This window comes from Lissotriton vulgaris, chromosome 10, assembly GCF_964263255.1.
Source record: "Lissotriton vulgaris chromosome 10, aLisVul1.2, whole genome shotgun sequence".
NCBI classification, from domain to species: Eukaryota; Metazoa; Chordata; class Amphibia; order Caudata; family Salamandridae; genus Lissotriton; species Lissotriton vulgaris.
Genome location: NC_141698.1, coordinates 1,103,908,281 through 1,103,969,228, shown reverse-complemented (window position 1 = coordinate 1,103,969,228; position 60,948 = coordinate 1,103,908,281). Strand labels below are relative to the sequence as shown.

Genomic DNA, 60,948 nt, shown 5'->3' with positions numbered 1-60,948 from the left:
TCTCACTCACCCTCTTGCTATTGGGTGTTTGGTGTAACACTCCATCTCCTAAAAAGTTCTTGTTCTTTAATGCATAAGAGACTATTTTACATCTATAAAGTACTCTGACCAACATACTTCTGTCACAGACAATTCTGTATCACATACATGCTTTGCATACATAATCCCTATGCAGACAACACTCAATGGATCCTCTCACTCACTGATGACCCCTTCAATGCCAAAACCAACATTCTGAGATGCCATTACCTTCATAGCAAAATGGATGAAAGACAACTGCCTCTAACTCAACTAAGGGACCACAGCTGGTGGCTGTTAGACGGACCGGGAGGGTCGGCCGAGAATAAGGGGAGAGGTCTCCGGGGAGAGCCGTCTCCAGCGATCGTACAGACGAGTAACTTCTCCCCCACAGATGTACACCACACAAAGATAAGGTTTAACGTTCTTTATAAGCAATCTTTAGGTACGATAGGATGGTACAAGGAGGTCTGGACTCAGGGGTCCCCTCGGTTCTAGTCTTTTGGTTGGGAAAAGGGGTAGCGGGACAGTCTTGTTACCAATCTGGTAGATGCAATGATAAGATGGATAGCTCACAATCCTCGAGCTCGGCGTTCTAGATGGTCGGGCCGCGGCGGAGCCAGCAGGTCCCGGGATGGTCGAAGGTAGCGACGGTCCGCGGCGAAGCCAGCAGGTCCCGATGAAGGTGGTAGTTACAAACGGTCCGCGGCCACGCCAGCAGGTCCCGACGAGGATGAAGGTTTCAGAAGGTTGCGGCAGCGCCAGCAGGCAGGACAATAGTTCGCAAGGCAGGGCTACGGCAGCGCCAGTAGTCCGTCAAGGATGAGTTCTTCACTGCGTCTCTCGACTCCAGGATACAACTGCCTTCCTGCTCTGGAGCTGCCCCAGTTATAGGTCTGGCCCCCTTTGATGTCCGGACCCTCGCACTTCGAGGTCGGGAGGTCCGGGATGAGGGAGTCCAGACACCCAGCAGGGGGGTGGAGCCAGCGCCCGGGGGAGCTGGGGGCGATCGGCACCTGGCGGGGGAGAGCCATTGACACTTCTTTCTCCCATTGACCTGTCAAGTGGTCCGTTCACCTCCTGGGTGGATGGTGGTGCCGGGATGTCGGGCCTGGCCAGGCCCAGGGTTAGGGTCGATCTGAGGCCACGCGGCCGCGTGGTGCAGTGTTCAAGATGGCGGCCAGGCCGGGCGAGGGGGCCGGTAGTGATGCGGCCCCATGATGCAGAGAGGTCCGGGGGCAGGAGTCCCGTATGAGACGGGGAGCGGGTGGCTTTTCGTGGATAACACCTGGAGGGCCGGGCTCGGGCCCTGTCATGCGGGGAGGAAGCAAGTCCTTCACGTGGCCTGTCCAACAGTGGCCTGCAGAACTCAGACTTACACCCACACCGACTGACCAGTGACCATGCACTTTGTACAGCTACCCATGAACTGTGGGCATGAGAAAAAAGTAGCCGACAATGTTGGATTTAGATTGAATGCTTCCGGCGTTTCCATGATTCCCAGGATGGTTACCGCCATTTTGGATTGGCCTTCTAATGCTCCATGCATAGACAGCAGACCCACCCTGCAGCACACTGAGCTCTGGCAGCCAAGCTCTACATAGCAGATTCGTCACATATGGTATAGTGACCCCCACAGGCTGGTGTAATGCACAGCAGAGGGTAGTAGCACCTCAATACATCACTGAAAGCAGGCAGGTACATATAGTGTAATCTTTTCCTTCCCAAGGATGTGCCAAAGTTCAGTATCCCATTCTTATATGCTTGGGCGGCCGCAATACCCTTCGTCACCAGAAGCAGCTGCTTTGCACAGTCACTGGGATGACCAATGAGGACAGTCCCTTGTGACAACCCCATTTTATAGTTTGTCGCTGATTTTTGATCCTTAGTAGCTGGAGATTCGGCTGGATTTCTCCTGGATATGACGCGTGCCTCTTCCTCCTCTTTAATGTGTGGTGCCTTTCTATTCATCTCTGCAATAATATTCATCTACAATATAGACCTGCAAGTTTGCCAAGGGGGCTTTATACGCTTTGTGCTTATCCCTCCGAACTGGGGCCCTCTTAAGAAGACCTTGATCCTTCTTAGGTACAAAGAACAATGGTGCGGGAGCAGGTGATGAAGATGGTGCAATAGTCTATTCCCACAATTCTCCTGCAACTAAGCCAATGAGTAAATATGACCAAAAGGAACAATAGCACTGGGTTCGATTGATGTAGCGTAATCCCCTCTGCCTGTAATTCCATATATAGGGAATGAGAGCAAACTTTAAGCTGAGAAGAAACTGTAGGATAATCCTGGGAATACAGTAGCACTGCCAAGGGATTGGCCACCATCCCATTGGATACAGAACCCATAATCTCATCTCTGGGGACCAGTAGCTTCCAGAAGCATAACACGGGTCCTGGCACAACTGGGATGAGAAAGAGAGAGTTGGAGTAGACTATTTCACATGTGGATAACATCTCTGTAACAAAGGGATTCCAAAAATGACTGCCTAACTACGCTATTTCCACCTTTGTGCTCCCACAAGACTGTCGCCAGCAGCAGTCAGGGACTGCATCTCCCAGGATTCTGAGTGCACGAATGCGCTCAAAAAGAGGACGCCATGCCTGTGGCGCGGGATCCACGCGGAGAAGCTCCTAGGCTGTGCCCATGGTGAAGCCCAAGCCAAGGGCAGGTCCGTCCACGCCCCTCTGGGCCCAAAGGTGGCTGGGCTGCACCTACCCACTAACAACAGCCCTTACTCAACACTCTCAGACCCAACTAACTCCAGGTACAGTCGTGTTTCCTTTCCTTCTGCCTGTGTGATCTGTGTGTTCTGAGATTTGTAAATATTCTCCTGGTGGTGACGCACATTTCTAACCCAATCATGAGTAATCCTGCAGTGAGTAAGTCTAAGGAAGCCAAGGGGACATTGGATGCTTTCATCAGGGGGGCGGAAGCATTACTTTACCACGAGATTGAGCTAACGGAGAGGTGGCTTACTTTAGATCCTTCATCTTTGCAGAGGTGTTCCTCACTAGGCATGCATATTTCGGGTTGTAGAACCCAACATCAAATTTGTCCACTTCCCATCATTCAAGGGACGGCACCGGTTACCCCGGATACTTCGGTCCCCGTTCATTATGAATTAACAGCACCACATGTGGAAACTCCTGGTGGGTTTAGTATACCCTCTAGGACCCGTACTTCCAATCTCCCCTTAGTGGGTACGAAGGCAAAGGCACCTGGAGCCACAAGAAGGGTGTGGGTCCCCTGAAGCCAAAACAACAAAAGGGGCCTCGGTGCAACCATGTGGTGGCGACCTGTACCATTGGTACACAGACTATGGATGTCCTCCCCTCAGCACCGTTCTCTATTCGGGAGGATGAAACTGTTTCACAACATCGACATCTGCACTATTTGCTTGTTTGTGTCCAACAGCGATGTACCATTAAACATGGCTATTTGTTCTCTTGATACTATTGTGAAACGTGTGGCTTAAGACATAAACCTAATATTGTCCAATTATTAAATCATGTGATTTGCTCTCTATTTTTCCCCTTTATCCTCACGCCAATCACAAATACCCACACCCTCTCCCCTTACCACCTAGGGGCACGGCCACCCAACATCACCCAACATTACCCAAAATGATCAGGGCCTACAATGTCCGACACCTTCCCTTGCCTGTGATGAGACCCCAGCCCGCAGGATCTGGAGCGACCCAACAGGGAGCCACCACCTCCTACATCGCCCTGCTGCTGAAGGAGAACAAGAGAGGATATGTCCATATGCCAAGGCAACCTTAGTCCGCAGAACCCGACTGGCCCTGGGCTTGCCAATAGGAGTGGGATCTATGGTGCCTCACAGCAGTGTCCCTTCCCTGCCGACCGCTCCGATATGAGCCCTGCGAGGATTCCAAGTCCATATGAATCGGCGAGTGTGGCTTGAGGTCATGCTTCTCATCCGTCCATGTGAATACCTCCTCTGGGGTGTCAAAGAAGAGAGTCTTGGCATTGTAGATCACTTTTATCCGGGCGGGAAACAACGGTCCGTAGGATAAGTTCAGCTCTCTGAGCCATCTCTTGGCCGTCACGAAGGATTGACGTTGCTGCAGGTCCAGCCTGGTATAGTCAGGGAAGACCATGATGGAGCGAGAATCAAAGGTCATTTTGTCTTTATGGAGCTAGGCATACCGAAGGATGACATCTCGATTGGCATAGTTGAGGAGCGATCACCGGCCTCGGGCGCTCCTCGGGAGGCGGCTTCTTGGTCAGAGCGTGGTGGGCCCTCTGGATCACAGATCAGAGAGACATGGCCTCTGGTGGCAGCAGCGCCCAAAGCCAACCCGAAAGGAAGTCATCCATCTATGTCCCCTCGCAGCCCTCCGGAAAACTTACCTAGTGGATACTGTTGTGGCGGGCCCTACCCTCCGTGTCTTCAACCCGCAACGCCAGCTCCTGGGAGACCGTGGCGAGTTTGTCTACATTCTTCTGAAAGGTTGATACAGTGTCCTCTACTGTGGAGACCCTTGTCTCAGCCTCCGTGATTCTGTCCACCGTCTTCCGAAGATCCTGAGGAAGAAACAACACCTCGGAGCCGACTGCCCCGATCTGGGCCTCGAGAGCTGTTTGTGACTGGTTGATCGCCGCAAGCAACGTCGCTGTCCTCGGCAGCCTCCTTCCCAGCGGGGGCATGGTTTTCTGTTTGGGGGCCACCGCACCATGCTTATCCTTGCCCATGGCGACCGGAGGAGCAGACCGAAGGGGCCCGCAGAGAGTAGATATGTAGGGGGAGGCCGATAGAGGATGGCAGGTAGTCAGTAGTGGCAAGAGTCACTCAGCCCCAGGTCCGAGCTCAGTGTGCCTTCCCAGCGCCTCTAGCATTCACACCCACCGGAGCCCGAGGCGGCTTGCAGGAGAAGCCCTCCAAGGCCCTAGGCGATCCAGGAAGGGCCTGCCTCCAGAGCCCAGGCGCAGCAGAATGGAGTCCCTCCTGGGGAGAGGGCAACAGCTGATGGTGTAGTCTGGACACACACAGCCCCAAGACCACGCGCAATCTGCAGGGCCGTTCCAAGTCCACAGGCCTCACGTCGCACCGCCCCCACCCGGGAAGTGGGCACAGGGGGCATCAACGGGGCACCACACAACAGAGTTTGGGCCACTCACCGGCAAAGCTCGGAATCCATGTGTGGCACCAGCAACCCAGCAGGAAGGCTGCCGCTCATCGATGTCCACACAGGCAGGGCGCGGATAGTCACCGCCGCAGACCCAGGACTCCTGGCGCACCCCCACATGGTCTCACCGACAGCAGGGGGATCCGTAGCCCCAGGACAGGACGATCGGTCCCAGATGGTGCACTGGGCAGTCTCGACCGGAGCCTCCCCAACGTAGGCGCCGGTGCTTAGAGAGGCAGAAGGATGGGCCACCACAATGACGTGGCGGTGCGGGCCATCCGCCCGATCCGCTCAACCACAGCTGCTCCAGAGGGTGCGGACAGTGTCACACACCTACCCGGGGCAGCACAAGGCAGGCAGCCGCCTCTGCAGTAGTCGCTTCCAGCGGCCGCAGCAAGCAGCAGTCGTGGCTCGGCCCACCTAGCCCATGGCCCAGCGCGCGGCGGCCGCCGATCTGGTACAGCTCCGGGTCCTCTTGGCTTTCTACCACTGACAAACTCTGCCAAAGGGGTCTCGGTGTGCGCCGCGGTGAATGACCGCTGGTAGCGGCAACAGGGGTCAGGATGCAGCAGGATAATGGCCCTGAGAAGGGGAGAACTTGCAGAGCTCTAAGGAGACGCGTCTGCCATGTTTGGCTCCATAGCCACTCCACCGGATAGTGTTTGTGTGAAAGGATCACTACCTGGCTGATGATATCAGCAACATAACGAAAGTTTTTAAATAGCGTAAAGGATCAACATTATTATTAATAGAAATAAATAACATAAGTGTTGACTGCACAGTCATCCCTGAGGGGAGCGCAAATTGTGCACTGCATGTACCATGATGCAAAGGAGAAAACTTTTCTGGGTTATGATGTAGTGACTGGTCATACCCTTTTCCCTGCCCAAACTGTTTTTCATGACCTCCTCTACCATTTATCACACATTCCCAATGCTCCTTTTTGTAAAAATTGCTATCCGGCCCATTGATTATACTTTATCCGGCCCCAGTCGGAGAATACGGCTTAAAAACTGGAGAGTACGGCCCTAGTACGGAGAGTACGGTCTGGGTGCGGATAGTACGGTCCGGGTGCAGAAATTCCGGCCGAGTGCGGGGTAAAGTTAGGAGTTGTAAGTGCATTCTGTGAATACCAAAAACCGTTAGTGCCTTCTGTGAATACCAAAAGTAGTAAGTTTAGGATTTTGTCTCAGATTAGTTCTGTGAATTGGCCCCCAAGTGTTTTTGCTGGCAAGTCTACCTTTGACAAATCCCGATTGTGATGTATGCATTAGTTTTGGGATTAACTTCTCTAAACATCTAGCTAGCACTTTAGCTTATATTTTTGTGTCCATACTGATAAGGGATACAGGCCTCGTTTTAGATGTTTTTTGTCCACTATTGGTGTGACAATAATAGTCGCCTCTGCAGCTGTTCTGGTAACCTCTTGCATGAGAGGTAAGTGTTTGAGAGCAGCTTCTAGTGGGTCAATGACCACGCAACAAACTCGGGAAACCACCTGGACCATGGTGATCTCTTCTTTTTCAAGGGCGTTGTGGAAGGTGATTTTGTCTTCAGACAGTTGTTTATAGCAATGTTGCTTACGAATTTTAAGCTTTTTTCTTTTATTATAGAATTACTTAGGGTGGCATAGAAATTCTTGCATACCCTTATAATGCCATTATTTTTTGTCAAGATTTTTCCAGATGATACCTTAATGCTAGAGATCATTGATGTTTTATTTTTTTTATTTTAGATAAACAGCAAAGGTTTCCCTGCTTTGTTGAGATAATATAGTTTCATTATCTGTGACTATACCCATAAAGGAGCCCTCATGCTTACAATTTTGTTGTATTTAAGGCATTTGTATGCGTCCAGGTATTTACATTTTTTGGCTTGCCAATTTGTTTATTCTATATCTTTGATTTTTTAGCACAGGCTATCTAATTTAATTATAATTTCGCTGTTGCCCCTCGATATATCTCATTTGGCCTTCAGTGTAGCATTTTAAGGTGCCCAGATTATTGCAGAGGGCAAAACTAAACCCTTATAATCCTGAATGAAGAGTTTATGTGTTCCTTTATCTCATTGTCATCAGCTTCATGCTCCAACAATTCATGTGCCAAGATTTGTTTCTGAGTGTGTTGGAGACATTTTGTATGGATAGCGTGACACATATGTGGTCTGACATTACATTAGGTTCTATGGATGTCTTTGTGGCCGACTGTATTAGCCTACACGCTACTCGTAGGTAGTCAATACACACGTAGCTTTGATGAGTGGCTGAGAAAAAGGTAATCTCCCTGCCATCTGGGTTGCGTCACCTCCAGACATTGTTATGTTTATGGGAGGAGTAGAAGTTGCCGTGGTCCCCCGCACCAGAAAGACCAGATCGGGAGGCCGCTCCTTCTCCTTCCTCGCGGCCAAAGCATGGAACGCCCTTCCGCTCCACCTCAGACAGACAACATCGCTCCCCATCTTCGCAAGAAACCTCAAAACCTGGCTCTTCGACAGACCCCCTCCTTGATGGAATGGAACCTGCACCCCCCCTCCCCCCAACCCTAGCGCCTTGAGACCCTTACGGGTGAGTAGTCGCGCTTTAACAAACTCCTGATTGATTGATTGACCTCCAAGTATGGTGGGGCCATCATGACAAGGAGCGACAATTTTATATTCATTGATTCTGAGAATCTCAGACATCCAGCGTTTGGAGCGTATACATTTATGGGGGATACATCTTTATGGCAATTTTAGGTTTGGTGATAAGTCATCTCCCTTCATCATCATGTTCCAAATGTGATAAATCTAAGTCCAGAGTGTTTAGATATTAATGTGATGACATAACCGTGTTTGGCAATGGCATCTGAGGAAGTTATGTCTTCAATCCAACTGGTCTCATTAGCTATAGCTTTGCGGTAACCAATGCTTGCTTCTTGCAGAAAATGTATAGCTGCTTTTAATTTCACTGCACTATTAATATGAGGACCAGATGGGTTCGAGGATTCATTTAAAAGAACTGCAGGCAGGAAACTGACCCCCACCAGCAAGCAGTACAATGCCCCCACCTACTTGGACAATGTCTGGGCCTGCACCCCAACCCCCTCCACATGTGGCATCATATGTGTGGGCAAGTGACCAATCCTCTGATCTTTGTGGACATACGTGTACAACAGGGAGGCCTAGTATTTCAGCGCAATAGATTGATTCCACTGTAATGTGTGGTGTTGCCGCTGCATATTAAATGTCTTTTATCCTCACATCTCACTTGAGTTTCCATTTTCTCTTCTAGTGGGTGATGTTTCCCTTGGAAAGAGGCAGGTGCTTGCAGTGGTGCATGCGGTCCTGGTTTCACCTGGTTGCTACCTGAGGATGTGAAGATCCGCACAGGGTGGGTCCTCAGCGGTTGGACCCACAGCCACAGGCCCTTCGGTGAGCTTTCTCCCACTACCCCAGCTTCCAGGGACCGCGCTGGGCTCTCCTGAGAGTTTGTTTCAGAGTTGTATGCCTGTTCCCTCAACAAGCCTCGCGATTCCTTATGTTTACATCCCTCATCCAAAGTGACTGCCCCTTCGCCCTGTGTGTCTGGACCTAGATTCTGTGCTGTTGTCTTATATACACTCACTCAAGATCTTTGTAATCCTTGTACCCAGATAAGAGAGCATTTAATGTAATAGACCCACAACAGGCTTCTTGTGATAGTCTCAGCATTCTTGGAAAAGTCTCTTAGGACAAGTTTGCCATTACCATGAACACAGCATCAGGAATAGAAACACGAAAAGGAATCTTTTGAATGTGTGTACATTGGTCAAGAGGGGTTCGTATCCGCCTAAAGGTTGCTTCTCTCACCTGCTTTTTGTATAATTTACAGTGTGGAAACAAGACTTAAGGGAAATCCAGGATCCCAAGAAAGAAACTTGGAGCACTTTGTTTGCTTGGGGAAACTGCATGAAGACATCAAGACATCGGATGCTTCCGAAGCCCCCCAGGTCGTGCAATACTTGTACCTTGTAAGCAGCCAGGGGTCCATCTCATTCCACAGAATGGACTCGCCATTTACCGACTTCCTTTCACCGGAACATTGTGACTATTCAGGACTCCTTTGCGCACAAGGCACAACCACACACACATTGTTTGTCTGTCATCTCTTGAGTTGAGTTTTGAGTTTACGGTGCTACCCCCAAAGGGCCTCAATCTCACACAACCGGGGCAATAAGAACATGTCTGCTGCCCTTCTAAAGGGATGACCTGACTTGGGGTGATGTGTCGAGACGGGGCTTTATCGGGCTCTCCATTTTTCTCCCTCCGGGTGAAACAAACATCTCACCCCTGCAGCAGCAGCGCCCCCTTCACTGCCTTTGCAACTTCAAAGAGACTCGGCACAGCTCTTTCACAGTCTCATCATTTCAGAACTGAAGGATTGTCACATTGTATTTAAGTCTCGCTGATTTTACCGATAAATACAGAAACAAAACATTCATTTTCTTGTCTGTCCGTACCTTTATATGTGCAGACAAACGGAAAATGGGGTGCTTTTTGAGTAACTCTACATACTGTCTGCCATGAGTGCCAGGCCAATAGATGTGTGGAGTGATAGGTAAGAGGGTTAAAAAGAAAGGAATTTTATGAAAAGAGGCTTCAACAGCAGTAGATATGCGCAAGGCTAATACTGAAATTTGCATAATTTCATCTAAGTTCTCTGATTTATCTTCTGCGGGTGTACACAGCACTGAAACCTGGCAGGCATTTAAGCATGAGTACATATTTATTGGTTAAATAAATGTGGAAATATACTAATTTAAGCATACTTTTTACACAAAACCCAAAATAAATATGGATGAATACAGACGGAAATGGCAAAAAAATAAATACCATAAAACCAGGAGCCCAAATTTATTCTCAAAGAAGTCATAGTTGTTGCTTATGCAACTAACAACCATTGACACAGCCAATAGTCCTGGCTTGTTTGTAGGTGTAATGTGACTTGTTGTATTTTATATCTGGATGCAAGGACAGAAGCAGCAAAATACAAGTCGGGGGCACCCTATGCTAAGCACAGATGTTTCGCACAGTGTTTTAAGCCACACCCTTAAGTATTTTGGCAACAGCCCTTTTACAGACCCCCCCTAGTTTTTTCATCCACTTAAAGCCCTGGTCTTAGGTTCAAAGGATGACAACTAATGCCAGCTGATCTATAATGTGATTTATTGCACATTGCAACACCCTAAAGCCTAGACCTGTCCAATCTACAAATCCAGACACATCACATTCTGATTTACTCGCAGCAGTAGAAGCGCACATCGTTGAGGGCTGTGTCGTCCACAAAGGCCCCACCGTAGGGCTCCATCTTGGTTTCTATGCCACAGATGCCACCGCGTGCACAGTCGCTGCTCCAGCCACCATATTGACCAAAGTCTCCCACCTCCCCTTCAATAATGGCGCCCGAGGTGCAGCGGAACTTGATGGTGTTGGCGGCGGTGTCGTCCAGAGCACCCTGGGGTTCCTCCACCTTCAACTGGAAGGATTTCAGGTATCCAGCCGGGCACCACGTCACCCGCGACCATTTGCCAAAGCTGGAAAGAGGTACAAGAGAACATTTCATGAGAAGTCTCCATGTGGGGTTCAGCAACAGTGCTTTGAGGATCACAAGCATAGAATATCTGGATCAGAGCACTGCACACGTGGATCAGAGCACAGCACATCTGGATCAAGGTATTGCACAGCTGGATCACAAGCATAACACACCTGGATCAAAAGTATAGCACATTTGGATCAGAGAACAGCACATTTGTATCAGAGAATGTCACATCTGGATCAAAGAATAGTACATTTGGATCAGAGAACAGCACATTTGTATTAGAGCATATCACATCTGGATCAGAGAACAGCACATTTGTATCAGAGCATGTCACATCTGGATCAAAGCATAGCACATCTAGATCAGAGAACAGCACATTTGTATCAGAGCATGTCACATCTGGATCAAAGCATAGCACATCTGGATCAGAGAACAGCACATTTGTATCAGAGCATATCACATCTAGATCAGAGAACAGCACATTTGTATCAGAGCATATCACATCTGGATGAGAGAACAGCACATTTGTATCAGAGCATGTCACATCTGGATCAAAGCATAGCACATCTAGATCAGAGAACAGCACATTTGTATCAGAGCATGTCACATCTGGATCAAAGAATAGTACATTTGGATCAGAGAACAGCACATTTGTATCAGAGCATATCACATCTGGATCAGAGAACAGCACATTTGTATCAGAGCATAGCACATCTGGATCAAAGCATAGCACATCTGGATCAAAGCATAGCACATCTGGATCAAAGCATAGCACATCTGGATCACAAGCTTAAAACATCTGAATCATAGCATAGCACATGTGGATTATGGGCATAGCACTACTGGATCAGAGCATAGCACATCTGGACTTTAAAAACAAAGAAGGTTTCCAAGACAACGTGATCTTTTCTAATAGTATTCTCTCTCTATCTCCTACTCCAACTTTAATAAATAATTTACCTTTATTTCACATATACCTTACATTTAAACTAAATCTAAATTCCTTTTTATCTTATCAACTTATAATTACCAGTAGGTACAATATTGCATATGTTTATATAGACCTTGTTTGTATTTTCTATCAAAAATGTAATTGCTGGTATTGACACAGCTTGTTGCTGTGAATAACGGAATTATGTATGTATATGTATTGTATTGAATTCAATAAACCTTTATTCAGTAGATAAAATCACCATAAAAGAATGCAGTTCCATAATAATATGATCAGTTGCATAGATAACAATTAGATCAGACAGTAGAGTTATTTATAAAAACAAGAAGCTCATAAAACAATTAATCAGGTTGTTTCCCCCGATGCCCAGACAGCCCGTAAAAAGGATAAAACAGCAAAAGTCACCCACTCCGTGGGTAGCGTCTTTAAATACATCAAAGCGGGCCTAGCCTGTTTAAAATGCAATGATTTCAACAAAGGGATTAGAAAATGCTTTCTCGGCCAACTGAAGTAAGAGCAGAACATTATAAAATGGAGCAAATTCTGCAGAGACATATTGCCGCAGCCGCAGGATGCCCTTCCCTCAGGCCGAATCCACCCACACGGGGAAGCTAAAAGATGATGCAATAGATTTAACTTAAACTGTCCCAGGAAAAACCTGATATGCTGTGAGCGAACCAAGCCTAGGTATGCCTCCAACCCCTGGACAGTTTTTAGAAGCATGTGACCCCTAACTGTTGGCTTCTGAAGTTCTAAGCTTCCTCTCTCTAAACGGAAGCATTCCAGGAACAATTTTTTAACAGTTACCAACTCATGGGCAGTAGGAACAGTTGGATTCATAAAAATATCAGGCCTACCTAGAGAGACAAGCATTGGCATAGACAATAGGTCTCGCCTTTGGGACCTTATAAGTGTTTAGTTAGCCAGCACAATATCCTTGGTGCAACAACATCAAGTGTTACATGGCTAACACTTATAAGGTCCCAAAGGCGAGACCTATTGGCTATGCTAATGATTATTTTAAGTGAGTGGCTCGTGCAGGTATGCCACTGTGAGGTAGAGATGCTGCGAGTGCTTTTACAGGAGCCCCTGTGACATTGCGCCTCTTCAAAATGTATCTTGGGTCTGGTGTAATAATTCTAGCCCCTATTCCCATCTTCTCGCACCCAATGCATCCTTAAATGTCCCATGTACAGCCGGGGTTGACACTCCTATTACCCTTGCCCTCCAGTGACACTTTACCCATCACGGGTGGTGGTGGGGGACGTGGTGGTGGACGTGGTGGTGGTGGTGGATGTGGTGGTGGTGGTGGACAACGTGGTGGATGTGGTGGCGGTGGATGTGGTGGCCGTGGACGTGGTGGTGGTGGTGGTGGACGTGGTGGTGGATGTGGTGGTGGTGGTGGATGTGGTGGTGGATGTGGTGGTGGTGGTGGATGTGAAGGCGGTGGATGTGGTGGCTGTGGATGTGGTGGCGGTGGTGGTGGACGACGTTGTGGTGGTGGACTTGGTGGTGGACGTGGTGGTGGTGGACGTGGTGGTGGTGGTGGTGGTGGATGTGCTGGTGGACATGCTGGTGGTAGTGGATGTGGTGGGCGTGGTGGTGGACATGGTGGTGGTGGACTTGGTGGTGGAGGTGGCAGATGTGGTGGTGGATGTGGTGGTGGTGGATGTGGTGGTGGTGTACGTGCTGGTGGTGGACGTGGTGGTGGTGGACGTAGTGGTGGTGGATGTGGTGGTGGTGGACATGGTGGTGGTGGAGGTGGTGGTGGTGGAGGTGGTGGTGGTGGAGGTTGTGGTGGTGGACGTGATGATGGTGGACGTGGTGGTGGTGGAAGTGGTGGACGAGGTGGTGGGGGATGCAGTGGATGTGGAGGACATGATGGACGTGGTGGTGGACTTGGTGGTGGTGGTGGATGAGGTGGTGGTGGTGGATGAGGTGGTGGTGGACGTGTTGGTGATGGACGTGGTGGTGGTGGACTTGGTGGTGGTGGACATGGTGGACAAGGTGGTGATGGTGGTGGTGCATGTGGTGGTGGATGTGGTGGTGGTAGTGGATGTGGTGGTTGTGGTGGTGGACGTGGTGGTGCTGGATGTGGTGGTGGTGGTGGACGTGGTGGTGATGGATGTGGTGGTGGACGTGGTGGTGGTGGACGTGGTGGTGGTGGATGTGGTGGTGGACATGGTGGTGATGAACGTGGTGGTGGTGAACATGGTCGTGGACATGGTGGCGGTGGACGTGGTGGTGGTGGTGGACGTGGTGGTGACGGTGGACATGATGGTGGACGTGTTGGTGGATGTGGATGTGGTGGTGGTGGACGTGGTGAATGTGGTGGTGGACGTGGTGGACATGGTCGTGGTGGTGGACGTGGTGGTGGTGGATGTGGTGGTGGTGGCCACCTCACATTAAATATTGTGAAAGAGTCCCTTGTTCGTAAAATATGTTTACTAGCGTCAGAAGGGAAGCGGGAAAACTTCTGCAGGCCCCACATGTGCTATAGGCTGTGGGCGCCAGTGGCATGTGTCATTATAATCGCAGCCTTCTTTATGAAACATTCCATGCCCATGCTGCCAAGCCACGCTTGCAGCTGATTGGCTGTGGGCACAAGCGTGCATAAGCCTCCTCTCCCTCGCCCTACACCTCAGTCATCAATGCACTCCGCCTCTGGTGAGGAAGAGAGAGGGGAGGAAGGAGCCTGAAAGGCTCCGTGGAACGGTTCTAGAAAGAGGGGTGACTGGAAGGGAGAGACAAAAGGTGTAGAGAGAGAAGTAGAGGGTCGGGAGGTGGAGAGAAAGAGGGTAGTCAAAAACAGGAAGTAAGAGAGCTGAGAAAACGAGAGAAGATAGAGAGAGGAAGGGTAAAGAGACAGATGTGTTGAAGTACGTTGTATTGGAGAACAGGAGATTGGGTGGGAAGGGGTAGGGAGAAGCGGGTACCTGGGAGGCAATGTTCAGTTAAAGTCAAAAGGAGAGATCATTAGAGGTAGAAAGGAAACAACCCGGAATAGAAAGGATGAGAGGGAGCAGTAGAGTTAAAAAGAGGCCCGATACAGAGGCATGGCTGTGCTATACACAGGGAGGAAAGAGGTGATGAGAATAGAAAGAAAGATAAGGCCCACAAATATTTTGTGGGGGAAAAAGAGATGCAGTAGAGAGAGGAGTGACGTGGAGTGACAGAGAGGATGACAGTGGAGGTGATGTAGGTAAACCGAGAGGAAGAATAAGAAAGGCGAGGTAGGGATAGCGATGAGAGAGTCATTGAACCAGGGGTGTGGAAATTTGTCAATAATCTACTTGGCCAATGGACAAAATGTTACAGAAATCTACTTGTCCTGAGAAGATATCTGCTTGCCCCACTGATTCCATAAATCAACACGGTGGGGTCTTCACGGCAATCAGTGCACATACTGTGCCATATATACTGCAAATGCAAGTCCAATTATGCAGTGCTTAGTCATACACCCTTAAATGCAACTGTTGTACTGGCTGGATGTGCAGCATGTGTGCAGATGTGTCTGTGTGCACTGGACTCAATTATTAACCAGTATGCATGTGACAAATTTGTGTTGGAATATGAACCTGCAGGGCAGAAGGGTGTTCTCCATCCTAGGGCCAACTCATAGCTGTCCAGTTTCAAAAATACTCCCATGTGATCATGCTCTGATAAACGTACGGATGAGGATAACCACTTCTCGGCGGAGCTTCTGAACTGTTCATGGGGCAGCAAAAATAACATAGCAGAGGTGTTTAGTTCACTGAAGCAGTATCCACAAGTACAAATACACAAGAGGCAGCAAAGGACTGTTAAATCAATCTCTCCTTTTACACTCCTGGCGAGGTAAGGTGTGATTATATTATTGTGCACTCACTGCTACAACTCCACATTCTTCTACCACACAAGGGGCATATGCAGCTCTGGCAGTAGTAGTACAGGGTTCTCTCGTGCACAGTACTGGTTAGTAATGGCACCAGCAGAGTAAGCTTCCCTAACATGAAGAGGTGCAGGTCAGCAATAGATGTGCACGTTTTTCTCACTGAGATTTGTAAAGTACAATTTTTTTTCTTTAAAATCCAAGTTCTCTGCCACTTGTCTCTCTCCTTTCAAACTCCCCAGCACCCAATTGACCACCCTTTTCTTCCGTGAAGTCCTTCCAGTTCTGTTGCTGAATGCTGACATACGAGTATTGAAAAGCCTGGTCAAAGATACGGTTTTAACATTGCAGCAACTTGTGCAATCAGTTTCTTTATTTCAGAAGCTGAGCATCCGGAGGGTCTGTGGGATGATGCTTGGATAGTCGAAAATGGGCACTGCATAAAGAAGGCACAAAGACAGGCACCCACTGGCAAATCATGTAGGGAAAGAAAAACAATCCTTTATCTCTAGATAGGATCAATATCACACAGGTGGCAGAGTCACTTTTCCTTGGATCTGGTATGGGCTTATTTTTACTGCTGGCGTAACTGTGCAATATAAATGCAACAGTACAGCGATTGCATACAATTCTGAGGTGGGAACATTGTTTATTTGTACCCAGTTGTCAATAAAACGTGATTGTGAGACCTACAATTTTGTATTTTGATCATTTCTGCTTTATCTTGAGCTCGCTCCAGCAATGTCAGCCATTTTATATTGTTCCACATGAAAGATGGTCCCCCACTTATGGCAGGTCCTGTATATACATGATTTTTATATAGAGGCACTCTAATTATGAGATTCTATACCTGAGGCGTTTCTCCACATAATTTGCCATATAATCCAACACATGCTGCCTAAACTGCATATTTTAACAAAAAATGTAAATGCTAGCTCAAACAGATCAAACGTTACTAAAAAGGAGGTAACATGTCCTGCTTCACAGCCAGAGGAAAAGCCCATCACAAGTAGTGACTGGTCTCTTTTACATTGATATTGGTGTATTTAGGTCTTAATCTGAAAGTAATGAGGCAAAACATTTATACAGGCAGTGTTAATGTGTACATATGTCAAAATAATAAAGTAATACTATCAAGAAAAATGTGCTGCATTATGCTACATAATTCTCATTTCTGTGGCTATATAATCTAGTCAACTCTGCCGCATAATTTAGACCTTCTCTGCCGTTTCATTACAGTGGCTCTGCTTATTTAGCACAAACTGCCAGAGCATTATGAATGGTGGGGGCTGTTTACAGTAAGAGTAGAGACGAGAAATGCAACCAAATAAAAGTTACAGGCTTACAGGAATGGGCCCAAAATGTGGAGAATAATCCGTTTCTTGACAGGATTAAGCCTATAAAAATCGACACGGACGTGAGGCTTTTCCTCTGCTGCAGTGGCAAGATTAAAAGAGAACTTGTGGACACTGATTAAACGAGAAGCCATGAAGCGAAAGGGGAGGTAACGAAATAAGGAAAAGGCAATATAGACTGTAGCGGAGGGTATTGGTAAAGGAGACCTAATCTTGGGCAAAAATGTGGGCATTGCGACGTTTCAGATGCCAAGAGTGGATCACATGTCAGTGGGCAGGGTGAAATACGCTGCACTCACAGCTTTGCCTGGAATACGAAGATACTTTCTGCCTGCTGCATAAGTGACGTGTCCTTTATTGAACTTTAGCTTGATTTATTTTACACCAGGAAAACTATGCAATTTAAAAAATGTTTCTATTAACAGCGTCTGCATTTTCTGTAAGCTTTCCAGGTGTTTAGAGTAGTATTGTTTGCTCCGTGCCCCCAAATGCGACCTCATCCATAAAAGCAGAGACAAAGTAAAGGTCAATGTCTCTCTATAGTACACTTACTTTCATCGTGTTTTCACTCCTCAACGCTGCACGGATTCCATTGTTACATTAATATAGGAGAGGTTTCCACCTTATTGTAAATTGTTAACATGCCACACACATTTAACCCTGCCCCCACGCTCACTGAATCCAGACCATTGCACGCAGAATTACAATTAACATACTTTTCTTCAGACTCGGACGGCCACAAAACTCATTATCTGACTGACTCACCTGTTGGGGGATGCATACAGTGTCACTGTGTCAGAGACGCCGACTTCCCGCTCATGATTCCAGGAAGTGCGCAGCAGCGCACCAAAGATATGTGGCCTGCCTTCGACAGATCCCACTGGACAGGGAGATCGAGCATGCAGCAATCAGCAGCAGAGAGACCACCAGGCCACTCTGCGCACAGTGCAGGGACCTGGCAGCAGAAAGTATTTCCTGCCTCGGGGCCTGCCCTTGAACGTTCGGCAGCTGTGTTCCAAGAGCAGGTGGCCTGCACCAGTGTGAATCCGTCCTAGAACACTGAACCATAGCTCAAGATTCCTGCACCAATCACTTGCTAGATAGAGCCCAGTCATGGGCTTCCAGCCAATCTAAGGCATCCAAAGGCTTTCTGGCAGCATTTCTAATTGGTTGTGACCCCAGAGCACCCGCAGCTCATATATTTTTTGTGATTTCATGTCTACTTGTCCGTCGGACAAAATAGACAATAAATCTTCTTGCCCATAATTAAAATCTACTTGGTTCGGGCGTCGGGCGATACGATTCCCCCACCCCTGTTGAACGCTCGAGCCGGGCCAGAGCCCAGCCCGAGCCTGACCCTTGGCTCTGGCTCAGCTCAAGCCCAAAACGAGCAGAGCTTTCAGGGGAGGCCGTAAGGCTTAGTGACTACAAATGCCGCCCATGTAACATGGGGAGCACGGTCTGAACACGGCCTGGACTCAGCATCCTGTCAATCCGGCACAGCTCCCTGTTTCAAAGATAAAAAGTGTCAAGTAGTCTGTGACTGTGGCGAATCACTCCTATTTCTGTGGGAAAGTTCATGCTATGTGACATAGCTAACAAGCCCAGGAGTGGTGCGCGCGCGCGCTCTAAAGGAATCTTTTAAAAAAGCATGGCGAAGGTGCATGCGTGCGTGCATGCGCGCACAGCCTGCTCTTTTTCAAAGCACATACCCGTGCTTGTGGTGCGCCGCTGCGCACTCCCGCAAGGCATATGCCGCCTCAAGCAAGAGTATGTGCTTTGAAAAAGAGCTGCACAACGGCTAAAGGTCTCCTATGCATCGCATGCACGGTGCGTAGGCAAGACCTAAAAAAGAAAGCCTTAACGTGAGCAATCCATGGTATACTAATTACCCGGTCCGAGACAGATAATCCGCAAGAATCAACAGACTCAACTTCAGTTCCTCCCTCCTCAAAATCTTAATCCAGCACAATAGCGGGTTTAGGGCGTCTAGGTATGAGACACGGTCAATCCCCAATTCCGCATGCACAGGAAACGCAGTAGTGGACTGGGGGACCTGGGCCAATTTGCACAGAAAGTTGTTCTCCATAGTCTGAATCCGATCCACCTTAGTGTACCCCCAAACTTCGCTGCCATAGCGCAGCTGTGCAATACACTTTGCTTGATACATTTTTTAAAGAACCCCTGGTGCCCTGGACCCAAATCTCTCAGCAAAACTAAAAAATGCCGCCATAGTTTTTACGGACTCTGATCTTTTGGCATCCACCAGGGATTTCCAACAATTTTTAACGTCAAATAATACTTCAAGATAAGGCAAGGCCATGACTTTGGCCAAGGCAAAATTGGATACCTTGATGGTCTTGCTGTTTGTGGATTTTGGGCCCTCTACCATTAGATAGGACATTGAAAAATTAACCGAGAGTTCCAGGAATCCCATAAAAGACACATACTTGGTCAGCAGTAAGTCCAACCCCTGTGTGGTCCAAGCCATCAGGACCGCATCATCCGCATATAGCAAAACGGGTTGAAATCTGTTCCTAATACTAGGGCAGTCGGCTGAGACCAATAGGAGCGGGGCAGGACAATAACCTGTTCACATACAAAGTGAACAAAAAAGGTGCAAGTATGCACCCCTGGCGAACCCCACAGCTTGTTGAAAATGATTGTGTACATGCTGCTCTTTGAGAACAAGCATTTGCAATGCAATAGGTCTCGCATTAGGAAAGTTTGAGCTATTGGCATTTTAAATGAAACATTTTTTATTTATGTGTTGGTTTTAATAGCATTGTCATTTACAATGCCAATAGCTTAAACTTTCGCAAATGTGACACCTATTGCATTTGTAATGCAATATGTGTTGAGAGTGAGTCAGTGAGTCAGTGAGTGAGAATGAGTGGGAGAGTCAGTGAGTGAGTGGGAGAGTCAGTCAGTCAGTGGGAGAGTCAGTCAGTGAGTGAGAGAGAGTGGGTGAGTGGGTCAGTGAGAGTCTGGACAGTGAGTGAGTGAGTCAGTGAGTGGGAGAGTCAGTCAGTGAGTGAGAGAGAGTGGGCGAGTTGGTCAGTGAGAGTCTGTTAGTGACAGTGAGTGAGTGAGTGAGTGAGTGAGTGAGTGAGTGAGTGAGTGAGTGAGAGAGTGGGAGAGTAAGTTAGTGAGAGAGTCAGTGTGAAGGAGTCAGTTTGAATGTGAGAGTCAGTGTGAGTGAGTCAGTGTGAGTGAGAGTTAGTGTGAGTGAGAGTGTCGGTGAGAGAGTGAGAGTCTGTGAGAGTGTCAGTGAGAGTGTGAGAGAGTGAGAGTCTGTGAGAGTGTCAGTGAGAGTGTGATAGTCAGTGAGAGTGAGTCAGCCATTAATGCAAGGCATTTGCAGGTAGGGTGAGTACTCTAAAGCTCAACTTTCATTGTGACAATGGTTCGAATATACTGCCATTGCCACTGGGTGTTGTACTCGCTCGCGTCAACATAATCCTGCAGCAAATGGCGTTGGCGTTCAGGGATATTTGTGCAGTTTTAAACGTCATAAAAGCAGTGCTTACAAGGAGTGTGCGTTTTTTTTTTTATTTGCAGTTTTAAAGATCATGAAAGCAGTGCTTACAAAGGGTGTGTGCGATAAAAACATTTTTTGCAGACTTCTTGCATTAACTTTAAGTTGCGTAGGTTCTGACATTAGTGCTAGGAGCGCGCAGTGTGCGCGTACCAAACTACTATTCAAGAAATAAATCTACTTAATATCCTCCTGTGATTGTTAGAGTGGGTGGTTGGGGGGCTGAGCACATACTTATAACTCTGTTAAAGATCATTAAACCAGTGCTTACAAAGGGTGTGTGCGATAATAAAAAAGTTTGCGCACTTCTTGTATTACATATATTTGTAGATTGCTTCTATGGTATAACTTCCCTTGCAAAGTCACCAAATAATAACTTTTGAAAGATGAAAGAGAAGCCCTCTGACGTCATGCCAAGAACAGCCTCGAAGTGTGTCTGTTAAAACGCACAACACGAAAATAACAATAAAAAGTTCATGTTTTCCACCCACGCCGTGCATCAAAAGGGTCACAACAGAGCGTGTCAGGCGTTTGTGCCGAACTGGAAATAGAGTTTGGAGAACAGCTTCGCGAGACCTATTGCATTGCAAATGCTTGTTAAGCTATGCGTTGAAATCTCTGAATCTTCTGCTGTGCCTTATTATATGAAGTAAAGCGTATACCCAGCATTTCTGGGTGCTAAATGGAGCATTATTAACTATTATGACTACAAAGAGATTGCTTAAGGCAAACGTTGGAGGCCGCAGACGCTAATGATGTGCACATCATGCCCCCAACTCAGCTAAAATGTTTTCATTTTAAAAGTATTACATGCGTGGTGGTCCAGTAACTTGAAGAAGCAAGAGCTTGTTATTAAGAAAAGTGCACATTTCCATGTGTTTGAGTGATTTGCATGGAAATGTACGCAATTTAAAATCTGTTGTCATCCTTCTATGAAATGAGTACAACTGCTTAAAGCGTGACCACCATAGAAGCCAGGACCCCTGCCAACTTTAGCGGTCAACCGATGGTTTCTTCTAATGCTGTGGACTGCAGATTACTTGGCATAGTCTATATGCAACTGTTTAACCCCTCCCCTGCTGATGACGGAACCGCTCCGTCATCAGCCGCGGTGGCGCTGTGCTGATGACGGAGCGGTTCCGTCATGGCCCGCCCGACGCGCCTGCGCGGCGCGAATTCCGCGCCTGCGCGGCGCAAATTCCGCGCCTGCGCTGGGCGTTCTATTGAGCGGCGGGGCCATGACGAAACCGCTCAGTCATAAGCACAGCTCAACCGACGCTGGTGACAGGGCGGTTTTGTCACCAGCATGCACCCGCCGCTCTTCCGCCCGCCCCTTAGCACTACGGCGGAATAGTCGCCACAGTGAAGGGGTTAAGTTGCTAAGCAGAACTAATTCTGTATGGAATTGTAAGACGCCTTGAGAAAGGCATCTGTAGGATTGGGCATCAACACTACAAGGTAATCACTTGGCAAACTACTTCAGGGAAGGCGCTGCTGGCACGGTGTGGAGCAGTGTGCCCTGCTGCCCCATGTCTCAGCCAGCCACACAAGAAGCATGGGTTTAGAGCCGCCGGGTGATAGCGCCTCCTTTGAATGCCACCTCTTCTGTAAAGGTCTCTGCTGGGGGTAGATGAAGGAACCACCTGTGATAAGTTCATTGGCATGTATTAAACATTCCTGTTGCCAGTCACTGCTGCTTATGAGGATAGAAACTCTGAGAAGGGAAAAGGCCATTTTGGATGCTTTAGAACGGGCCAAGATAAAAAATCTGCTTGCATCACAGAGTAGATGGGCAGTTTTCGGTTAAGTGAGTCGACCTCCTGCTCTCATGCTCTGCTCAGCAGCAGATCCACCTCGGGAATCTTCAGACCCGTTTCGTTAAAGGAATCCTGGCGCATTTGAGGCCATGTCTACAACTCCGTTTCTAGTGGTTCCAGTCTGTGCCTTGGGATGCTCAAGTTGGTGTACTCCTGGGCAATTAAGAAGAGCTAATAAAACGACCCTAGAACACGTAGCTACTGAAATATTTCTCATAAATGTGGCTGTTGGAGAAGCGCTGTCTCAGGAAGCTGTGATTCACGTTGGGGGGTTGGAGGCTAGAGCAGGCCGCGGGCTGCGTTGCGGGCCCATTGCTGAGTCGGAGGCATGCGCTCACTGAGCAAGGCACATTCAGAAAAGGTGCTAAGGGGCGTTCCTTAAGGCAGGGTTTAGAAAAAGAAATCAATGTACCAGGAATGGTCAACATTCTCACCGTCGCCTGCAGTCGTCCTTTAGAATGTGCTTCCCGCCCCTTCTGTGAGATCTGCGCCTTACTGCCTTTACCTGTCTCTAAATTGCTGCAATATATCATGGACTTCAAAGGCTTGTGTGTTGGCTTTCATTGCAGAGCTGCATGCACTGAGCCCCGCAGACTCTACTGAATAGGGAAGTAAAAAGCACGTAGACCAGCAAAAGTCTGGCCTGGGTAAATTGCGCAAGGCTAAATTGTTATTATTATTTTATTTCTACAAAGACATGCCTTAAAAAAACAAGCATTTGCAATGCAATAGGTCTTGCATTAGGAAAGTTTGAGCTATTGGTCTTGTAAATGACACATTTTTTATTTATGTGTTGGTTTTGAAAATAGCGAAATTAATAGCTTTGTCATTTACAATGCCAATACTTTTAACTTTCGCAAATGTGACACCTACAGCATTTGTAATGCAATATGTGTCGTATTTACGTGACTTACATGTATTGATATTACAAATAACAATGGCTTTTAGTTTTTTTTATTAAAATAAAAGTTATTGTAATCTATAATGGCAATAGCTTAAACGTTTGTAAATAACTTTTGTGAAGATTATGTTCAGTGTATTTTATTGTGAAGAAAATCCAGGAACAGAAGTGAAATATTAACATCCTTTTGTGACATTTGTAATAAAGCTTGAAACATTGAGAGAACATATTTGAACCAGTTTTTGTTGAATGGTTGCACATATTGATGCTGGGGTGGTGCTGAGTGATGTTGTGGTGCCCCTGAGTGATGCTGTCATGGTGCTGAGTGATGCTGTGGTGATGTGATAGACAAAGTGAGGGCGATAGATAGCTAGAGGGAGGGCGATAGATAGAGAGAGTGAGGGTGATAGAGTGAGGGCGATAGATTGATAGAGTGAGGGGCTATAGATAGATAGAGTGAGGGCGATAGATAGAGTGAGGGGCTATAGATAGATAGAGTGAGGGGCTATAGATAGATAGAGTGAGGGCAATAGATAGAGTGAGGGTGATAGATAGATAGAGGGAGGGAGGGCAATAGAAAGCTAGAGGGAGGGCGATAGATAGATAGAGTGAGGGCGATAGAGTGAGTGCGATAGATAGATAGATTGATAGAGTGAGGGGCGATAGATAGATAGAGTGAGGGCGAGAGAGTGAGGGCAATAGATAGATGTAGTGAGGGCGATAAGAGAGTGAGGGCGATAGATAGAGTGAGGGCGATAGATAGAGTGAGGGTGAGAGATAGAGTGAGGGTGATAGACAGATAGATTGATAGAGTGAGGGGCGATAGATTGATAGAGTGAGGGGCGATAGATAGAGTGAGGGCGATAGACAGAGTGAGGGTGATAGATAGAGTGTAATTGTGTGGTGTGTAATTATGTGGCACTGAGTGGTATTGTTTGGAGTGCATGTTGCATTGAGTGCAGTGTAACTATGTAGCATATAATTGTGTGGCACTGAGTGGTATGGTGTGGAGTGTGTTGCATTCAGTAGAGTGTAATTATGTGGCATGTAATTATGTGGCACTGAGTGGTATTTGGAGTGTATGTTGCATTGAGTGCAGTGTAATTATGTGGCACTGAGTGGTATTTGGAGTGTATGTTGCATTGAGTGCAGTGTAATTATGTGGCGTGTAATTTTGTGGCACTGAGTGGTATTTGGAGTGTATGTTGCATTGAGTAGAGTGTAATTATGTTGTGTGTAATTATGTTGCACTGAGTGGTATTATGAGGAGTGTATGTTGTATTCAGTAGAGTGTAATTGTGTGGCGTCGAATTATGTGGCACTGAGTGGTATTGTTTGGAGTGTATGTTGCATTGAGTGCAGTGTAATTATGTAGCATATAATTATGTGGCACAGTGGTATTGTGTGGAGTGTGTGCTGCATTCAGTAGAGTGTAATTATGTGGTGTGTAATTATGTGGCACTGAGTGGTATTTGGAGTGTATGTTGCATTGAGTGCAGTGTAATTATGTTGCATATAACTATGTGGCACTGATTGGTATTTGGAGTGTATGTTGCATTGAGTGAAGTATAATTATGTGGCATGTAATTATGTGGTACTGAGTGGTATTTGGAGTGTATGTTGCATTGAGTGCAGTGTAATTATGTGACGTGTAATTATGTGGCACTGAGTGGTATTTGGAGTGTATGTTGCATTGAGTGCAGTGTAATTATGTGGCGTGTAATTATGTGGCACTGAGTGGTATTTGGAGTGTATGTTGCATTGAGTGCAGTGTAATTATGTGGCGTGTAATTATGTGACACTGAGTGGTCTTTGGAGTGTATGTTGCATTGAGCGCAGTGTAATTATGTGGCGTGTAATTTTGTGGCACTGAGTGGTATTTGGAGTGTATGTTGCATTGAGTAGAGTGTAATTATGTTGTGTGTAATTATGTAGCACTGAGTGGTATTATGAGGAGTGTATGTTGTATTCAGTGGAGTGTAATTGTGTGGCGTGTAATTATGTGGCACTGAGTGGTATTGTTTGGAGTGTATGTTGCATTGAGTGCAGTGTAATTATGTAGCATATAATTATGTGGCACAGTGGTATTGTGTGGAGTGTGTGCTGCATTCAGTAGAGTGTAATTATGTGGTGTGTAATTATGTGGCACTGAGTGGTATTTGGAGTGTATGTTGCATTGAGTGCAGTGTAATTATGTGACGTGTAATTATGTGGCACTGAGTGGTATTTGGAGTGTATGTTGCATTGAGTGCAGTGTAATTATGTGGCGTGTAATTATGTGGCACTGAGTGGTATTTGGAGTGTATGTTGCATTGAGTGCAGTGTAATTATGTGGCGTGTAATTATGTGACACTGAGTGGTCTTTGGAGTGTATGTTGCATTGAGCGCAGTGTAATTCTGTAGCTTATAATTATGTGGCACAGGTAAGCAATGTCCGCCAGTAAGGCCCCCAAAGGCGAGTGCCAATAGGATTTCCATACACCTATGTACCTTAAAAGTAATTTAAAAAATCACACAAGGATAGGGTGCAACAGCTTAAATGTACAAGATGAAACCCGGAAGAAAAATATGTAAAGGAAGAGCCATGGAAACTGCAAAAGAGATTCAACGGTTGTTTTTGAGGGATGCTCTCTCTGAAGGATGGCTCAGTGAGGCAAACATCGATGCAGCGCTATGAAGACCACAGTTCGAATCCCGAAAAGGTCCGCTCAACCGTCCCCCTTCTGAGGGCGGTGAACTGAATACACATTAGTAGAGTGACAGTAACATACACTATTTACAGCACTTAGAAAAACAGTAGTTGTTACACAGAATACCTAATTGATCCTTGCTGATATTTATACGTCCTGGTACTTACCAACTCGGGTACTTCCGAGCCTCCTACATAAAGAGCGTTGTCTTAACATAATTTCGCACAACTGTATGTTGTGTGCTATCATTTTAAGAACATTCAAGCATTTAATTGCCCGTTTTTAATTGATACACGAAGACTTGATTCAGTTAAGAACAACAAACGAGAGGAAGCCAGCTCACAACACACAGGAGAGACCCCATTTGTAGATAGCATACGATACACAGCCTTGAAAAAATCAAGGTGGAAAAACAAACACACAAGGCTGCTTCAATTGTACAGTATGGGAACAGAGAACTGTAATAACTGCGAACACAGCAAGAACTGTCCTCGATCGCAGCCCTCATCCGGCCTATTTAGCTGCCGTTTGGAACGTATCAAAACACAGCCGGAAATAACGCCGTTGTTTATTCCCATCACTGGAAGCAACTTTCAGACACCTGGCGACAAAAGCGCTTCTGTCCCATCCTGCTCCCACACATACACCCGACACTGCAGGATACTTTAAAGCTGTTGTGCCCAGCTTTGTCTTTACGAGGAGTGTTTTAATAACTTATAAATTCCCTATATTGCTTTGGTAATGTATTATACTTTGATGGGAGGGTGAGGCTTAATAAGAGGTAGAATGTGTAAATAATTACAGCTAATCGCTAATTGGTGGCAGGGTCAGTGCTGCATTAAGGCGAGTGCCGACAACCGCATTACTGCACCATTACAAATCGCCACAAGAGAGCGCCAAATTGCAACACATGGCACCAACAGGCCTTACTTCTAGGCGAGGTAGCACTCGAATGGCAAAAGGTAATTTAATCTGGTGCTTAAGATCCTTCTGCTGGAGCAGGGTTGCAGGTCTAAGACAGTAGTGGTGTCTTAAGAGTCTTGTCTGGGTGAGCTTTCCGCAGTAGGAGCAGTGTCACGCAGCAAAGTTTGCATTGTGAAAATGAAAGCGCGCATTGTGCGCTGCAAATGCAAACCAAAAACCAAAGCATGTTTTTAAAAAGTGCGCAGCCTATTTGCAGTGGCAGCTGCTAGGCTTTGAGGACGATGATGGCAGTGGAAGAGCTGATAGGGGGAGCGGGTTGAAGACAACACAGGAAACAGTTGGGATCTGAGGTTGGGCGAGTCAATAAAAAGTTTTTTAAAAAAAGAAAAAAGGATTACGTGGGGTGGGCTGAGGCAGCAACATGGACCTTGCAGAAGTGGGGGGCAGTGTTTGGGGACTTAACAGCACACAAAGGAGAGGACGAGAAACCACATTCACACTCTCGGAACACTAAAAGAACAAGCAGGAAGTGGGATAAGGGAGGGGGTGGCAAATGGTGTGCACTTTCGCGGCCGCTTTGATGTTCTCAGTGGCCACGGGGCTCACTGAGAACATCAAAGCGGCCGCGAAAGTTGTCCCAAAAGCTGCAGGCGGACAAATGGTGCGCGCGCCTGGCGCACATGCACTGTACCCGATCCGCCTACAAACTTTGGGAGCATTTTTGAAAGCCCTTACTTAACTCTTGCAGAGCATCGCTAACGCGATGGCTCAGTGAGACCTAAAAAAGCACTGAGGCTGAGTTTGATGAATGCAGACCAGATATTAATGCTACAATGCTAGGATTGACCCCCAAATCCCTGAGCAAATCCCACAATTTCGCATGGTTCACCCTGTCAATAGCAGACGTCAGGTCCATAAATGCTAGATGTAGAGGTTCAGACCGAGCCACCATATATTTGTTGATAATTAAATGAAGGTTGACGCATTGGTCTGCAGTCGACCTCCTCACCCTACATCCATCCAGGACATCACTCAAGATATTATTCTCTTCTGCCCAGTCAGATAGCCTAATATGAATATGTATATTTCATGAAAAACCAAAGGTTAAGGATAAGTTTTAGTTAGGAAAACTTAATTTCTTCTTTGTATTCAAAACCAACTTAAACTTACACAAACATTAGAAAATCTAAAATTATAGGTATAACTAAAATTTATAATTTACACGTCACTTTCAAATTACTATAAGTCATATTTATAACTTACATTTATAATGTTTGCACCACCTTCAAATTACTATAATCAGTCATCTCAATGAGCCATTATTGCCCTCTCCATTTAAAATAATACACAGCCCTGGGGGATGGGGTCCCCAGGTCCTAAAGAGGCTCGGGTAGGGGGTCTTGTGGCCCCCTCCTCTTTTTTTAAATGGCTTCAGGTGATGGGGTCTCCGGGGCTGATAACAGCTCGGGGTGGGGGTCGCACAATTACAGCCCCCGTTTTGTTTAGAAATGGCCCAGGGGGTTGGGTCCCCAGGGCCTAACAAGGCACGAGTGGGGCCCCGTAGCCCCTCTCTCCTTTATTTAGATAAGCGGCCTCAGTAGATGGGATCCCTGGAGCTGATAACGGCTCGGGGAGGGGGACAGCGTGGCCCACCTCCCATTTATTTTTAGAAATGGCCCTGGGGGAGGGGGCCCCCAGAGCCTAACAAGGCTCAGGGAGGGGGCTGCGTGCCCCCACTCCCCTTTTAGCATATATGTATGGACCTAGGGGATGGGGTCCCCAGGGACTAAAGAGTTTCTGGGAAAGAGAGGTGCCTAGCCCCTATGACCTCTAATAAAAAAGAAGGTTAATTTCAGTGTTTTGTATATCTTAAAACTGAACATTTCACCTAACTATAATGTTACTTCGACCTTTGTTTTTTTTCCAGTGAATTTCAACGTTTAAAAACAAAAAAGGAAAGTAATATTTGATTGCAATACGTTAATCCAACCTCTGCTGCACACGGCCACACGCAGCCGACCCCATGCTGCGTAGGGCATTCGGTAATCCATGGCGGAGGTTGTCCTCAGCCAGGCCCTGTGGTCAACCCTCAAAGGTGGCCAACCCCACACTGCGCATGGCCGTCGACAGTGCATGGCAGGGGATGGCCACAGGGCCTGGCCCTGGGGAACCCAGGGCCTTTTCTTTTTAAGAGGAGGGGTACTCCATTCCCTAGGGCCAATAATTAAAATTAAGGGAAGGGGGACATTCAACCCCCCTCATGGGCCGATTTCGGTCCCGGGGTCCCCATCCGGGGGCCTGACACATATATTTGTGGGAGAGGGGTTATGTGGCTACCCCTCCCGTGCTACTTTTGGGCCCTAGGCACCCTATTCCTGGGGCTCTGGAAACATATTTAAGGGGGCTGCATACCCCCCTCCATGGGCAAATTTTAGCCCCGGGGACCTCATCCCCCTGGGCCCGGCTACATCTGTTAAGGGGGGCACTTGCTCCCCTCCTGGGCCGCACATGGCCCCAGGGACCCCATCTCCTGAGGCCCAGCACATATTTAGGGGGTGGGTGCTTGGAGCTCCCCGCCCCAGGCCACTTTTGGTCCCAGGGACCACATCTCCCGGGGCCCTCCAACATATTTAAGGCAGATTTGGACCCTGGGGACCCCATTCCCTGGGGCCCGGCCGCATATCTGAAAGAGGGGTTCACACGGCTCCCCTCCATGGGCTGATTTTGTCCCCAGAGACCCCATGCCCCAAGGCCTGGCCACATCTCGAAAGTGGGAGGGGGTTAAGCCGGCCCCCCACTCCCTGGCCTGGAGCTCAGCTGCAAAGGGTAGGTGTCCTGGTATCCACCCAGGGACCCACTACACTTTCATTGAGGACTGCGAGGGAGGCCCAAGACCCCGTGTCCATAGCCAGCTCCCCGCATCCAGCAGGGGCCAGCATTATTCCAGGCCACAAGGAGCAGGCAAAAATGATGATCCTTGCTGGCGGGAGCAATCTTTTCATCAGTTTTCTTGCGGGCAGGGAAACAGATGAAAAGTCCGCTCCCAGCTGGCGGGAGCATTTTCAAGCTGCAGCTCGCTGGGAGCGTACTTGGTGTCTGCTCCTGCTTGGCGGGAGATTAGATAATATTTGCGCCAAATGAGAGGAAACACAGGTTTCCCTGCCCTTGCCACTGTGAGCAGGGAAATTTCTATGTCCCAGGGGTGGGCTCCCCAGGACATAGCATGAGCTGGCCCTGGGGGATGGGGCATTAATAGCTCAAGGAGGGGAGTCACGTCTCCTCTTTGTAGATGCTGCCGGGCCCTGGGCAATGGGGTCCTCTGGGCCAAAATTGGCCTGGGGAGGTAGGGCCATGTGCCCCTTCCCCCTTTACAACATGGCTGGGCCTCAGGGGATGGGGCCCTAGACTCCCTAGGATTCAGCAGGTGCTTCAGAAGGCGGTTTAGTAGTCCTCGGGTGCTAAGTTAGGTGAAGTCTCTAGGATTCAGCAGGTGCTTCTGAAGAGAGGTTTAGAAGACCTTGGGAACTAGGTTAGATGCCCTCCCTAGGATTCAACAGGTGCTTCTGAAGAGCGGTTTAGAAGTCCTCAGGTACTAGGTTAGGTGAACTCCCTAACATTAAACAGGGGCTTCTGAAGAGAGGTTTAGAAGTCCTCAGGTACTAGGTTAGGTGAACTCCCTAACATTAAACAGGGGCTTCTGAAGAGAGGTTTAGAAGTCCTCAGGTACTAGGTTAGGTGAACTCCCTAGGATTCAGCAGGTGCTTCTGAGAGCGGTTTAGAAGACCTTGGGTACTAGTTAGGTGGACTGTCTAGGATTTAGTAGGTGCTTCTGAAGAGTGGTTTAGAAGTCCTCGGGTACTAGGTTAGGTGGACTCCCTAGGATTCAGCAGGTGCTCCTGAAGAGCCTACGTGGGATATGGGACAAGAATTAAGCATTCCCAAATAAACTAACGTCTGCTATAGCTGCTTGTATGCAGAAAAAAGAATGAAATGTTCCATCCTAGAAGAAATTAAAACAAATGTACAAGTGTATAAGGGGTGTCACCTATCAGTCATATAGGATGACAGTCCCAACAGCATTCACGGTATGCCAATAGAGGTACTTCAACATAACGTACGTCAATCAAAGCTGCTTACATCAAACTGAAAGACTACAACTGAAGGTTCTTACTACTTACAAAAGGACTCAACTAGGCAGAAGAGACGTCAGCTTACTTCAACTGAGTGGTTACTTCATCCATGGACATTTATTTCAACCTAGTAGACTTTCTTCAACCCAAGAGCTTTACTTCATCCTTACAGTCCTACTGTGAGCAAAGAGACTTACTCTCCAACCGCAGACTCGACGGTGTAAGCCACCCCGTCTTGACTTGTGCAGAAGAGTCGGATACCGTTGAGGGCGGTGTCGTCACTTGCAGAGACGTACTCCTCCAGCTGAAATACAGCAACACAAATACATCATCACTGTTCAAAGGACCATTGCACAGATCAGGACACACAAGAGAGTGGACACAGGTCCACTGCTGGCCGCCCTCCATAACAACAGAAAGCATGGAGCCCGTGCAGGACAACAGGCCTCGACTCAGCAGAAAGGATGCGGTACCTCTACTGGGGCTGCACCGCTGTAGTACCTCTTAGGGAGCAGCTGCTGGCCTGCTGAGCAGGACTTCTGTTCCTCTCATGGGTCTGCAGCCCCCTCTGAGCGGGACAGCTGTACGAATATATACGCCTTTACAACGCATGTTTTAAATCACATGCCGTTACAACGTGGTCGTTGCAACGACTGCGTTGTTACAATGCGAACCATTGCATCGCAAGTTGTTACAACGACTTGCTGTAGGGGGGAGCTGGACTTAGGAACAGTATAATTTACTATTTCTACTCCAGTTTGTGCAACAACAGGGAAGGTGTTGGATTATAAATACAACACCTTCTGCCCCCTACAGCAAGTCCTTGTAACAACTTGCGATGTAATGGTTCGCGTTGGAACAACGCGGTTGTTGTAACGACCGCGTTGTAACGGCATGCGATCTAAAGCATGCGTTGTTTCACAGCTGTACCACCACTGGGGCTGTACCTCCCTTCTGAGCAGGGCAGCTGTACCTTCCTTCTGAGCAAGACTTTTTACCTCTAATGAGGATGCACCCCCTTCTAAGCAGGGCTTCTGTACGTGAAATGGGGCTGCACCTTCCTCCTGAACAGGATTGCTGTGCCTCTTCTGGGGCTGCACCCCTCTCTGAGCAGCGCTGCTGTACCTCTACTGGGGCAGGACATCCCATTTGAGTAGGGCTTCAGTACCTCTACTGGGGCTGACCCCCCTCTGAGCAGGGCTTCTGTACCTCTAATGAGGCTGCACCCCCCCCCCCTCTGAGCAGGGCTTCTGTACATCTTCTGGGGCTCCACCCCCCTCTGAGCAGGGCTGCTGTACCTCTACTGGGGCGGTACCTCCTGTTTTAGTAGGGCTTCTTAACCTCTACTGGGGCTGCACCCCCTCTTATCAGGGCTGCTGTACCTCTTATGGGGCTGAACCCCCCTCTGAGCAGGGCTGCTGTACCTCTTCTGGGGCTGCACCCCCTTCTGAGCAGGGCTTCTGTACCTCTTCTGGGGCTGCACCCCCTTCTGAGCAGGGCTTCTGTACCTCTTCTGGGGCTGCACCCCCCTCTGAGCAGGGCTGCTGTACCTCTTCTGGGGCTGCACCCCCTTCTGAGCAGGGCTTCTGTACCTCTTCTGGGGCTGCACCCCCTTCTGAGCAGGGCTTCTGTACCTCTTCTGGGGCTGCACCCCCTTCTGAGCAGGGCTTCTATACCTCTTCTGGGGCTGCATCCCCTTCTGAGCAGGGCTGCTGTACCTCTAATGGGACCGCACCTCTCCCAATTAAATCCTGTACAATGGGCCTCCCGCATTGTCTCTGAATGGGTCTCCTTGCAATTGGGACAAGGGGAAGCGTCTCCCTCCCATAGGCCTCCAGACACCATCCCTGAGAAGCCCAGGGAGGGGACCCCTCCCATAGACCCTAATTGCAAGTAGACAGTGAATCAACAGGGCACCCGATCGGTTCGGGCCCCCTGCTGATGGGCTGAGTGCGAGGCCCTGGGCAGCTGCCCACGCTGCCCATTCCTAGAGCCGGCCCTGACTGGCACTTGTCGGAACTGAGCGGTGTAGTAACGTGTAGTCCGAGCGCAGGAACTGGAGATCGAGTCCGTACCAGCAGGGCTCAGCAGAAGACACACTGACACAGCAGCTCCTTGTTTGCGTGCTTAGAAAACCGCACGGCGCTGTGAGACGGCAGCACTGAACTGGCACTTCTAAGAAGAAAGCAGCCCCGGCAAGAGAGAGCTCAGGACCAGCCCAGCACTCTTCAGCAGCCTCAGGCATTATTAGAGGGCAAGTGAAGTGTCAGCACTTAGCCGAATTCAGGGGCTATAAGAGTACGGGAGCAGCGCCTCTCAGAAGGACGTAGGCACTGTCCGACAGAGAGCCGCCGTGGCACTTCTCAGCAGGAATCGGGCAGTGATGGGGGGGGGGGCACAGCACAACCACTCCTCCCCACAGTAAAACAGGCACTTTAAACCAAACACAAGGCCAACGCTTCTATGATGGGAAAACGTGGGATGTTGAGTGAAACGGAACCCTCTCTTCTCAGAACAAATTAGCAGTAAGACCACAGCAGTACTTCGGACAGGGTGCAGTAGTGACACTTTTCAAAAGAAAGCATCTAGTAAGATCATGCCTAGTGGGGTGGACTCTATCTCTGCGACGTCGAACGCCGTAATAGCCATGTTTACATGTGAAGTAGTATCTCTCCCAAAAATGAAGCCGCGCTGTTGTATGTTAACTAATTGGGGCATAACAGTTGCCAATCTGTGTGCAAGTATTTTAGCATAAAGTTTAGCGTCAGTATTAATTAATGAGATTGGTCGGTATGACCCCATCTCCTCTTTCGGTTTATTTTTTTTTAGGAAAAATATTATTTTCGCCTTTTTCCATGATTTAGGTGCGTTTCCATTCGTTCCTACTGACTGCATAACTTCTAGTAATAGTAGATCTAGTTCAGGCAGACAGGCCTTGTATAGCTCTAGCGGGATGGTATCTTCCCCTGCTGCTTTTCCCCCGGTCAAGGAGTTGATAGCCTGATGTAGCTCTATCATTGTTAAATCGTCAGACAAAAAGCTCAAATCTGGCCAATCATCATACCTTGGTGTAATTTTATCTATATAGTCCCGTATAAGATCGGAGTCCGGTTGATTTTCTTGGGTTGTATAGAGTTTTATAAAAGCTAGCAAATTGCTCTAGCACTTCCTGTGGATTATTATAAATGTTGTTATCTGACCCCCGAATATTGGAAATTAAGGAGCCTGCTCTAGATTCCGCCACTTTATAAGCCAGAATTCGGCCAATTTTGTCCCCTCCCTCGTATTGAGCTATTTTATATTTGTGGATATTGATACTGTACTTCCGGTAGAGATCTTTCTTTGCATCATTTTTTAATTTATTGAGTTTAAGATTAATATCCATAGAGGTAGGCAAATTATGTCGTAGTGCTAGAGCTAATTGCTCTTCTTGACTAATTATTTGCAATGTTACCCGCGCTTGACTTTGTTTAAGTTCAGCATTCTGCCTAATCACATAAGCCTGTGTAAAGCCCCTGATGCTTGCCTTGCAGGCATCCCATACTATATGACATGAAGCCGAGTTCTTATTGATGCTAATAAATTCAACAAGATGGGTTTTCAGCTGCAAAATATAAAATTGATCTGAGATGAGATATCTAGGAAAGGAAAACATTCTGAGAGGGGTTGCACTATGTGGTATGGAAAACAATATAATTATGGCATTATGATCAGATGAGATGCGAGGGCAGAGGGTCATAGAGCAGGTCTTTAATATATTATCGCTGACCAGGACCATGTCCAATCTGGAGCATAATTTGTGGGGTGCCGAATAGTAAGTATACCCAGGTCGTTTATTGTAAAGGTATCGCCAGGCATCTTTGATGTTATGTAAACGGCAAATGTCTAATATAGCTGCCCTAGTCTTATGCATCCGTTGATGACTATTTGGTCTGGTTGTATCCAATTTATAGTCCATAATACAATTAAAGTCGCCCATAATTATAAGTTCCCCAGCCCAATCCAGTAGTTTAATGTTCAATTGATCGAAGACCCTTGGTTCATCTATATTTGATCCATATACCACACATAGTACAAATATATTATTCTCATACTCAAACTGAGCTATTGCCCATCTACCATCTTTATCGTGAGCAGTCTAGGCATGATCTTACTAGATGCAGAAAAAGCATTTGATCGAGTGGGGTGGAACTATCTCTGGAGTGTACTTTCAAAAATGGGGTTAATGGGAAGGTTTTTGAGAGGGATACAGGCCCTATATAATAACCCCGTTGCTTGTACAAGCTATAACGGCTTAATTTCTTCAGATTTCCCAATTCTGCGTGGTACACGCCAAGGCTGCCCTCTTTCACCTCTTTTATTTGCTCTTTCTTTAGAACCTTTTTTAACGGCCCTCAATTCTCAAAAATTAATTGTTCCTTTCAGCTCGGGCTCAAAGGAGCTCAAGCTGACAGCTTATGCTGATGATATTGCTGTTTACACACATGATATAAATCAGGCTCTAAGAGGAATTAAATTAGAAGCAACTAAATTTGGGGAAGTGTCTGGGTATAGGCTTAATATACAAAAGACTCAAGTAATCGCCAATTATTCACCATCTACGGCCACCCCAGAGATCTGCAAGGTAGCTACCTATCTTGGCGTTAAGATTACGGCTAAAATACAAGACATAAACCATATTAATTACAACAAATTAATTAAATCCACGGCTTTAATTCTAAAGAAATGGCATAGGTTACCTCTGAATATTATCGGTAGAATAAATCTTATTAAGATGAAGGTATTACCTAAATTTTTATATTTTTTTCGATCGATCCCGTTAGCACTGAATAATCATTTTTTTCAAAGATTAGACGGTACCCTTAATAGCTTTATATGGGCCTACAAAAAAGCAAGAAGATCATTGAAAAACTTGAAAAACACTACGAACAAGGGAGGGCTTAATTTTCCTGATTTTAAGTTGTACTTTTGGTCTTCATTTGTTTTACGATTACGTTCTTTACTTCTTAAAGGGGAAAGCTATTTTTTTCATCAATTTATGTTGAAACAAGAGTCAAACATGTTTTTGCTTAGAGTAAATGACCCAAACTATTTCAAGAGGGTAAGGTTCAAGACGGCTAGGGATATAGTAAGGATATGGAAAAACATACTGACTTACAGCAGGACCTCATTTTTTCATCCAAAGTTACCGCTTTGGGGCAACCCAGGTCTTCCAAGTGTCTTTTCCGACATTACTAATAATACCTGGGCTGAGAAGGGAATTAATACTCTGGCCGATCTATATGGCCCACAGGGGTTTGCTGACTTCAGTACGCTTAAAGCAACTTACGATTTGCCAGAATATTCCAGATACAAGTATTTACAGATTCATGATTTTTTAATTAATAAAAAAAAGATTCGAAATATTACGGAATGTGACATATGGACTAGTTTGTATTCTAAAAAAACCAAATCAATCATTAGTGGGGCGTATAAGCTACTCGTAAAATATAAAACAAATGATTTGTCTAAAATAATGGAAAAATGGGGGGTCCTACTTGGTTTAAATGTCACCATGAAGCAAATAGAGAACTCGCTGTCTAATATTAATAAGTTAGTTAGATCTTCCAGCCTTAGGCTACAGCAGTTTAGTACAACTTGTATGCTTTATTACACACTGGCAAGAATCTCTAGGTGGTCCCCTAATTCTGACTTCACAGATCGCACAAAATGCCCTAAATGTCTTGAAATAGCTGCTAATCTAGTACATATGCTATTCTCTTGCCCCAAGCTCAAGCCTTTTTGGGATAAGGTTCAAGATACATGCAGAATCAAGAAGATAGGGCTGCCTACGCTTTCTGCTTCTTTAATTTTGTTAGATTGCAATACCTCCCTAATCCCTCAATCTCCCCTGGCAACAATACTAATTTCATGCGCCAAACTAACTATCGCAAGAGCTTGGATTGCTACGGACCCACCCACTGTTTGGGACTGGTGGGCTCTAGTAATGGAAATATACTCAATGGAACTTGCCTTAGCAAACACAAGGGGTGGACGCTCTCTGGTCAAATTCGAAAGAAAATTGGGAACTTGTTGTTCAACTTAATACGACCTGATACGACTTTATCAAGTCTTATCTTTATTTTTATTTGACTCATTATGAAATATAGAAGCTACTTTCCTCTCGTTGCTTTATGAATTTGTATGTAAACCTGGTATTTTATTAATGATAACCCTAGTACTTCTTATTTCTTATGTATTTGATTTGTATATTATAATTATTTTTTCTTAATATCTTCCATGCCTTGGACATTTATATGTATTGACTTTTTTTTTTGTCTCTTCTTTGTCAGCCTGTTTACAATAAAAAAATTAAAAAAAAAAAAGACACTTTTCAAAAGAAAACTGGCACTTTATGACAGAAAGTGACACTGATCAGCAGGAAGCAGGTATTGTGAGGCAGAAATAACAGGGCCTGCAGGAAGGAGACAGAGTTCGACTGAAGCTCAGTACTGAAAACACCAGTAGCAGCTCTAACTCCAGTTCTGGGTGTACTGTACTGCAGTAGAGTACTGGTGGAACGAAAAGGACATGCATATCTAAGCAGGAATTCGGCAGTCAGACCGTAAGGACAGAACTAAAAATGATTCTGAGTGCCTGCACTTTCTCAATTTCTAAATGCACAGTACTGCTGAGTGCCTGCACTGTCTCAATTTCTACATTTACCGTACCATAGTACAGTACCAGTGAGGCACAGCAGCAAGGAGGCACAGTCACGCTGGTGACTAGTACTGTAAACAAGTTTGAGTGCCTGCACTTTCTCCATTTCTAGAGGCACAGTACTGCAGTACAGTACTGATGAGATAGAAAGAACAGGGCCTGTGTATCTAAGCAGAAAGGAGATGCAGTCATACTGGTGTATGGTACTTATACGACTGAGTGCCCACACTTTCTCCATTTCTTGATGCACAGGACTGTAGAATGCCTGCATTTTTCCATTTCTAGATGCACTGTGCTGCTGAGTGCCTGCATTTTCTGAGTGGTGTCACGATTCACTCCCTGTGCTCTCGTGCCCACCACCAGGGAGCCAAATTGTGGGGCTTTCCAGTATTCTAAAATGCTTCCAGACATTCCCCTGCATGCATATCCTGACTTCCAGGCATTTGGATGCCACTTAGGAATTGACATCCATTCCCAATCCATGCCGGGTTTTGTGGAAGCCAGTCTGCGCATGCTGGAAACTCCATTAACTATAATCCCCTGCTCACTGCTCCATCTCCACCCCTGCCGGCCAAGGATGGGTGGAGGAATCCAGCGCACCTGTGGCTGGCTGCTGCTAGCCTGCTCACACCTGATGCATGTGATTACTGTGAGCTCTTTTAAGCCCCAGCTCCCTTCAGGCCAAGGTTGGTCATTGTAGCTGGGTTCCGGTGAGATCGATCCCTGTTTCCTGAGCTTTTGATATTCCTTGATTCCTGAGCTTTAGTCAATCCTTGTTCCTTGATTCCGGAGCTATAGCTGATCCTTGTGCCTGAACTAGCACTGCCTGCAGTGCTACCTTGACTTCTGAGTTTTAGTAATTCTCTGGCCATGAACTAGCACTGCCTGCAGTGCTACCTTGACTTCTGAGTTTTAGTAATTCTCTGGCCATGAACTAGCACTGCCTGCAGTGCTACCTTGACTTCTGAGTTTTAGTAATTCTCTGGCCATGAACTAGCACTGCCTGCAGTGCTACCTTGACTTCTGAGTTTTAGTAATTTTCTGGCCATGAACTAGCACTGCCTGCAGTGATACCTTGACTCCTGAGCCTTAGCTCAATTCTTGTTCCTGCCCCAGCTCTGCCTTCGATGCTAATTTGTTTTCTTGAATCCTTAACCTGCACTATTCTAGTATACCCTTGTAGCCTCCCCTTCTGCAAATCCTTTTCCAGTCCCTGCCTTTATTCCCATTTCCTTGGTTCCAGTTCCTAGTTTGCTGTCTTTCTATTCTGCTGTCTTACTTCTGTTACCTTGTATGCTTGTTACCTGCTTTCTGCCAAGTGTGCCCTGTGATTTCCTTCCTTTTCTGTTAAGCACAAGCACTCCTGCTTGCTAGCTCCTTGTCTATTGTGCTTGTGTTTAGCTCTACCCCTTTGCTGTTACCACCTTGCGTGTTCCAGTTTGATCGCCAGCATCCGTGGGCACAGCTGACTACGTAGGTGGTGTTTCTTGTTCACTGTGAGTATTGTCTTTGAGTTGTAGTGAGGTCATGGGATTAACTGCAGACATTGCTAAGTTAGCATTAGTTAGTATATGCTTGGCAGCCATTTTGCCGCTTTTGCACGCATTACTACGTGGCTTTATTCTTGTGGATAGTCTGCTGGTGCATTTTCGCATGAGAACTGTCTGCCTTTCACACATTTAGCTGTCACTGTGCTCCTCGCCTGCACAGCGTGTTCAAGGTCAAAAAACAATGTATGCTGTTGATTCACTTTGGTCAGTCCCACGCCCATAGACACAACAGAGAACACAATTGCACTACTGAAAGTCGGGTGCTTTTAATATGGCATTGCATGCATGAAAAGGCACTTGCAGAAATTCATTCCAACAAAGAAGAGCTGTGCTTGCCCTGAGATGTAATTCCTTGCATCTAAACTTGGAGGTATGGGGTCCCCCTGACAAAGCCCAGAGGTCTTCTATAACTATAATAAACTAGCTCATAGCACGGGGAGGGTGGTAAGGCGTTATAGTCCTGTTTCCACTGTCATTATAATATGGTTTCCCCTTTTGTGCTGTATGGAACTGTAACCATGCTGATTATATTCTTCCTATGCATTTTGCTGCTAGTATTGGCTCGTGTACTGCATTATAGAGCACGTTAGTTAAAAGAAACATTTTAAACTATACCGTGTCTCTGTTTAACTCACGTTGTGGACAAGTATGAGTGTTTGAACAAAACAGTGTTCTTCTTCCCGCCATTCCTGAGAGGGTCGGAGTGACATGTTCTAGGATGTCTAATCATTGGTAGCTTCGCTGTAGTACGGAGAACGAATGAGACACTATAGCTAGTCGGATTGGGGTTCTGGACACCGAGGTGGGTTTTCTGGTACACCACTACACACCAAGGGCCCGGTTTCCTACGCATAGTTCTGTGTAAGTGCAGAATCCCTGCAACAAAGTTACAGTTATAACAGCACCATAGGTAAAAGTTCCACAGACCCTGCCTTTGCGCACATATCCTATATGTGGGCATTTTCAGACAGTATCTGTAACAGCAATTGTGGGTGAGGAACTTACTGAGCTTCAGTCTTACCATGTGGAGCTCCTGAGTGCTTTACGCCACATTCCCTTTATTGTTAATGTTGCATTATATATGTGTCTTGCACGTCCGTCCTGGGTGTAGTTAGTCTGAATGCTAAATTGCCTTGTGAATGCCCTTCCTTTCTAAGTCTTAGCCATCTTGTACAGGCTTCCCCTTTGTATCCCTTTTTTCTCCTCTGACTCCTTGTGTGATCCTGGGCAGCGCTGTACTACTCTTTCTATGCACAGTACATTGTCTACCCAGTCCCCAGCCCTTGCTCAAGTCCCTGACTGTGTTTCTGACATAGTCCCGGACAGTCCCCGACACGTGGCTACACTTTCTCTGTTTCTAAATGCACAATGCTGCTGAGTGCCTGCACGTTCTCCATTTCTGGATGCAAAGCGCTGCTGAGTGGCTACTCTTTCTCTGTTTCTAAATGCACAGCGCTGCTGAGTGCCTGCGCGTTCTCCATTTCTGGATGCACAGTGCTGCTAAGTGCCTGCACATTCTCCATTTCTAGATGTACAGTGCTGCTGAGTGGCTACACTTTCTCTGTTTCTAAATGCACAATGCTGCTGAGTGCCTGCACTTTCTTCATTGCTAGATTCTGTGCAGCTCAGTGCCTGCCCTTTCTCAATTTCTAGATGCACAGTGCTGCTGAGTGCCTGCACTTTCTCCATTCCTAGATGCAGAGTGCTGCTGAGGGCCTGCACTTTCTCCAGTTCTAGACTCAGTGCTGCTGAGTGCCTGCACTTTCTCCATTTCTAGATGCACAGTGCTGCAGAGGGCCTGCACTTTCTCCATTTCTAGATGCAGAACTGCTGAGTGACTGCACTTTCTCCATTCCTAGATGCACAGTGCTGCTGAGTGCCTGCACTTTCTTCATTGCTAGATTCTGTGCAGCTGAGTGCCTGCCCTTTCTCAATTTCTAGATGCACAGTGCTGCTGAGTGCCTGCACTTTCTCCATTTCTAGATTCAGTGCTGCTGAGTGCCTGCCCTTTCTCAATTTCTAGATGCACAGTGCTGCTGAGTGCCTGCACTTTCTCCATTTCTAGATTCAGTGCTGCTGAGTGTTTGCACTTTCTCCATTCCTAGATGCAGAGTGCTGCTGAGGGCCTGCACTTTCTCCAGTTCTAGACTCAGTGCTGCTGAGTGCCTGCACTTTCTCCATTTCTAGATGCACAGTGCTGCAGAGGGCCTGCACTTTCTCCATTTCTAGATGCAGAACTGCTGAGTGACTGCACTTTCTCCATTCCTAGATGCACAGTGCTGCTGAGTGCCTGCACTTTCTTCATTGCTAGATTCTGTGCGGCTGAGTGCCTGCCCTTTCTCAATTTCTAGATGCACAGTGCTGCTGAGTGCCTGCACTTTCTCCATTTCTAGATTCAGTGCTGCTGAGTGTTTGCACTTTCTCCATTCCTAGATGCAGAGTGCTGCTGAGGACCTGCACTTTCTCCAGTTCTAGACTCAGTGCTGCTGAGTGCCTGCACTTTCTCCATTTCTAGATGCCGTGCTGCTAAGGGCCTGCACTTTCTCCATTTCTAGATGCACAGTGCGTCAGCCCAAGTGGCTCGGAAGTGACAGAGGGACACATCAGACAGTACCTGTACACTGTACCCGGTGGCGTAGGACCCCTCGGGGCACATGTCTATCCAGGTCCAGGACCCCCAAGGGCCGCCGTTGGTCACACTGATGCTGCTGTAGTACTGTCTTCCCGCAAAGGTGCCATTGGCCTTGATCTCGGTGCCATGGGCGGACTGGAGGCAGAAGGCAAGGGCGCACAGGAGGCCTGGGAGCGACAACATCATTCACAGAGACAGGGGAGGCCAGAAGCTTCCCTCCCCGGGAACCACCGCCTTTTATGCACCTGGTCCAGCCCCCCTGCCTTGTGTACACAGTGCTGGAGGGACGACAGGTGGCCCGCTGGCCCCTGTGGAGAGAAGGTTCAAATGCCAGCCGGCCAATAAGGGGCAAATTGGGCTGTAGGGATGGTTCCCACACTGCACTGGACAAACATAAACAAACAGCTTTTGAATAGCGCCACACTGTCACCCCTAGGGGTATCTGGGCACTGAGAGTGCCAAGTCTCCATCAAAAAGCCAGGTCTTGAGTTTCTTCCTGCAGTCTGCCAGTGAGGGTGCTGTTCGGGAGGAGGGTGGGGGGGCAGGTCATACCAGGTCTTGAGGGCGATGTAGGAGAAGGCCCAGCCCCCGCTGCAACTGCGTCAGATGCGGGGAGTGAGTGGGAGGGTAAGTGAGGCGGAGCGCAGGTGTCTTGTGGGCAGATGGAAGTTCAGTTGATGGAGAAACATACCTCCTGCTTTTAATATAGGTTTTTATTTTCCTGCTGCAGTTTACTCTTGCACGGTGCACGCTGTGAAATGAGTCACTTCTCTGGGCCTGTGAGAGTTCAGGCTGTGTGTGGGTGTGTATAACGGGCGTGATTGACAGCTCTGATGGAAGGCTGTGGCGCAGAGGTCGAGCAAGTGCCAGTAACTCACAGTGCCTTTCAGTGGGTCATAAAGCTGTTCAGAATACATGCTCATCCAATCCTTGGCCTCTCTGTAGATCGCAGAGAGCAATGGCCAAGTTTGGTAATGTTAGTTATGTTTCTATGCAAGAGTGTGTGAAGGAGGTAAATTGCTGAAATATTGACAGGGAGAAAGTAAAAGAAACACAATGCATACAGGTGAGTGTGAGGGGGGATTGAAGTGAAGGCGATGCACAGAAAATACATGCAGGAGAGAGTGCTGATGAGGAAGGAGATGAGGTGTGACATTACAAGTGGAGGATTTCAGAAGGATGTGGAGAACAAAATGACATATCCAATCGAGAGACCGCAGAGGAAAGTGGTGTGCAAGGAAAGGTGGGAGTGATTTGGCCACTCCGAAGACCACTAAAACTTCCAGACTTTAGTATTATTTATTTCACTGTCTCACATTTTCAGAATTTAAACATTTTAATGATAATTATTCAGAACAAAATCACCGTTTTCACTTGTTGATCTGATACTGCTGATAAGTGTAGTGCGGTTAGCACTCTAGCAGACGCACGTACGCATCCACGCATCCGCAGGCCAGGCGTGGCCTGCGGGCTCCAATAAAAGAAGGACGCGCGCTCGGGCACGTCACTTCCGACTGAGACGAGTGTGTGGTTTACTGGCTTACGCTCCGCGCTACCTCCCCTACGCACGTGGCCATAGCTGGTCGCTTAGGCCTACCCACACACCCTCACCACATTGGCGACGAGGGTGGGATACCGACCCTCGTTCTTTTCATCGGGTGGTACTACCCGCACCAGCCCGCGGTGCCTACCGCGAGGACATCGACGTGCCATCCTTCCGGTGTGCCCACATCAGCGACCATCGGAGAAAGGAGTCGATACTGCCTGACGAGGCACACGGGGTGCCAGACGCACGCCGAGGCGTATACAGACACCACAACATCTCAGCCCGTCGACCCGCCAGCATTCGGGTACCGCCGCCATGGTGGACGAGGCAGCGGCACCGATCATCAACATCCCGTTCCAGCACGCTGCTGCTGGAGTGCTGCCGCCATTCAGCGAAGCGAGTGACCCATCTACGGCATCACCCTGGTGGAAGGTGTGGCTGGAGAGACTCGAAAACTACTTCGTTGTCACAAGAGAAACGGACGACGCGGTGAAACGGTCACTGCTCCTTCACTATGCTGGGGACGAAGTCTTCCGGCTCTTCAAACACCTGCCCAACTCGGCGGGGGTAACCACGTATGCTGCTGCAGTCACCGCCCTGAACAACCACTTTGACCCTCAACTGAATGTTGACTTTGAGGTCTTCAAGCTGGGGCAAGCCCGCCAACGTGAGGGCGAATCCATGGATCAATTCCACACTCGGGTCCGGGAACTGGCCAGTTCCACGGACGAAGACCAGCCCAAGGCTATCAGGCGCCAACTAATACAAGGGTGTCGGGACAAAACTCTGAGGGGCCACATCCTAAGAAAACCTGGGATCTCACTAGAGGACATCCTCGTCCTGGCCAGAGCTCATGAACTTTCAGACGCCAGGGCCACGGCCATGGAGCAAGCATTGTATAAAATTCCCGCCAAACCGGAAACGACCAAGAGTGAGCGGGCTGATGCTGTACGGTCTCGACCACGTGGCCCAGGAAGAAAGGGAGTCCGGCGAGACGCACCACAGGGCCGGTGTGGGTACTGTGGACACGAACCCCATGCGGCCAGAGACTGTCCTGCCCAAGGGCAAGTCTGCGGGAGCTGCGGAATTCCAAATCATTTTGCAGCGGTTTGCCGCAGGAGGAACAAACCCCCAAACTCGCAGAAGTCATGGGCAGCCACCAAAGCGGTTCGCCAACTATCCATAGCAGACTCATCCCCGGGTAGGACAGATAGATCTCTGCCAACGTCGCAGATTGAATCGGACTCAGAGGATGAGGAGGAGGCGTATGTAGTTTCTTTTGCCAGGGAATTAAAGATCAGACGACGGCCACAGCCGACCTGCGTGATCCAAGTAGGAGAGAGCGAAGTGAAGGCCGTTATTGACACAGGGGCCACCGTCAACGTCATGGGCCTACAAGAATTCAACAAGCTGCGCCCTCGCCCGGAAGTCTTAAACTCCAAGACCAAGATATTCGCATATGGCGCAGACACCCCACTTCCTCTGAAAGGGAAAATAGTCACACCCATACGGGCCGACGAAGTGGAAGTAACCGCAACAATCCACATCATTGACCGAGAGGCTGACACGCTAATAAGCAGCCACACGGCGGAGGACCTGAAGCTAATTGCCTTTGCCAACCACATACGGAACCATCAGGTAGAAGAACTCCTGGAGCGCTTCCCTGAGCTGTTCAAGGGTCTCGGATGCATCAAATGTGCACCGATAAAGCTCCACATCGACAAAACCGTCACCCCTACCGCCCTCCGCCATCGGAGGATCCCATTCCACCTGCGGCCGCTGGTGGAGAAGGAACTGGCGAAGCTCGAAAGATTGGGGGTCATTGAAAAAGTAACAGGGCCCACCCCGTGGGTGTCGCCCATGGTCATCGTCGAAAAACCCAAGCAGCCGGGCGAGGTCCGGCTATGCATCGATATGAGACTGCCGAACGCTGCGATCAAGCGGGAGAGACACCTGACCCCAACGATGGATGACATCATAGCAGATGTGAATGGCTCGAAATGGTTTTCCAAGATCGACCTCAATGCGGGATACCACCAACTGCCCCTCGCTGAGGAATGCCGCTTCATAACCACATTCAGCACCCACCTGGGCCTCCGGAGGTACAAGCGCCTCAACTTCGGAATATCCTCGGCCGCTGAGGTGTTCCAGAACACCATCAGGGAACTGCTATCTGGACTGCCAGGGGTTCTCAATGTGAGCGACGATATCCTCATCCATTCCGCCACGGCCTCCGAACACTACAAGCACCTGCGTGATGTGCTGAAGAGACTAAGTGCACATGGAGCAACACTCCACAAGGAGAAGTGCCAGTTCTTTCAGCCCTCGATTGAGTTCTTCGGTTATGTATTTAACCAGGAGGGGGTCCAGATTGACCCGCGGAAATCGAAGTCCATCAAAGATGCCCCAGCACCACAATCGCCCACGGAAGTGAGGAGCTTCCTCGGAATGGCCACGTATTGCGACCGTTTCATCCCAGGCCTGGCAACACGCAGTGAGCCTCTCCGAGCATTGACGAAGGCAGATGCCGCCTGGGCTTGGGGCCCCAAAGAACAAGACGCTTTCCGGAGCATAAAGGAGGCACTTCTAGAGAACGCCACCCTCTCATACTTCGATCCAACCAAGCGGACCGAGGTAATTGTGGATGCCAGCCCCGTAGGGCTTGGGGCAGTCCTGACACAAGAACATGAACCAGGGAAATGGACAGCCTTAGCATTCGCGAGCAAGGCGCTAACTCCCACCGAGGCAAGATATGCTCAGATAGAACGCGAAGCTTTAGCCATTAAGTGGGCCTGCGGACACTTTCACCTTTACCTGCACGGACAATCGTTTGTTATGGTCACAGATCATCAACCCTTGGTGCCGCTCTTCAAGGGAACTGCCCCTCATCCACCGCCACGCATCGAAAGATGGGTGATCCAGCTCCAAACATACGATATGGAAGTTATCTACAGGCCTGGAGCCAAAAACCCAGCCGACTACTTATCACGGCATCCATTACCCCGAGAACCGGCAGCTACTGATGAGGAGTGTGACGGCTATGTCCACTGGGTGGCTCTCACATCTTGCCCCCAGTGTATGACTCTAGAGGAAATCAAGGAGGCAGCAGCGGAAGACCACCCCTACATGCGGTCACTGCAAGCGGTGCAAGAAGGGTCCTGGACGGACTACCTCCGACCCCCTACAAATTGGACGGCGGCGGACAAGTCAGCCCTCACAAAGTATTGGCAGATCCGCCATGAGCTCAGCGCCACGGAGGAGGGCATACTATTAAGAGGAACGCGTCTAGTAATACCAAGGCACCTCAGACATCGGGCCACCCAGCTTGCCCATGGGGGTCACCAAGGGGTCACCAAGATGAAGGCGCTCATGCGCGAGAAGGTGTGGTTCCCCGCACTGGAAAGCACCGTGGATGAGTATGTCAAGAACTGCATGTCCTGCCAGTTAACCAGCGACCCGGAACGGCCAGTCCCCATCATCACGGAGGAAGCATGCACGGCTCCGTGGGAAAAGGTTAGTGTGGACTTTGGAAGCTTCCCCGGAGAGGGACATACTCTGGTAGTCATAGACTCTTATTCCAAATACCCCCTTGTGGAGAAAATACCATCCACGGCCTTCGTACACGTGGGGCCAGCATTAGAAAAGATGTTCTCTTTATTCGGCCTGCCAGGTGAACTTAAAAGCGATAATGGCCCACCCTTCCAGGGAGCGGAGTTTGCCACATTCATGACAACGCGAGGCATCACCCATCGGCGCATCACTCCCCAGTGGCCACAAGCTAACGGGGAGGTGGAGAGGTTCATGCGAACACTTAATAAAATGTTTAGGATCGCGGTGGTTGAAGAGGCCGACCCCGAACAGAGACTGCATGAATTCCTAAGAGAATACCGCGGAACGCCCCATTGCACCACACTGAGAAGCCCGTGGTCCTTAATGTTTCAAGGCCAACGTAGGGACTTCCTCCCCATGCCGCCGAGGTCAAAGCTGGAAGACAAGGAAACGAAGGAGATGCAGGAGCGCGCGCAAAGACGTTGGTGCACGAACAACATGCGAACGAGCTACCGCCGCAAGGCCACTCCAAGACAGCTACACCGAGGAGACCGGGTTGTTATCAAGAATCGACGCCCAGGGGGAAAGTTTCGGACATTCTATGAACCAGGGCCGTGGACAGTCACCAACACGAAGGGCACTATGGTGACCGCCAACAAAGAAGGAGAAGAAGTGTCAAGGAACTCGTCCTGGTTTAAGATAATCACTCCTGCCGGCAGTGCAAGCGCCGGAGCCCAGGGGGAAACCACCGAAACACCCGGAGCAGCAGCACCAGAAGCGGTGAGCAGTTCTTCAGCAGACGTTGGGGGCCCAGCACCAGAACTTGAAACACCAACCTGCTCCACCCCTGTCCGGAGTCAGGGCCACAACGGAGATCGAGGATCGGGCCGCACACCCCGCTACAGTCTGAGGCCCTACCCTCGCCCCAACCAAAGACTCAATGACTATGTCTGTCAACTAAGTCCCTGAATCCAGAAACCGTGGGGCACGCAAGTACCACTATTTTATTGCGAACTTCTCATGAACAGTTTGTTGAACATTTTGAATTTGTTTAGAGTTGGGTAGAGATGTAGTGCGGTTAGCACTCTAGCAGACGCACGTACGCATCCACGCATCCGCAGGCTCGGGCACGTCACTTCCGACTGAGACGAGTGTGTGGTTTACTGGCTTACGCTCCGCGCTACCTCCCCTGCGCACGTGGCCATAGCTGGTCGCTTAGGCCTACCCACACACCCTCACCACAATAAGCATTGGCAAAGCCATCAGGCCTAACTTGTTTTAGGAGCATGTCCGTTACTGTGTGATATTTTTGGATGCGACAGCAGAAAGCTCACAGACAGGCACCAGAATACTGGGGGCGTGGCACTCTTTGGGAAGTGCAGGATTCTAGTTTAAATGTTTCATGCGTAATTACATAGGCCTCGCCTCTAGGAGAGATTCCAAGTTATGCTTCTTAGGCCACGCCCCTTTTCGAGGCCCCAACTTATTTTTAAGGAATGTTAAAGAGCTGCTCCTATGTTTCCACCTCATCTCTCGGCTGCCTATGAACCATTACTAGATTCTCCCCAGACATATTTCCTGACTTTTTCCCAATTCATTTCCTACTACGACTCTCAGAACTCCTTTTATCCACCCAACAGAGCTCTTCTTGACCCCAGAACAATCTTTCACCCTCTACCAACTCTACCACATGGAGCCTCACTGTTCCCTTCAGCAGAGAACTTCTTCTGAGCACCTCTAACCCACCTCCTACCATCTACCACATAGCCCCCTATCCCTCTAACATGGGTCTTCCTGATTTGTGTCCTTGCCTGCCCCCAGCCAGAGCAGTGTCCCACCACCCTCCCCCTCCCACCTTCCATATCTCCTCTTGTTCATTCTTACACCCCCTCCTTATTTTCCTAGCCATCCCTCCTTCATGAGACACCAATGCTGATACTGCTGCCTTGCACCCGATGCTCATCTTTTCAACGACTTAGGTTGTCACCCTAGTGCCTCATGTCTGCCTGAATCTAGCACCTTGAATCCGATTGATGGATGCCATCCACACCCTGCTGATGCTCCCTGAATAAATATTGACAATCTATAACTGAAGAGCTCAAGTAATCCGACCTCGATAAAGGAGTGCCCTAGTGTCACTAGTGACAATGTTATACCTGTTATTTTTTTATTTATTTGGTGTTTTCTATAGCGCAAACATGACCCTGCGTAGGGTATCAGAGCGCTTTACAATTGCATTTCCAAAAACAAAACCATTTATGTTTCCAAGTCATCAGTTATTGTACCATGATTAGAACTAAACATTAGGCTTAATATACATATATACAATCCCACAAAGGGTTAATGATCGACGAGAGGTAGCAATAATACGGTCATGACAGGTCCGCAGACAATAGCTAGACTGTTGAAAATTAAGGGAGATATTTCCTCATATCGAACGATTTTGCTTCCTTTTTGAATGCCGCAATGGATGGTATTCTTCTAATGTTAGGCGGGAGAGCGTTCCAGATTCTAGGAGCTGCACTGGAGACTGCTCGGTCATAATTACTTTTCTTACAAAAGCGAGCCGGTGTCAGTTGTAGGTCTGCGTGGCTCCTGGAGAACCGGCACCCTCCTGATAGAGTGAGTTTCTGGGCTAGATAACCTGGTGTTTTGTAATGTATCGCTTTGTGAGTGATGGATGGCAACTTGAATTGAACTCTTGCTTCAAAGGGCAACCAGTTGAGTGCTTTCAAATGAGGGGATATATGGTCGAATTTTTTGGATCCAGATATTAGTCTTGTGGCCACATTAAGACACGCTTTCAGTGGGGCTGTTGAGATCTTGGGGAGCCCGGCCAGAGTTGTGTATCCATACTCTATCCTTGATATGACCAATACCTGCACTGCTGTTTTGAGATCTGTCTTATTTAAGAACGGTTTTGTTTTCTAAGGTAACTCAAATGGAACCAGGCATTTGTTGCCATTGTGTTGATATGTGCTAACATGTTCAGATTTTTGTCTAGTATAATTCCCAAACATTTAGTAGAGTCAACAATCTTCAGAATACACTTTAAAGCCGTGATTAGTTGGTCCATTCTATGATATTTGATGTGCTTTTCTGGGGTGTAATCAGCAGGAATTCGGTTTTCTGAGGGTTTAGCTTCAGGTGGCTGATGGTTAGCCATTGGAGGGTTCTCATTAGTGCCTGGTTCATGGTACTTATCTCTTCTGTCGATGTGACTTTGATGTACAGCTGAGTATCATCTGAGTGCATGTGGAAAGAAATGTTTGCTTTTTGTAATATATCCGTAAGTGGTTCTACGTATAGATTAAATAACGCCGGAGATAGTGCTGACCCTTGCGGAACTCCGATTGTATTTCTGGTTGGACCTGACAATGCTTGGTTGACTATGAATTTTTGCGATCTGTTCTCAAGAAAGGAACGAAACCATTTTAGGACTGTTCCCTCTAGCCCCATTCTGTTTTAAATGCAATCCAGTATTTTAGCATGGTTTACCGTGTAGAAAGCCGACCAAAGGTCCAGCAGGATTAGGAGACATGTTTTGTTATGGTCAAGGGCAAGTAATGCGTCATCCACGATGTGCAGAATTGCTGTTTCTGTTCTACGGTTTGGTCTGAATTCTGCTTGAAAGTCATTTAACAGATTGAATTCCGAAACATAAAGGCTCAATTGTTGTTGCACACATTTTTCCAGTACTTTGGCTAGCATGGGAATGTTTGTTACTGGTCTGAAATTGTTGGGATCAGAGGGGTTCTCTGTTGTTTTTTTAAAGAGTGGAATGACTTGTCCAGCTTTTAGGCAGACCGTTATTTGGCCTTGTGTCAACGAAGCATTGATGACCTTTGTCCATGACTGGGTTATCAGGTGGTTTATTGAAGACCAACACTTTGCAGGTAAGGGATTGTTATAGTGATTGTTAGGTTTAGTGGTCGAAATGATCTTTGCAATGTCTAGTTCACTGACAGGCTTAAATACTGGCCACCGAGCATTGTTTTTTGGTTTTTCTAATTCTAGTTGAAACTGATGTACATCTCAGGTACTCTTATCGCTTTCAAGGTCTTCGGCTGCTTTTTTGAGCTCCCCCTCCAATGAATTTGCTTTGTCTATAAAGAAGGCGTAGAAATCTTCACTATTTAAGATTGTTTTTATAGTGGCTGGTGCCGATTTGGCAGATTTATTGGATTGATCTTTTAATAGATCAAATAGTTTCCTTGGTCTGTTTATTGCATTATCCAGTTCTTTCCTGAAGAAATCTTTTTTTGACTTCAGAATAATTTTATTGTAGGCTTTTCTGGACTGTCAGTTGGGTTAAGTGGGACGATGAAGGGTATTGTCACCTTTTTCGCTCTGAAAGTCTTAGTGAACGTCTTTCTTCATTAAGGGCACTATTAAACCATGGGTTTTTGTCTTTGTCAGTGATCCTTTTGAATTTTAAAGGGGCTATGTCCTCAATATTGCTCGACATTGTCTTGTTATAGTGCTTCGTGAGGTCACTGACATCAACCATGCTCTTAGGTGGTTGCAATTCTATTTCACAACGAGCTGCGACATTATTCATATTGATTCCTCTAGTGTCACGAGTCAATTTTTTGGTCTTAATAGGTTGTGAAGACATTTTGGTTTTTATGAAAGGTATTTCGAAGGTAATGATATGATGATCAGACCAATTGCAGGGGGTGATTACAATTTTATCTATACCTTTTTCTTTAGCTATGATCCAATCTAAGTTAGAACCTTTGGAGTGGGTAGGCAGATGACATCCTTGGACCAGCGAGTGATCTTCCATAACTATGGGCGCAAAATTCGCTCCGCTCGCAAAATGTGAAAAATTTCTGAAATTTCGCGATCCGCAAATCTCGTGAAATTGCTGATAAATTTGCGAATTCGTGAGCGGGCGGATTTTTTTTTGGGCCCACAGGAAGCACAGTTAAGGCAGGTGCTCGAGTTGAAGCTAACTTTGTAACCATTTTAGAATGGCGCCGGCTAGCTGCCAAAGTGCTTGCTGGCACAATTCTAAAATGGTTACCAAGTTAGCTTCAACTCGGGCACCTGCCTTAAATCTGTAAGTGCTTCCTGTGGGCCAAAAATTAAACCTCAACAGGAAGCACTTACAGATATAAATAAAGCAGGTGCCCGAGTTGAAGCTCAAACTCAGTAACATTTTAATCAGCCCAACACATTGATGAGCACGGTCGAGGGTGGGCAGGTGTGCTTTTACCCCATATCTGCAGTTAAAAATTATCTGTAATACCCGAGGGAGGTCTTTGCATCCCTGAGTTTCTCGAGCGCAATCCCCTTTCCTGTGACCAGGAGGCTGCTTTCTCCTCACCTACTGCCCTGCTCGCTCTCTGACCCTTTATACACGAGGCATGTTGACACGCATAGAAGCCCCGCACCACACACTAGCGGTATCAAACGTCTTCCCGCCCTTTCCCAACTATGATGGACAGCTCACTCAAGGGACCTCGACGCCTTTTGGCGCGGTGGCAAAGTTACAGGCACACATGGTCAGTGGAGACAAATCTTCTGGCCCTACGCAGCTGCAGTGTAGGAAAAGCACTATACAATTACCCAACGAGGTAGCACTTACTGGATTAGCCAGTAGAAATTACTCCAGTTGAGTAGAGGTATTGCAGAAAACGGTAGCATCTGCGTGGATAACTATGCAGGGCAGGATTCATTCTGGCACGAGGCTCCTGTCACAAAAATTAAACCTCAACAAGAAGCACTTACAGATATAAATAAAGCAGGTGCCCGAGTTGAAGCTCAAATTCAGTAACGTTTTAATCAGCTCAAAACATTAGTGAGCACGGTTTAGACTGGCAAGGTGCTTTAACCCCATGTCTGCCGTCGAAAATTAGCTGTAATACCCGAGGGAGGTCTTTGCATCCCTGAGTTTCTTGAGCGCATTCCCCGTTCCTGTGACCAGGAGGATGCTTTCTCCTCACCTGCTGCCCTGCTCGCTCTCTGACCCTTTATACAAAAGAGGCATGTTGACACGCATAGAAGCCCCGCACCACACACTAGCGGTATCAAACGTCTTCCCGCCCTCTCCCAACTATGATGGACAGCTCACTCAAGGGACCTCGGCGTCTTTTGGCGCGGTGGCAAAGTTACAGGCACACATGGTCAGTGGAGACAAATCTTCTGGCCCTATGCAGCTGCAATGTAGGAAAAGCACTATCATTTACCCAACGAGGTAGCACTTACTGGATTAGCCAGTAGAAAGTACTCCAGTTGAGTAGAGGTATTGCACAAAACGGTGGCATGAGGTAGCACTTACTGATTAGCCAGTAGAAAGTACTCCAGTTGAGTAGATGGAAATCGCAAAAAAATCTGCGATTTCGCGGGAAAATCCACAAATTCGCGGACCGCAGATCTGCAAAATTCACCCATACTTAATCTTCCAGGAAGGCTTTGAAAAGGGTGATCTGACTGTCAGTATGATCCTCCCGATGGAGATTGAAGTCTCCTAAGAAAATATAATTGGACTGCAGATTAGAGTTGGCAGTGATGATTGTTATCATCTGGTCTATGAACTTGGTCTTTTTACCTGGGGGGTGGTAGAGTGCGTAGAGTTTACAGTTTTGGTTATCAGACGATCTTAAGGACATGCCCAGATATTCACAAGACACTATAGGGTCTGATTGTATTTTGGTGATGGTAATGTCTGATCTATGTATACAAGCAATGCCTCCTCCCGTTTTGTCACGTCTGTCCTGTCCCATAATACAGTAATTCGGGGGGACTAAAAGATCTAGGCATGGGGAAGAAGGGTCAGATAGCCATGTTTCTGTTAATATTGTTAAGTCAATTTCTTGGTTTAGTATGAGGTCGGCTATGTCTGCAGCATGTTTTTTTGCTGACCGACAGTTGAGTAGTATGCAACAAATGTGTTTGTGTGGATTGATCATTAACGAGACAATTCTGTCGGGAATTAATAACACATTTTTTAGGTTGCTAAAATTTAGCCTTCTACTGTTAGTCTTAGAAGTTCTGCAGGCATTCGTTGGAAATTTTTGGATATTGTTTTCACCTACTGTAGGAGAGTAGGATCTGCTTACTATGGTTACCCCCACTTTTTGCTGGTGTTTCACTGTTTTTTTACTTTAGTCTTGCTGGGGCCCTGCTAACCAGGACCCCAGCCTAGCTGCTTCCTCTCTAAAATGATTCCATGTACTTTAGGTACACTCCAGATTGGTTACTGTGTTGCCCTTGTTATGCTATGTTATGTTATGTTAAAATAGATTTATAGAGCGCACAGCTACTCAATAGTGTCCCGGCGCTGAGACAGAAAGAACAGATGCAGGGGGGGGGGGGAGCAAAACCCCAAAAAAGGGGAAACAGTTATATTGCTTGTTGGAACAACCAGGTTTTCAATTGTTTCCTGAATGCAAGCAGGTCAACGACTTGCCTAAGTGGAAGAGGCCGCTTGTTCCAAAGTCCAGCCACTTGCACTTGAAAAGAGCGGCCACCTTTGCGGGCTTTCAGGTACTCAGGAGCAATGTTCCCTCTAATTTTTTTCCTCTGTGTGCGGCAGTATAAGGTCTCTGTGCGCTGCAACTAAGGCTATGTGCGCCGGGAACCAGACTGCGTATGTGGTTGCACACCTTTGCTTAAAAAAGTGAAAAGAGAGTGCATTTCCACACATGTAGCGACACATGAAATGTCTTAAGACAGGTTTTCAATTTAGATATACACGCAATTACATGAATTGGTTACACAGGGGAGTACATTTTGGGACTATGACGACGAAAGGCATTTTAGTTAGGCTATATTTTTGTAAAGAGGGCGCAAGTAGGACATTTTGTGAATGAAACAGCATGACTAATATAATTCCGTTTTGTTGTTGGCAGAGATTCCTGCTCACCGATGTACATGAAGTGGGAGAGCACTGCAGTATTCACAGAGAAAGGATTCCTTATTGTATTGTATTGTTTGTAATTGCATTTATATAGCGCTTACTACCCCTGACGAGGCGATGAAGCGCTTTTTCGGCGAGTAGCACACTACTCCAGGACCCATAGAGGATTAGTGTTGAATTAGTATAGTGAAACATGCAACTAAAACTTAAGTGGTGGATAGGTTAGTCAGTTATTTGGGTTTGGAATGATAGCAGAAGGATAGAGGAGGACATAGGTTTGTATTTATATAGCGCTTGTTACCACTGATGGGGTGTTGACGCATGCTATTCATGAAGCCCATGAAGGATTAGTGGTAAATTAATATGGTGAAATATGCAGTAATTTCAGTGGTGGATATTAGTCAGTTATTTGGAGTGAGAAAGATAACGGAGGGATAAAAGGGGAAGAAAGGTTTGCATTCATATAGCACTTGTTACCCCTGATGGGTGTTGAAGCGCTTTTCGGGCGAGTAGCACGCCACTCCGGAACCCATAAAGGATTAATGATGAATTAGTATAGTTGAATAGCGAAGTTGTGAAGTGAACATGTTAGTCTGTTAATTTTGATTGAAAAGGATAGTGGAGGGATAAAGAGTGAAAGATGTATTTATTTATTTATTTGCAGTAGGAGGAGGCTTTTGGATGAGTAAAAAGGAGTTTAGGCGGGGAGGAGTCAGAGGGAAGAGTTTAGAAAGGTTTGTTTTAGGGGATCGGTATAGTAAAAGAGGTGTCAGATGATGCAAGGAGGGGTAGAGTAGGAGAGAGTCTAGAAAGGGTTATTTTGGGGATCATAGTTCCGAAAAGCCTCGCACAGACATGCATTGTCTAAAAAAAACTAAAACATTCAATGAATGAGTGAAAGTGAGTAGCCATTCAAACAGCTCAGTGGTGACATTTCTGGTCTTAGTAGATTGAAGAAATTGTACTTTATTTGGGTTTGGCAGCGACTAGGCAAAGCAGCCCTGGATTTCAAAGGAACGCGAGTAGCTAACTTATTTTACCAATCTCCCACAGATGTAGACGTCAAGAGTGCGAGCAGACAGAACTGATCTTTCCAGAGCTTAAATCACACTTCCTTGACACACCCTGTGCACACTGGATCTACTCTACTTAGGTTTCCATTCGCATAGGATCAATTTACTTTTCTTGTGTAGGTTGTTAATTATCCTCTTCTGAACCCTTCTATGTCAGGCACTGAAAGCAGTTCCACAGTTGAGATCATGATATCTCTCCCCAGCTCACTATTGAATGGGAAAACCACTATGTATGCCACCTTGATTCCACTCAATGAAAAGTAAAATCAACTTGAAAGACATTCTTGGATCCGTGTTTTCACACCCTACGAAATCCGCACAGCATTCCTCTTTTCTTAAAACACATCAGAGGAAATCAGGTCGCCTGTTCATCTCAGCAAATAATGCTGTCGGCATGTTATTTCTTTTAAGATTGAACTGTTTCCTGTAGGGTGCATCTATTACCGGAACTAAAAATTTGTACAAAAAAAGTCTACTGTCATTGGAGAATTAGAGAGAATTTATTACGGGCGCCTAGCTGATTAGCCAGTTATCATATAATATCTTGGCAAGTTGCTCAGTAAGAATAGATTCAAATACATTTCACAATTCTTTTTTAAAAATGTTGGGGTTAAGAGATTTTCAGCTGAACCTGTAAAGGGTGATTAGTTGTAGTATTGGTTGAGATGTGGGCATGAGTATGCTGAAGCATTTGTCTCCTGAAACCTTAATAAAGGTCCATTATGACACGTAGGAGACAGTTGTGTATACGTATATCAGTCTTCGGAGAGCGGAAAAAAAAATACACTGTTATGTCAGGGAGATTTACCCCATCATATTGAACTTCAGGGAAAAAAAAACTGTCACTGTGTCAGAAACCATGATCCACACTTGTGCTGTCTGAGTTCCTGCACTTTTTAGTTGTTTGCCATGAGTCATCAGTTCTCAGAAGATTTTGACCAGCAAACCTCAGGTCCCAGATGTTATGTGCCCAGAAAAGTATGTCCCAGAATCACTGTACAAAGAGTATGAGACACTGTATACTCTGCACCCGGAATCGCCTAAAAAAGACCTGAACCAAGAGCACACAACTACTTGTCAAATGGAGTGGCACAGCACCTCAATGAGCACTGGCAGTGAGTATTAGCTGAAGATGATCAATCTCATTTGTTTCTGAAAATCTCAAATCTGAGCCTAAACCTTCGTGGGTGACTTCAATCTCCACTGGGGAGTACCGCAAGACTCCTCTGAGAACTCACTGGCCACTTTCCTCTCTACAAACGATCTTATCCAACACTGCACTGAATCAACTCATTCTAAGGGCGCAATCCTGGACCTTGTTATTTCTAAAGCAGGCATGCTTTCTACCACTACCCCAATTCATGTAGATTGGTCTGACCACCTCATCATCCCATTCTCTCTTCAACTTTCACACTCTATAACTCCTGGCCAACCCAAGAGGGCCATCTCATGGTTCCGGGATGCTAAAAATATTGATGTCGGTCCCCTCTGTGAATCAGCTTTGTTATCTCTTCCAAGGCTCGACCCGAACCTAGATGTTGACGAACTCACCTCCCAAAGCCTCATAGTTCTTGCAGCTGAAATTAATAAAGTCGCTCCACTCAAAAGCAAAAGGTTAAGGCCCACTCCCTCAGCACCTTGGTTCAACAAATCCCTTTATGAGGAAAGGAAGCAGCTAATATCCCTGGAGAAACAATGGAGGCAAGTGCCCTCCTCCGACAATTTTGCCAAAGCTTCGCTCAGCAAGATCCAAGTACCACAAGCACATCTTCCTAGGGAAAGCGACACACTTCAAAACCCTCCTTGACTCCGCCAAAAATAGACCCAAAAAACTATTCGATCTCATCAAAATGCCTAACTGCTCTCCTCCAACCTCCAAGGTGGATGATTCTACAAAGAGAGCAGCGGATTTTGCTATTTTCTTCGATGAAAAAGTGAAATCACTTGTGGATCAGGTCGCTCATCCTACCCCTCCAGAGGAGCGCAAATCCTTAGCCATTTGGCAGAGCTTTGACCCCATATCTGAAGATGCCCTTCTCAAGTGCATACGAGAAACGAAGCCATCCAACCATTCTCTTGACCCTATCCCCAGTGCCATTGCCATTGACTTCTATACCCATTCCCTCTCCTATTGGACCACTCTGATCAAACTCTCCCTCTGGCAAGGCTCCCTTCCTGCCTCCTTCAAAACTGGGCAGGTCACCCCTCTTCTTAAAAAACCCACTGCTGATGCGAATGACCTCAACAACTTCCGCCCCATCACTAACCTTCCCTTTCTGGCGAAGATCACAGAAAGATGTGTAGCAAAACAACTCTCTTGTCATATCAAGGACAATGATCTTCTTGACAATTGTCAGTCCGGCTTCATCCAAAACTGCAGCACTGAAACAGCCCTACTGCAAGTGGTTGATGACGCGTTGAGGATACTCGATTCAGGGGGGTCCTGTCTTCTAATTCTCCTTGACCTTTCCGCAGCCTTTGACACTGTCAATCACAACACCCTCCTCAATATTCTTCAACAGAGAATGGGCATGGAGGGCACTGTGCTTAAATGGTTTGCATCCTTCCTTTCTGGCAGATCCCAAATGATCAAAATAGCGAACAGTCTTTCACCTCCTGTAGGTCAAGGTGTTCCCCAAGGCTCGATACTTGCTCCCACACTGTTCAATCTCTATTTAGAACCACTGGGAAATCTCCTAAGTAAATCCGGGATTCACTATCATCTTTATGCTGATGACACTCAACTCTACCTCAAGATTGCCTCTACTCACGATCTCTCCATCCTAAGCTCCACTCTCGACTCCATTCAAAACTGGATGTCAACTCATCAACTGATTCTGAATCCCTCCAAAACTGAATTCCTCCTCTTCTCCTCCTCACTCTCTCCTCCCCCGGTTCAATCATGGATGGATCAGATGAATCTACTAAACAATAAACCCATCATTGTCGACAGCGCCAAATCCCTTGGTGTCATACTAGACAAAAAAACTCAATCTAATTCCCCACATCAATTCCATTGCGAAATCAGCTCGATACCAACTGCGCCTTCTTTGGGGAATCCGTCGCTTCTTCGCAGAGCGGGACCTTATAACCCTGGTGCAAGCACTGGTCCTCTCCAGACTCGACTACTGCAATTCTCTTCTTACTGGCCTCCCCAAATCCCACTTGTCCCCGCTTAAGTCTGTTTTCCATTCAGCAACTCGTTTCATTTATGGGGCAAAAAGAAGCGATCACATCACACCGATGTTATCTACCCTCCGCTGGCTTCCCTTTGAGGCTAGAGCTATCTACAAGACCGCTTGTATCACCCACAAAGCCCTGCACTCCTCTTCTCCTCGCTACCTGGCGAATAAACGGAAACTCTCTGGAGGTTCTAGACCTTCACGCAATGCGGAGAATCTACTGCTTGAACCTCCCACTTTCAAGAAGGAAAGAACGATGGCCCAATCCTTTTCAGGCAACGCAGTGAGAATCTGGAAATCATTGCCGCCTCAGCTCCGGACCACCGCCTCCTCCCAGGCCTTTAAAAGGGACCTCAAAGCTCTCCTCCTCCAGAGACACCTCCAAAAGTAACTCACGTCCTCTCTTTTATCTGAAGGAAGACCTCCCACTACTGAAAATTTCTACTTCTCATGTCCATGGAAGTGCCTTCCCAGTGTGTTCTTGCGGTTAGAGTGTTTGCCTTTTATTGCAGTATTATCCATGTACTTGTGTTTGGTACCCTCTTGCAACTTGCACTCACCACTTTGCCCCTGTAACACACGGTTTGCTTCCTCTCACATGTTTTTTACCTTTGAAACTTGCACAAGTGCCACTTTTGCCTACGTAATCGTTTGTTCTTGTGCTTGAGTGTCTAACATATATTGCAGTATTATACCGCAAATTATACTCTATTTTCTCTTGTAGCCTGCACACTTGTCACTTTTTCCTCCTGTGCACTTTTTACTACCTCATGTATTTTTGGTAGCCCACATTTTTACTACCTCATGTATTTTGTTTGCTCACAAGTGTCACAATTACCTTGTCTACCTCATGTATTTTTGGTTTCTCATAATTTTTACTACCTCATGTATTCTTGTTTGCTCACAATTATCACTTTACCGTATGTAACGTAACGTATGCCTCTGCAATCTGTTGCTCGTGTAATGTTCTCAGTTTGTATCATTTCTGTTCCTATTGTGAAGCGCTCTGACACCTTCGGGTAAAGTTTGCGCTATATAAAATTGCATAAATATATAAAATAAAATAATAAAATAAATTGATCCCGCCCAGAGGGATAATTGACTATGACCATTTAAAGTATGCACTGTTTGTACGGCGATCAACACGGAACTCCACATACTAAAATAAGTAATGTAATTTGCATATTAACCAGGCTTACTTGTAGACAATGATAACTGGTTTAGTAAGGTGCTAAACTTCGAGCGCTCATTTATGTTGGGCATGTCAATGGGTTTTCATGAACATGCTCAATATGCTGTGCCCATTAGTAGTATGCCTCATTGTTACTGAGCCATGGTAGATATGTTCCATAATTGCTGTGGCAGAAAATAAATGTTTCATCTGGAGTATAGATGTGTCCAAGGATGAATGCTGTTCAAAGGGAAATGTGCTCTACGGTTGCTGCACTTCTAGAAATATGTTAAGTTAAAGAACTGACAAATCTGTTTGTCTTGGATATCACTTCCTGTTGAGGAAGTATAGAAAGTCCATGCTTAATTTGTAAATAGAAGAATGCCGGTGCCCGGAGCTCTGGCTCTGAAGTCCTCTGCCAGTGAAATTTAACATCGCCCTCTTTAATTCATTGCCAGATACTCCTTGCAATTTAATCCATAGCTGCCAAGGTTTCTTTAGATTGCTATGTGTGACATTTTCATAAATTCAGTGTAAATATGAGTGACATTTCAATGACTATGAGTGAAACTCGCCAGCAAGTTTACCTAGACTGAATAAATTATACAAAAAAACAAGTGTTAACTGTATCCAATCCCGGTGTGGAGCGCATTTACAACCTGACTGTGCATTAGCTTGTACTGTGCACAACATGAAAATAGCCTCGCGTTTAGCGTTTGAGTCTCTGCCTCGAGCCTGCACTCAGCATTGCTACAAAGTGTGCTGATG

At 47.1% G+C, this 60,948-nt stretch overlaps 1 protein-coding gene and 1 long non-coding RNA gene across 2 annotated transcripts; one reads left to right on the top strand and one right to left on the bottom strand.

Moving 5' to 3' along the window:
- Window positions 1-9,901: 9,901 nt before the first annotated feature.
- On the bottom strand, window positions 9,902-42,300 carry LOC147689389 (vitelline membrane outer layer protein 1-like). Its single transcript, XM_086942189.1, has 3 exons — window positions 41,775-42,300; window positions 31,109-31,215; window positions 9,902-10,728 (listed from the first exon to the last, which is right to left on the bottom strand). The coding sequence occupies exons 1-3, from the start codon at window positions 41,976-41,978 to the stop codon at window positions 10,431-10,433; spliced, it is 609 nt and encodes a 202-aa protein (XP_086798315.1). The 5' UTR covers window positions 41,979-42,300; the 3' UTR covers window positions 9,902-10,430.
- Window positions 20,454-27,002, top strand: LOC147689390 (uncharacterized). The gene is made up of 4 exons (XR_015300726.1): window positions 20,454-23,440; window positions 23,687-23,931; window positions 24,053-25,007; window positions 25,558-27,002. It is a non-coding gene; the product is annotated as an uncharacterized LOC147689390 (long non-coding RNA).
- Window positions 42,301-60,948: the final 18,648 nt, after the last annotated feature.

Excerpts from the sequence above, each read along its gene's own strand:
- LOC147689389 (XM_086942189.1), bottom strand. The coding sequence starts at position 41,978 with ATGATGTTGTCGCTCCCAGGCCTCCTGTGCGCCCTTGCCTTCTGCCTC. Across the intron at positions 31,216-41,774 it reads CCACCGGGTACAGTGTACAG|CTGGAGGAGTACGTCTCTGC; the intron begins GTACTGTCTGAT and ends GCTGTATTTCAG. Across the intron at positions 10,729-31,108 it reads GTCGAGTCTGCGGTTGGAGA|CTTTGGCAAATGGTCGCGGG; the intron begins GTAAGTCTCTTT and ends ACCTCTTTCCAG.